Source organism: Eretmochelys imbricata, chromosome 9, assembly GCF_965152235.1.
Source record: "Eretmochelys imbricata isolate rEreImb1 chromosome 9, rEreImb1.hap1, whole genome shotgun sequence".
NCBI classification, from domain to species: domain Eukaryota; kingdom Metazoa; phylum Chordata; order Testudines; family Cheloniidae; genus Eretmochelys; species Eretmochelys imbricata.
This window is the reverse complement of record NC_135580.1, coordinates 27,767,982-27,840,070: the sequence shown is the minus strand read 5'-3', so window position 1 is coordinate 27,840,070 and position 72,089 is coordinate 27,767,982. Positions and strand designations below refer to the sequence as shown.

The following is a 72,089-nucleotide window of genomic DNA, read 5'->3' as shown; positions in this document are numbered from 1 at the left end:
CTAATTTTCTGGCCTCCTCCAGTTGGTTTGTCTATGAAAGGGGGTGATCTGGTCTACTGTTGGGAGACTTCTTTAGCGTCAGGATTACTCTAATCCAAGATCTTCTCTCTTCTTTTATTTTTAATGCTGCAGTAGCATTTTGCAGCAGCACTTGCTGTCAATTCCTGTACAGGAAAATTTTGGTGGCTGCATCTAAATCTAAAGATTTAATTTTCTACAAAATAAAAATTCACTCAGTTTCCCACTTGTAATTATTATCCCTAGTTTACTCACTTTGCTAAACTACACTGAGCTCTCCAAATGAAAAGCATAATATACTGTAAATGCTAAATATAAGGTATTATTCCAAAATCATCTGAATAACAGATTATCTGCCAATTTACCCATATGTACGAGGTCAATGAGTTCACATTCCTTCAGTTCAGAAGACAGAACGAGTGTGATGTCATCCTAATGCTAGCTTCTCCACATTACAGAGCCACTACATAATGTGGCAAAATTATTAGTCTCTTCTTAAGTGAGGACTGAATGGCAGAGTTTAGTGGACCAAATTTCAACGTTGTCTGTCTGCATGGGAACACAGGATTGCTATTATGGATCAGAACAGTAGTCCATCTAACCCATATCCTGTGGGCCAGTACTAGCTACATCAAAAGAAGGTGCAAGAAATCCTGCAGAAGGCAGTTACACAATAATCTGCAAACAAGAAATGCTTCTTCCTGACCCCTGTTAGCTTTTGTCCTGAAGCATTTGACCCCCTTCCAAAACTCTGGGTTATTTTTATAAATCCTTACTTTTGTAACTAAATGTTCTTGTTATCTATGTAAATGTCCAGTCCACATAAATATCCAACTTCTTCAAATCTTGGCCATCTATATGGATAATAAGAATACACACTATGGCTGTTTCAAATCAGTGCAATAAATTCACCAGCAACATTGAAAATAAAATAAAGATTTGAATGAAGATTATAAAGTGCAAAATCTGTCCTGGTCCAGGGAATATGTACATCAGGCACTTTACAAAATGGAATATGTCTAAGAAACTAGAACCATTCTGAAGGAACAATTACACTTTCATAAGCAAAACTAGGCAATTTTTGGAAGTGTTTATTTCTACCCAGTACACTGTAACAACTGTAAAAGAATAATCCTGGTCTGTTAAACAAATACTGTATGTATTTTAAGCTTGTGTTTACACAAAGAATAGGAATTGCTCCTAAAAAGTTGTCATGGACAAATTATATCCTGTCCTCCCAGATGCAGACCTTGTAAGGGTCATCCAGTAAGCTAGCTTGCTGCAACACACTCCACTTTGGGCTAAACATTGAGGTCCATGCAGAAACTTTGGCTAAGGCATGACCCACTTTCTGAGTGGGGGCAGACCAGTGAGAGCATACTGGGACAGAATCTGTTCCCCAACTGTAGTTCTTATGCTCCACTCTGGAAGCATATAAGGCCGTCAGTATGCTGCAGTGGGCTGGGGGAGAATTCCTTTGATGCAAACACAGTGTAGAGCCACCATAATGAACCCCATGCTTCCCTCTTCACAAGTCCCAGTGGAGGGGTTTTCTGGACAGAGGACTTGCGACAGGTAAGGGCACAGCTGTAGTACTGAGCAGTACAGAGATTTTGGGTTCATTGCAGCCCTTAGGCAGCCTAGGATAGGCTGTTCAAGTCAGAGCAGACAGGAGCTGCTCTAACTTATGCCTGGGGTAATTTTTGACTTTAGAGCAGCTGAGAATCCAAAGGGTGATGTAAAGTCACCTTTGTCCCCACCGCCTGAGCTGTGCCTTTTGTGCTTCGCTTCCCAGAGGTCGTTCACAGAACCTGACTCATTACACCTTTTGATTCATACCCTCTACTGGCTGTTTTTCCATTTTCAAGTGAAATTCAAAGCACTGGTCAATGTTTCCAAAGCTTTGAATAGCCTTGACCTCAGTTTATGTAAAAGACTGGAAATGTATATAATGTACCTCTCTCTCTCTGAGCTACTAAATCAACTGCATTATGTATAAATGATTACACTGTCCTTCCCATGGGTGACACATGTGAGAACTGGAGAAATGGATTTTTTGGGGTAGTGGGACATTGCCTCTGGAATAATTTCCCACAGAATATGCATCTAAACCAAATCAGACCACATTTAAATCATGTTCTGTGGCAAGAGATTTCTCTTTGTCTTGACTCCCACTGACTGTAAACCGGAACCCCTGTTACTAGGAATCCCAATTACTAGGTTTTTTCCATCTTCTAAAGCTTCAGAGTTGAAGTATACTTCCTATGGGCCCAGTTCCACAAACCTCACTCATATGAATAATCCTTATTCATGAACATGGTCCAACTGACTTCATGAGAGTAAGCCTTTACAAGATCATGCTCTATAGCTGTGAATAGTAATAGATACCACAGTGCAACTAGATAACACAGTGATGGGACACTACATCAATCTAAAGATTGATTGTTCTGATATATCTTACATATTTATATAACTAGAGTCAAGGTGGTGAAAAATAATAACATGATAATACTAATTAACTAATAAATTAATAGGCTAATTCCTTAAATCTTTACTCAGATATAATGCTATTCCCTTGAATTAGAGTTCTGTCTGAATAAAAATTGAGTAAGGAATCTGGGATTTGGCAAAATAAAAATAACGGTGATGATATCCTGACGATAATAACTAATTAAAAAGTTTTCCAAACACAAGGAATGGAAATGACCCCCTTTCGAGTTTGTGTGGATGTTAGATATTCCATAGACTACACTGCTTTCTTGAGTTAGCAGCTACTACAGTCTATTAGATAAGAAGAAAAGGCTGCAGAACTCTTGAAATATCAGCTTCTGCAGTACCCTGAGATTGCATGACACGTAAGCCAATAGTAGTTTATCTTGAGTGTGAATATATTACCAGTAATTTGCACTTATTTTTATTTCGCATCTACAGATCTCAACATGCATTACAAGGTTGGGTAAGCATTACCCCTATTTCACAGATGGGGTAAGTGAGTACAAAGAGGTTAAACAACTTGCCCAATATAAGACATCAAATTATTGTCAGTGCAAAGATTAGAAACTCATCTCCTGATTCCTAGCCCCATGCTTCACCCACTAGACCACTTTGCCAAAGAAATATTCTCATGAATTTTTCAGAGATCATTTGTATAATAATAAAGTTATAATGCTTCATGTTATAGTTATAATTCCACCATCACCAGAGATTCAGTGGCCATTCAGTTGCACAACTTCTGTTTAGAAAAAGTGATGTCTTATGTCTGTCTTTTATTCTGAATGTATGTGAAACAAATAATAAATAAATGAGCCTGGTACTGGCTGCTGTCAAGCTGTACCACCATTTGAACTCCAAGTGGTTGGGGGGAATTTTTTAAAGAGATCATATTTCATTGTTGTGCCCTTAGCTAGAAATGCCAATTGGGTTGTTTCTCTTTCCAAGACTCATTTTCACATTATGAGTCAGTGACTGCCAGAAAACCTCGTTGTCCGAAGAACAAGCACCAGCAGAAAATGTGCTCCAACCACATTCCCGTAAGGTCTTCAAATGTCAGGTACTTCAGACAGGTGAGTGTGTGTCACATTTATATCCTTGCTGCAACAGCTTCTGCTGCTTTATTTTAGGACTGGTCCACCCAGATTTTGCATTGATCTAACTATATCACTTTAGAAACCAATGTAGTTAAATCAGTGTACTCCCTTATTGTGTATGCAGATACACTGGAAGAACTGTGCTTATACTGGTATAGATTATTTCAATAAATTTACAGAAATAAGCTACACTGATATAAGCACCCACTTTATACTGGTATATCCACCCTAGGGGGTTGTACTACTCTGTATAACTGGGATATAGTTATACTGGTACAAAAACTGTGTGTAGACCAGTCCATAGATTTGTCTGAATAACAAATTTTCTCTTTCACTTCTTGCTAATGGTCTTTCTAAGAGTTCTAAATGCCTAGTAACTTTTCTTCTTTGTCAGGAGTCGGGTGTGAATACAGGAAATGCAATACTGGATCAGACCAACATTCCATCTAGTCCAGTATCTAGTCTCTGACATTAGTCAGCTCTGGATGTTCGTATGAAAGGCATTAGAAAACCCTTTAAGTCATCTAACTGTGTAAGAGAAATTCCTTCTGACCCCAGCTGATGATCAGTTGATGCGCGGAAGTAAGTGGATTGATGGCTTTATAATTTTATCCTTCCTGATGTAAATTCTGATGTCTTTATTCAGAGAAAATTCCCAGTGGCTTCAGTGGAAGTTTTGTCTAAGTAAGGCGTTCAGGATGTGGGCCACTGAGTTTAACCAATTTTTAATTTTTTCTAATTTTAATAATCTCAGTCTCTGCTTTGAAAGGCAATGTGGTGGAGTGGCTAATGTGCTATACTGATTAAGCATTTATTCACAAGTAGTCCCCTTGAAGTCAATGGGGATGGCATGAATGAGAACCCAGGATTGGGTACTAAATCCTCCTTATCCTTACATATCTTTTGATTGTAAGATGATGAAGTTAACATCCTGAAGAAGGGAGAATTCAGCAACTGCAGATAAATGACAATGATGTGCAGCCTCTTCTTAACATCCCAGAAAGTTGCATGGGAGTGAAACACACACCTGACAGTAGAGTCCTTAGGGACTGCAGTTCTCTGAGTATATGTAAGTATGCATTTCATTAAAGCTGTTCTTTTGTTTCCTTACAGGTGCATGCACGGTGGGAGCAAGGAGTGGCTGGGATTATTTAGCCCTTTTCCTGATTCATACCACAAGGGCACAAAAAATTAAAAACATCTGTTTGATTCCAGTGGTACAAAACATGAGTATCATCTGAGATGTACAAACAAGAAGGCTGACATCATTTTCAGCAAATAAGAGGATAATTAGAAACCTACCAATGCTACAGTCACATTTCCTGTCACATGGAGAGGATGACACACCAATAACGGATTTGGAAAAACTTTGCTGACAGTGAAAGTGGAAAGAATGTAGAATGAACCTTCCTTGATAAAAACATACTATATTCAGCAAAATGGTCCAGAACACTACTGCTTACAATAGCATTATTGCAGGTACAAATCCTGTGTCTTTTTTCAATGGAAGCTTTGCCTAAATAAGGACTGTGAGACCTGGCCTACACTCCCTTACAGTGTTTTCAGACTTTATTAAGCTTTTATTAGGGCTGTGAATTCAGATTCAGAAGCATGAATAAAGCCAAAAATAGCAGTATAGTATTTGGGTAAAGCTGAGTATCTTTGTATATGTTTTGGTTTTTGGCAGGCCTTTTAAAAAGTATCAGGCAGCCACTGATGGGGACAAAACATAAGTTTTGGTAGTGCTCATGGCATTTCCATAATATTTTCTTTGATGTTGAAAAGATCAGTGACTAGATTTTCAACTGATGTAAATCAGTATAGCTTCATTGGCTTCAATGGAGCTATGCTGATCTGCACTTGATGAGGATATGGCTTCAAATCTCATGAAATTTACTGGGATGCAGTAAAAAAGCAAGTGGAAAAATGTAAATACAAAAGAAAAACTAACAGTAGGTATGCAAATCAAATAGCCCTCATACAAACCATTGAGGATTACTAGTCATTTGTATTTCCTAAAGTCTTTTTTTGTAACATCAAATTATACTTTGTTACATGGAAGTATATCAGTATAAACTCTCTGAAGACAGTATAGCTGCTCCAGATTATGCCAGTGTAACTGAGAACAGAATTTGAACTGTATTATATTTAATGAACTTGTTACCAAACTCGTTTCTGGAAAAAACTATAGCAGGTTTTTTTTTAAAGGGCTGTACAATCTACTGGTAGTAATCATTTAAAACAAAACGGAGAACAATCACAAAGCAGATGGAGGAAAAAATATTATTTGGTTCCTTTTTTCTGGTTTAATATCAGTGAAAATTAGTATCTGAAAAACTGGGTAACCTGTCTTTAAACTCAGTGACCTCAAGGGTGTTACTGAAGCTCTTTCCCTCAAGGATAAAAGGGAGCGGGACAAAGACAAGTTCTTTCAAGATTACTCATTTGTCAGAGCTGTGATACCTGAGCTTGTAAAACAGGCTCTCTCTCACCTGTGGAAAAATGACAAAACATTTTTTCAAGCTATTATCTCTGTCCCCTCTATACCTGCCCATATGTGGAGTCAAATCCTGCTCTCCTTAATCATGGGAGTATTCCTAATGATGCTCATAGGACTAACTGCAGGAGTAAAGCAAGCACAATTTGGCCTGCAATCAGGATCCCACCATCAAATGCTTTGCCACAGAGGTTTTTTAGTTTATAAATCAATGGACTAGTGCCAGTAACTATTGCAGAATGGAACTAATCCAAACTGGGGCTACAGTCAATATTAATTATAGGCTGTGCTGGTGTGATTTTCATTTCAATATTTCCTTTAACAAAGACAAATCTGAAAGGTATTAGGTCTGACATTTTAAAGACGCAAAAACAATTATAGGGTTTTCATCTATTTGTAACTCCATGTAAGTGATGGAAGGAACTAATTCACATAGAGCTGTGCATTCTATGAGGTAAAGGATCATATATTCCTGTCCCTTTGAATTTCTCAGAAGACATTATAAGCCAAATTCCTGCAGGTTCCTATGTTGCCTAGCTAATTTTCATTGCACTCAGCTTGGCTTTGTGAATATTAGTAAAAGTAAAACCCCAGATCCAAATAATATTTTCAGTAACACCAATACAACCCCACTGACTTCTTTGGAGTTGCAGCAGTGTAAGTGAGAGCAGAGTTTGGCCCACAGTCTTTGAAGTGCTCTGCACAAGAGGCTAGAGTCCAGATCTTCAGCTGGTATAAAATGGTGTAGCTCCACTGAAGTCAATGGTGAAACACTGATCATAGGGTTGCCAACTTTCTGACTGCAGGAAACCAAACAACCTTGCCCTGCCCCCTGCCCTTCCCGAGGCCCCATCTCCCCCTCCCTCCAACCCTCCTCCCTCCATCGCTCACTCTCCCCCACCCTTGGCTCACTCACTTATTTTCACAGGGCTGGCCCAGGGGGTTGGGGTGTGGGAGGGGGTGAGGACTTCGGCTGGGGGTGCAGGCTCTAGGGTGGGGCCAGAGCTGAGAGGTTTGGGGTGCAGGAGGGGGCTCTGGGCTGGGGCCAAGGGGTTCAGAATGTGGGAGGGGGCTCTGGGCTGGGGCAGGAAGTTGTGGTGTGGGAAGGGGTGAGGGCTCTGCTGCTAGTACACACAAAGCAAAGAGCAAGCAAAGGTGAAGTGGAAAGGTATGATACAAGGAGAGGTCCAGGAGGAAATCAGAACAAGGAGTGAAGCAACTCCCTTTTCTTTGTAGGAAGTCATTACCCCTCCCCCACCTTCTGCAGTGTTCCTTCCTCTGCTGTGATCTCTCTGAGACAAACTCTCAAGAACCTTTTAGTAACTCTGTGCCAAAAGTCTCCTTTTACACATATCCTGTACAACATGGAAGTGCCTGCAAATTTTATATATGCCTTTTGACAGATGCACTAAATTTGGCCAGCATGCATTATATAACCCACACATACTGTACATGCTATATGTACTTATATAATATACATTACAAAATGCATGGTCTAGTGGTTAGAGTACCAGAATTCTGGTACTCTAATAGGGGACCAGGAATTCTGATGTTCTAACTTTGGGTATGTTTACACTTAAAACACTGCAGTGGTGTAACACTGCACTGCTGTAATGCTTCAGTGTACAGACTACCTAAGCCAAACGGAGGGGTTCTCCTGTTGGCATAGGTAATCCACCTCCCCAAGAGGTGGTAGCAAGGTTGATAGGAGAATTTTTCCATCGACCTAGCGCTAGGGTTGCCAGCTTTGGTTGGACGAATTCCTGGAGATTTCATCACATGACATAATCTTTAATTAAAGATTAATCTTTAATTCCTAGAGACTCCAAGTTGTCCTGGCAACCCTACCTAACGCTGGCCTACACCGGGGGTTAGGTGGGTATAGGTACATCTCTCAGGGGTGTGCATTTTCACACCCACGGGAGACAAAGCTATACCAAAATAAATTCCTAGTGTGGACCAGGCCTTTGTTTTAGCCAGTGATTTGCTGTGTGACTTTGAGCAAATAATTTGAAATTTGTGTCTCTGTTATCACATTTGTAAAATTTAGATATTCACTTACCAGCGTTGCAGCCCAGCAGATATTCTAGTAGGCTTCATTAAAATCCTTCAGCTAGATCCAGAGGCTAGCTATTCCACAGCTTGATGGTTCCAAATCATCTGAAAAGTTTTATTAAACAAATCAGGTATCCCGGAGTGTCACATAACTTAGTCACCACTGGCAGACTGACTTCCTGTAGATGTCACCGGAGAAACGTCTCAAATGTCATTCACATTTTCACTCATGAAGGCCCTTATGATTGTAACAACTTCCCACTTAGGACCAGATTTTGGCACTTAATTAATGTCTCATCTTAGGAACAGTGCAGAGCTGTACCAGCAGGATCTCTGAAAAGTAGGATGATTTGGTAAGGCATGACCTTGATCTATTCCTTCAGAAAAAATCAGCTTTGACCACACTTCATTCTGAATTTGTTTTGTATTGTTTTGCACCATATTGCATCCATATGTGTCTTTAGACTGTAAGGTTTGTAGGCTAGAGGATGCTATCACTTGTAGACACTTGTTGGACAAAGTCTCAAAGTTCAGAACTGGATCCAAACTTTACAAGAGTTTAATGGTGTTCAGATCTGGGGGTTTGTTCAGGCCCACATTCAGTTATTTTGTTTGATCCATTTTACAGGGCTGTACAAATTTACAATGCTGCATTAATAATGGATAACAATATCATTCAACTAATCACCTCTGCCTTTAAATTACTAGCACGATGTAATTAAGAAAAGCTTCAGCCCTGAATGAATTAGATGGCTAAACATCCTAAATAATTAAAGTGGTCAGGGCACCTTTGATCTAGACAGTGTCCGGCTCATACTCAGATGTCTGAGATCCTCATTGTCACACCAAGAGAAAAAAATCAACAGAAATTGTATTGCTTTTCTACAGTCATAATAATTCAAGTAGTAAGTTCCAATGCTCAAAGAACAGGCAGTTCAGGAAATACTTCTTTTTCTTATTTCAGCCAATCTCCTCTTAGTATGATTATGTCATCTAAAATTTATGCAAGATGACAATGTTGAAAACAAGCCAAAATTCCTGTCCCAGTGAGATCACAATGAAACTGCTTATGAGCTAAATTAGTCATAATGTACATTACAGATAAGACACTTTAACAGTGTATATTAGTGTATGAGTAACTGCCAGTGCAAATAAATACCATTGTCTGAGTAGGGAAATCCACAACACTCAGACTTTTAAATAATTAAACCCAGTCTACCCATTACCTGAATAATGTGGAAGATATGTTTTTTTCAATTTGCAAATATTATATAAAAAGTGAAAAAGAAAACAAATAAAAAAATAGAGGCTATAACTGTGCTGACCAATAATAGGTTCATACAAGGCATACATCCGCACAGAAAGTACTTTATATCCATTTTCAGGAGAATTTATTCTGAAACTTTCTTTTTCTTTACAATGTTTTAGGTTACGTGATTTTAATTTTGTTCTGAATTTTAAAAAGATGAAAAGAGGGGAGATGAAAAATGGAGGGGAATAAATACAGGTGTGAGATACAATACATCCAGAGAGAAATAATTCACATATACAGACAGCAAGTTTTCTTCATGTTTAACACTACATGTAAAGAAAGTGAAGACAGTTTTAAAGTTTTAGCTTTAAGGGTCTGATATAATTCACTTCAACTGGAATATGGACCTAATTTTTTCCTGGCATTTCCCCAACATTTAGCCCTCAATCATGTAGCAATCCACACTAGATTTTAATATGAACATTTCCTGTGCTTTTTCTAACAACAGGAAGACTATTCAAATTACAACTATTTTGAGTCCACAACCTAATTCAGTGTTCGGAATGATACTTAAACTCTGTATCATCTGCTTCCAAAAAGAAAACACAATAGGACAATGCCTTAGCATGCAGTATGCAACAAGTATCCATTGTCTTAATTGAAATCCCAACATCTGTTATTACACATTATGTTTACGTATTTTGGCAGGGGTCCAGTTTATTCTAAACAGGATTTTCATTGATGTATTTGTCTCAATTTGAAGTAAATGAAAAACTCTTAATATTTTCACAAGTTCTAATCAAGACTTGTCAGAAAATCACATTTAAATCAAATCCCGAACAGATCCTGCACTTGACCAGCATTTTAATGAAAGAAGATAATAAGAACCTATACTTTATGGACACAAGACATGGTAAAACAACTTTAGAGGAATATGAATGTATGGTGTTGAGGGATGGGGGGTTACAGGAAGGGCCAAAAACTACTTGCCAATCTCTCATTTTCAGAACAGATTTTGGGAGTTTTGCCTGAGTAAGGACTTCAGAATTGGGTCTTCTAATTGCACTGACACCTTTTAGTATCTATTTAAATTGTTCCCAACTATTCTGTACAGTTTTAGTGAGGCTAATACAGGGTTGAGGCTTAAATTTATAAGATTTTTAAGATTATTCAATATCTTTATCAACATATGTTTTTTCTGATTCCCTGACTGACCATGTAAAGATTGCACTTTCTTATTCAGCAGATATGCACTCTGTGTGTGTATTCAGAATTATACCTGCTTTTTCTGACAAAGCTGGGCTTTATTTAAAAATTGCCTTTTATGTCTTTTGTCACTGTAATTCAATACAGAACGGTTAAAGTGAGCAGGATTATTTTCTGACTCATTCATCACAAACAGAATTGTTAATAATACTGTGAGGTATAAACTTTTATTATTGGTTATTAGAGCTGCACAAACAGTAAAAAATATATTTATGAAGATTTGGTAAATTAAAAGATACATTTTGAATTGCCGTGTTCCCAACACATTTCTATGTGTTTTTTGCCAACATTCATGTAAGATATGTTCATATAAATGTTAATGGAAAATGAATTTCACACTGTACCTGAAATTAGTTCATGAGGAAACAAAACTCCTTTCAAGCAGAAGGGGAAGCAGTAAATTTGTTAGTCTCTAAGGTGCCACAAGTACTCCTTTTCTTTTTGCGAATACAGACTAACACGGCTGCTACTCTGAAACCAGTAGATTTCTTGCTTTTCCTAGACTCAATTTAGGAAGAAAGATTGATGTTTTTTTGCAATACAGTAATGTGGTCTGCCACTGCATAGGGGCAGGTTCTGCAGATGAAGCCATGCTTTGCTGATTGTACCTATGTTACGACTATTCTCATGTATAGGATCCAAATGTGTATTTTTTACAGATCGTTTCTCCCTCCACTGCTACCACTCTTGTTCAATGTGTGTGTTTGTTGATGACCACTAAAGACAGTTTAAAACTGAATACTTCTTCATAGTGAAATTGAGGGACAGACTTGCTGAAATGCTCCTCAGAGCCCTGTTGACAGAGCTTATTACAGGGATCCAATCACAGCTTTCTGAACTAGCAGTTCACAGAAATAAACTATGCCACAACCACTGTATGTAACGATCATTGTAAATGATAATGGAGGAGAGAAAGCTGGAGACCAGTAAACTAAGACAATGCCCTCAGATTATATGTGAAATATTGTGGTATGTTTCAGAGTAGCAGCTGTGTTAGTCTGTATCCGCAAAAAGAAAAGGAGTACTTGTGGCACCTTAGAGACTAACAAATTTATTTGAGCATAAGCTTTCGTGAGCTACAGCTCACTTTCACTTCATCGGATGAAGTGAGCTGTAGCTCACGAAAGCTTATGCTCAAATAAATTTGTTAGTCTCTAAGGTGCCAGAAGTACTCCTTCTCTTATTGTGGTATGTGAAATACTGCTTGACAATGCAGCACCAAAGAGACTATTGCTCCCTGCCCCGACCCATTTCTCTGATACGAAGGCTATTAAAGGACCTACCTGTGGGTTTCCCAACTAGGACTGTGCACATATGCCCACACCACAATTACCATTTTGTCTGAGACAATGACTGTAGTAAATGGTGGTAGGTAACAGAAAATTGGAGTCCAGTAAATTCAATATAAGCACTTTATATATACATTATATGAAATATTGCAGTCCAGTAAACAACAACATAGCACAATGGGGACTGGATTGTGTTCTCAAAACAATAGGCCAGAGCCCTATCACAGAGACAATTAAATAAGCCAGACAAGGGTCTAATTTCACTCCAGCCTATTATTAGAACAGTATGATTTTTCTAGCAATGATGTTTCAGACAAAGCTTGGCCTAACTGGTTCAGAAAGGAAAGGGTTTAAAAAGTCCTAAACTCCTACCTTCCTAGCATCTCCTAACTCTATAAACTGTTCCTCATTTCTCCAGGAGAGATTCAAAGGCCCAGAAACTTAAATGGACCCTTGCTTTTTTATTACTGTTGTAGCCAACTACCGTAGGGACAAAAACAATAGCATGTGGCTAAAGTTGCCAATCGCATAGCAGCAATATCAAATAATGAATAACAAATAAATGCAGAGATCATTTTGCAAGCAATGCATAGGCTGCAATTTGTTTACATGAAACATTAATCAAATAACTTTAAAGAAAGAAGAAATTGTTAAAAATCAAAGTCTATTTGCACACAATTCACACAGAAAAAGGGTGAAATTAATTAATGTGACTGAAAGACTTTGGTATGAATTAATTGGCAATGTCTGCTGTTGATGATGCACAAGTGCCCTTTTTACTTGTGAACTGATCAGCTTGGGTCTGAAATAATTGAGAAACAATAAACCTGGACCCCCACAATTCCATTCTTGATCGAAAGCCCACTGAAGTGAATAGAAAGGCTCCCCTTGACTTCAGAGGGCTTTGGATCAAAGTCGTCAAGAGTCACTTGTAATGTGCAGAACTTCACCTTGAGAATTCTGTTGTGGTATCAAAGGCATTTCTCACAAGATGAAGAGGGATAGGATCACTAGCAGTGGCACCAGCAGGGTTGGTACTACCATGAAAGAAGAGAAAGACATTTCTCCTCAAAAGTGCAAATTATCTGGCCCTATAAGTGCAAGAAGCCTTGCCCACTGGCCATAGCATCAGAACCTCAGAGTTGGCACCAGCCCAAACTTGTGCTTCTGATGCAGCTGTTGCTCTTTGCTTTCTGCTGTCTTCACTGACAGGGGGGAAGGATAGCTCAGTGGTTTGCACATTGGCCTGCTAAACCCAGGGTTGCAAGTTCAATCCTTAAGGGGGCTGTTTAGGGATCTGGGGCAAAAATTGGGGATTGTTCCTGCTTCAAGCAGGGGGTTGGACTACATGACCTCCTGAGGTCACTTCCAATCCTATGATTCCATGTCATTATGATGCCATTTGGTCCAGCTGTAGCATGGGGAGATGAGACATGCCCATCTGCCATCCTGTAACTGTGCATTGCACAGATCAGATCCAGTAATGACATTACAGTAGGATCCTCCTCCAGGACAAAACTGAGGGTCTAACCATGATGCTTTTGTATCTGCAGTTGTGTATATATTTTCACATCTAAAAACTATACCCACTTTCTCAATTCTGCTCCTGCTGGTGTTTGGTGCAAAGTGATACTGTTATTCTGTATCCTATCTGCTAGTCTGGTGCAGATTTAATCAGATTCATATCGAACACCAGGAGAGGAAGACTGAGGTACTTCTGTCTGAAATAAAATTGATATCTCTTTGTAGGAGAGGGAGTGTTATGACCTCTCTTTACAATTGTCTTCTGCCAAATGGGGCCCCACTCCTCTTCTGGATGACAGCTCTGTGTCTGTGACCTACAATTATTTTCAAAGGCTTGGGGACTGAAGAGTAATATCTTTATGCTATAAACTCACAAAATGCATGAAGCTAATACTTAACCATAAAGGACTTGTTTATAATTGAGAAAATCATTACTCACTTACACATTAAAATGTTGCTTGATATGCCATCACCTTTGTAAAGTATATGTACTGGCTTTTCAACATTATTTAAGACCTTCAAGACAATCCCATTAACTAAACACCCAGTTTCTCTGCTGAGTGTTAGAAGTTTGGAGGCCCATGGGTATGCTTGCCTTGAGATAGGTAATTGTTCTGGAAATATCAGTAATGGTCTTAAAAGTGTTGTGATATTCTTCATGTCATCCAGAACTACATTTCCAAAGGTTTCATCAGTTTGCTCTGAGAAACAAGAAAATTTCCACTGTTTATCTCTGCATTCTTACAAGTATTAAATCCCTCAAACTGCTGCACCCTAGCTTAGATAAAGGTAACCTTGACCAGACAGCCCTCTGAAATCAGGTGGTCCAGCTCACAATTTGCTTTCTGTTATTGTCTGGCACAGAAACCTGAACTATGCATCCACAGATTTATAGCTTGATTGGCTTAGAAGATATCTATATGGAAATCAGATTTTTAAATGTTTTTGTAAATCCTATCTTAATAGTGCTGGTGGTCAGAAAATCTCACCCATCCTTTGAAAAATGTCTTTAAGAAATCAAGTACCATGGAAATCATTCCACTGTTTAAAAAATGCAGAGTACCATAAAAATCTATTATGGGCCTAATTCTACCATTTCTTAGTCTTGTTTAATAGTCTCCCAATCCCACTGATGTATTTTATTTTATTGACTTCAATGGGACGACTTACACAAGTACTACAACAAGAGTAAGAGTGGAAAAATTGGGCCCTATGTGATCAGGAATCTTAGGTTTATATTTTTCCAGTTCTATCTAGTGTCTGTTAGTACAGAAACCCCAATAAGAGCAAATTCCCTCACTTCTGTAATATCTGAATGATATCTTGAGAGTTGTAGATATTAACTATGTCAAAACTCACAGGAAGGCAGGTAGTCGAAGCTTTTATATCATGTTTATAGGCATCAGATTGGAACCAAAATATACACCAAATTCTCTATCAGTTACAAAATATGTGTGTTTGCAGAAATGTAACAGATACTGCAAAATAAATATTATGCCATACATCTTCCATGAAAAAGCAAAGAGATCAATGACAGTCTGACTAACCTGTATCCTATAGGAGATAGTAGCAGTAGAATTGCCAGAAAAATATCCAGTATCTAAATATATAGCAGTTCCCACACAACTCTATTTATCTAGTTGTAAATCTTTGCTCTAAATATATGCTTATCAAGTAAAAAGGGGAAGAAAACGTATTGAGTGTGCAAGTAAAATATTACAGAAACACATACAGGCCTACCTTTGAACCTGGATGTCTAATATTTGTGACCAAGTGGATTTTCTGCAAGCCACAGTTGTACAGCAAACACATCCCCATCAAATGATTAGGTCAGTTCCTTCAGAAGGACAATTAAAGGTGATCTCTAAAGATTCTTTAAAAATTCTAATTATGCCACCACTATCCTCTCACATTTAAAGCAGACAACACTTCTCTTCCACACTGCCATCTAAACTTATTATTACGCTCCAGAAGTTATGCAAGGACTTACAATCTAGGAACTCAGTCGTGCAAACCATTGACTTCAATTAATTACTCAAGAATGTGAAGGTTTGCAAGATCAGGCCCTAGGTTATTTAAAGTACCTGACTGGTTAACAGAGAATAGTGAAAATTTTCTTTTTGCTCTGAGGACATCCTATATTAATTTAAAAACAAAACAAACAAACAAACAACTACCCTGACCATTATTTTTACTTACAAACTCTGAGGAATGAATGTAATCAAATCAACTTGTGGAAAATATGAATAATAACTGATAATTCATAGAACAGAATGAAGTTAGTACTTATGGTGCAAATAAATTAAAAGAATAATTAGCGTCAGGGAGTAACACACAGATATCAGAAATTATCCTGCAGTGAATCAGGGAGATCTTCCATCATAATACATCATCATCACCATCATCATAATCATAATCCACTGCTCCCAAACTGAGGAATTTGTAAAATCTATAAAATCTACCAGAAATAATTCATTTTCTAAACTCATCAATATTAACTTGGAATATTGACATGAGAAAATGAATATGTCGCTGATCTCTATGAAAAAATATCTGAAACTCTTCATATTGTTCTTTTAACACCAGTTAAACGAAATCTGATCTGGATTCCATTTGATCACAAGATTGAAATGCCAGATATGCTATAAACTAAGACATTTATTCATCAAAATGAAAAAACCCTTAAAATTCATGAATCTTTAGCTGTGTCCTTAAAATTTTACCGCTTTCCAATTTTTTAAACAAATATTCTGATCTTAAAAGCTGTTAGATTCTGACAAACTAACCCAACAGAAAAGACGGGTAACACTGTTTTATTTGCTGATGTTTAAATACTTTTGACTGAAACTAACTCTGTTCCATGAATAACATTCAAAATCAAATTTGAAGACTCAAGTATAAACTCCACTGTGGGCAACAGTACACATAGCAGCAGAAATGTGACATTTTGATGTAATGTGACCAAAAGACCGCATGTTGGTATAAATTAATCTGGTTAATCAGAATAAATTCCCAAATTCCAAGACAGATTATGAAATTTACAACCCCTGCACCCACACAATGCTGTGCTGGAATGGCTGTGCTATTGGGCCATTCACCCCAGGGGTGGGATACATTTAGCACTGTCCCCCTTCCCTGGAGGATCTGGTAGGGGAGCACAGTTCTATTTCATTTCCAGACTTTACATCTGTAGCAGAGGCTTCTCAGAGATGTGCTGAGACAACAAATCTCCTGGCCACCTAATATAGTATATACATGTGGCTAATTAACAAGGGATCTCATCCTGCTCCTGCTGAAGTCAACTGGAATTTTGCCACTGACCTCAATTGGAGTCAGGGTACAGTATTATGGGAATTATTAGATGATGTATTCTCAAAACGTATTGCTCCTGCAACAATGGTTCATTTTGTATTCTAAATATAGTAGCTGCCTTATAATCTCCTCCTAAGTAAAAATCTGCCCAGCATCATTAACATATTATAAAATCATATTGGACTTACTGCTCAGATTTGACTTCTCTTCTGTACTAATTTAGGTTTTTCTGCCTCTAAAATTGCATATGGTTCAAGATTAAGTGGACAACAAAACATTTATTCACATTGTCTGAATTCTGGCAGACTCTGAAGTGTACGCCCTAATGAGAGAATTATGTAAATGAGAGCCGCCAAACCAAACAGATGAAAAACAGACAGGGGCTCATGCAGCCCGAAAATGATTAAAAATGACTAGGCTATTACAAAACATACTGCTGAAACATCAGTATTTATGAAATTGGTACACATCATGCTACTATTTGTCTTAATCATTTATATAGTGCCTTAGATGCGTACAATGCTTTTCAACAGAGTGTGCTGAACAGAGAAAAAAATCCTGCCCCAGAGAGCTTACAGTCAAACAGCTGGAACAGAAGCAGCACAAAATAATATGGGATAAGCATAAAAAAAAACAAGCACAAAGAAGAGCATATTATACTAAAGACTTGTTCACTTATCTGTACAAATGTTCCATGATAGAGGTTGACATGCTTTGTTTAAGAAAAACACTGCTCCCATTGAAATTTAATGAGTTTTGCTACTGACTTCAGTTGAGTCAGAATCAGAACAGTAGAGTCTGATGAGACTTCACAACATTTATTCTTTCCCATTAGCACTTTAAGTATACGGTTCCATATGTATGAACATTTCCATCTGTTGTTTTCAGTTGTTAAACATATTCCTTTTCACATTGTTTGGGAGTTTCTTTATTTAATGCCTCTTTCTACAAAGAAAACAAGAACATCGCAAAGACAATTAGAACAATTTCGTCAGGGTCATGAAAAGGGAAAGTGTCATGCTTAAGTCACATGAGACTTTCAGCAAAGCCTAAAAATCAACACACCAGCTATTGGCTCGTTCTCTTTATATTAGTGTGGTCTTTATAAATGTAAAAATCCAAACTAATTCCATTTTTTAAAATTGCTTTGTTCTGTTTTCTGCCCTCACCTCTAAGCAATCTTTAGCCTGTAATTCATTTTCTTCTCCTACATATTCTAGTCCATTATTTTGCTGTTTAAAATTCAAGCTGACTCGTACAGTATGATATTTAGACCACCACAGCACCTCATCCTTATGTGAGCTTTTACTCAAACTCTAAATTACAGGTTCTAACAACCAAACTGCTAAAAACAACAGGTATTTGGCAAGAATTTTCACATTTCTTGCACCCTTAGTTTAATAAATTGGAACATCTATATTTGTCCATTGGAAGGAGAAACATTCTGCTATAGGTGCTTGGTTTTAATTTTCAGCTTTTTGCTTAATATCTTGATATAGAACTCATCTGCAAGAAAGGCCACCCTCAAAATATCACAGTGATATAGCTAAATTCATATACATGGAAGCTGCCTTTTAGTAACTCCCAACAGTATGCTCAAATTTAATAAAACTAAGTTGCTTATCAATTTTCTGTTTTGCCCAACTGAAATTGAGGGTCCATTGTTCTAGCCTGTTCAAACAAGTAGTAAAAGATAGTCCCTGCCCTGAAGAGTTACTGTCTGAAGAGACCAGACAAATGGTGGGAAGAGTAATAGAGACATATAGGGGGAAGTGATTTGTCCAAGGTCACACTACCAATTAATAGCAGAGCTGGGCCTAGAAACCAGAGGTGAAATCCTACTCCCACTGACTCTCAGTCCAGTAGCATACAGACCATGCTGCCTTCCCACACTATTGATCTTCCTCAGTTATCATCCTAAAGCCACAAAAATGAACCCTGCAGTACTATGTATCAGTTCATTGCATTTCGGGGGAAAAATGTGACAGCCTGATTCCCTTTGATATGTTGTAAAACACTGTCTTGAAAACCACTAGCTAGTCATAAATGTTATTATTAGGCATCTTAATATATCTATTACTTATGCAAATATTTTACATTTTATTGTAATTATCTGCAAGAACTTTTTTTAAAAATACCCAGCTGCATATTGCAATCTGGATGAAGTAAAGATTTCAAATACCGACCAATAGAAGTCCCTGCTTTTGACCATACTAGTAAACAAACAATACTTTAGCACTGTATTAATTAACTGAAACAACTTTTACTAGTCCTCAACAGAGGGAAGTAGGCTGTCTTTATGGTATATTACAGATGAATTGCTTCACCATAGTCTTGCTACACTGATGGTGGCACTTTTGCTGTCTCCGCCTCCTCAGTTGTTAGATATATTTGTCTGCATGAGAGCTATGAATGAGTTCTTCATACGTTAAAATATGGAAAACTACTTTCAGTACTCAAGAGGAAGAAGCACTGGCGCAGAAAGTCACTAATAATTCACTGATACTGAAGCCTTGCAGAGGGATTCACAAAAATATACTAGGACATATGCAGCATAGGCAGAGGGTTCTGTTACTACATCTCTATGCTGGGTACACATAAGAACTCAAACATGAGTTATGTGGGGTGTTCTTTTCACTGGCCCTGGTAAATATTTTTGTTCAAAACAAAAAAGGAATACATATTTGCTTGACATTGAATAAAAGTGCCAGTATGCTTGTGCCCAATATACTAGAACATTGTTCAGTAATAGTTCAACCTTGCAAAAATATTATCCCTGTAACACTGCCAAGGCCATTGTATGGGTTATTTGTGTATGTTTCAGCCAACCTACCCTGGGGCTGAAGCAACTTTTATACTTGACTTTTTAGAAACCTTTCTGTTTTGTTAATGAATCAGTGTGTCTTGTTCATTCTGGTTCCTCATCCTTTCCCTATTTTTCCATCCCTTATCAAGTTCCCCTTCCCCTCCCCCTCCCATGGGCCACACAAAATTTCAGTCAAATAACCCAGGCTGATGAACACTTATTAACTATAGCTTGCTTGAAAGTGGCTCATTACATGGTCGTTTCAAGTTACATCAAAATCCCTGTGTAAACACTGTTCATGAATGGAGTGGTTAGTGATTAACTCTTTCAATCCAGGATTTGGGATTGCCTAACACTAAATGCCAATATATTTTATGGAGTGCCAGTGAGAAATGAATTGGATGTTCTGGCGTGGAAATATTATTGGATACAAAGGCAGGAATACAGTACATCTTTGATACTTTAAATTTCAAGCCTATATAAACCAAAAGCCAGCTCCACTCTGCAAACAAGTACTCACATATGTTAAACTATGCATTATACCAGTGTTATAATAATGACATCAAAATTACAAGAAAGAATGAATTTTCTATTCTGAAATAATGTGTTGGGGGAAAAAAAAATCTGTTCTCACAAGCTGGAAGCCTACTGTGCAATAGTTAATGTTGAACCTTGCTATCCCATAGGGTAACAGTGAACTCCAACTAACTTTTAAATTTATGGATTCCTCTTCTCCTTCCAATCATTTCTAAGAGCCTGCCTATTCCATTAGACTCATCAGCAATAACTTCCACACCACACTTTGCTAGCTATAACTGTATCCGTTTGTGCCTTTAGATTGTCAGCTTTTGGGGGCAGGGACTTTGGTTTTTTGTATAGCACGTTATTATCTGTGAAGTAACAGGTACAAATACCATATTATGTAAATAATGATAATAATGAACAAATGTAGTTAACTGAGAAATTTTATACTGTTTTAGAAAAGAGACAACTTCAAATATACCAATTTTTGATAGATTCAGATAACTTATTTAAAGCCAGATTATGCCATCCTGACCCATGATGAATACAGAACCTTACTCTGCAAGCGAGTGGCATGGATCAGCATTCACTTTGCACTCCTCATCAGTACCAGCCCAAGCCGGGGAAACTAATGATCCAACCAGCAGACCAAATTTGGTGATGAATCCTGGTCACATGCCACCTGAGGTACATTACCCATATGCAAGCAGTCTCACTGATTTCAGAGCATTTGTTATATTGTCTCATTCTTGTCTTCTGGTATCCATTTGTAAATGTAATATTTATCTGTCTTGCGGATGAGGACGTAGTTCTTATGAGCACTATTACCCCATAAGATTTATTGTTAATCAGAAGCGTTTTACCATAACTGGCCAGGGTTATATGTGAGAAAAATGCTCAAATGCCTGCAATCTGAATATTGTTTTAAATGTGCCACAGTGTACCAAAGTGATTTCAGATCTGTACAACTTCCTATCCTTGATCACTGACATACTGGCCACTACATGCCCCCACCTGAATCTTCCTTCAAAGGTCACCATCATTCATAGATGTCCTGTGCCAGATAAAGTACCGGGATAGGAAAACAGACCAGTTGGCACAAGCCACACTCAAAGTCCAACTAACAGTGACATAAGAAGCTCTGTGAGCCTATTTCACTTCTACGACTAAAAGGCTTTTACTCTGCCTTACGATCTGCTAAATCAAGATGTGAAGAACTATTCCAAACTGTAAACTATTCCAAACATCTAATTACCCTGACTGTCTATAAACAACCTCAAAGCCTAACACCGTTCACTGAGGAGAGCTCTCAAGCTAACCTGAAAAAAATCAACAGAATTCCTACTGACCTCCCTGGTATTCATGTTATAAACTGCAGAGGCATACGATAAATAATGTTATCAAACACATTTAGCCACTTGACTTTCCCTCTGCTTTCTAATCCACCACTGTTGTGACTACGTCTAATACTCAAAACATCCAAATAGTTTCAAATAGCTGCCATTAAAAAAACAAAACAAAAAAACCCTAACTTGTCAAATAAACGTTCCCTTCTTCACCCATTCCCCATCAAATAAGGAATTTCATCCTCCTCCCCAAAACAACACCCAGCCGACTTGCAGGACAAGCAGTAATTAGTCCTGGACCAGTGACAGCTTCAAAGTCCAGTGTCTCATGACCCACCAGGGCTTGAAGTGGGTACTTCATATCATTAGAAAGTCAAGAATCCATTTTGGCAGTGGTATAACGCTTATGTTTCTATACCTCTTAGAACATGAAATATCAGGCTTTAATACTGCAAATGATGTCTCAAGAGGATGATACTGGTTATTTTAGAAGATTCTGAATGAAATACATTAAACATAATTTATTCTCTTCCTGAGATTTTTACATTTGGACCCACGATCACCTGGCTTTACAGGCAAAGCAATATGGAAAAGCAGCATCAATTAATTTTTTAACACACAAATATTTTTATGCATAATATTTGGCATATACAAAATCCATGATGGAGTGCTACAGTATACAGGGTATTTTTAGAATTTATGCAACCTAATTTACTCATCGCTTTGCTACTTCTAAAGCCAACTTCAAACATATGCCAATAAAACCTTGTAGCACACTACCATGTATTCCATCTATGTAAATTTACCTCACTGCCATGAAAAGCAGTACATCCCATTCCTACAGCTTTTCTACTCCTGGAGATATTCAGGAATAGTTATTCTTTTTTAAATTCACACCCTTCCCTACCAGAATAACATTCATATGTAATCAGCCCGAGTATTTAGGTTGCAAAGTTTTGAGTAAGTAAGGACTTGTCTACACTGCCACCTTACAGCGCTGCAACTTTCTCGCTCAGGGGTGTGAAAAAACACCTCATGCAGGTGGTTTTTTTACAGTGCTGGGAGACCTCTCTCCCAGCGCTGGTGCCGCAACTACACAGCTACTTCCATCGCCCCAGTACCACCGTGGCATGGAAGAGCACTTTTGGCAGCATCTCACTCCTGATTCTACAAATGTAATGAAAACACTGGGGGTCAGCCACTGGACTAGGCCAGCCGCTGTGAGCTGGAATTCTGTCCCAAGCAGTGGCCCTCTGAAGCAATGCCATGCCTACAGAAGGAGGAATGCCCTGGCTGTGTCCAATAGTGGAGCATTTCAGTAAGTTATGCAGACCAATATTAAGCCAATTTGAGAGTGACAGACATCAGTTCAGATAACATAAGTGACTACTTAAGCAGGGTGGATAAAAATCCATGCTTTTTAGATTAAAATAATCAGATTTTAATTAAATATTCAATTAAATAATACAGTAATAATTTAATTTAAATCAATTTGTACATTAAATTAATTAAATGTATTTTTTAAAAATAAACCTACTTAAAACCTACTTAAAACTGACACTCTATGTTAAGGCCTAAACTTATTATACTCTATTAAATCTTTTAAATTAAATACAACAAAAACTAATTGTGACAGGTTCGGTCACAGAGACCCCCTTGGGACTGTCACCTGATGTGCTGAGACTACCTCTGAGCCCATTTTCTTTGCCAGTTTGGGCCTTCAGAACCCTGCCTTTTTGAGCCAGAGACGCCAGTCTGCTCCAACACAGGCTCAGGGTCTGAACCATGCCCTCAAAGCTGCAAACTTAACTGAAAACAGCTTAAGAAGTGCTCCTGTCTCCAGCACCCAGATACCCAGCTCCCAATGGGATCCAAACCCCAAATAAATCTGTTTTACTCTGTATAAAGCTTATACAGGGTAAACTCATAAATTGTCCGCCCTCTATAACACTGATAGAGAGATATGCACAGCTGTTTGCTGCCCCAAGTATTAATTACTTACTCTGGGTTAATTAATAAACAAAGTGATTTTATTGAGTACAACAAGTAGGATTTAAGTGGTTTCAATTAATAACAGACAGAACAAAGTAAATTACCAAGCAAAATAAAACAAAACACGCAAGGCTAACTTAATACACTAAGGATCTAGTTACAAATACTAACTTCTCACCCCAGATGTTATCTCAGGTACAATCCTTTTCAGACCAATGTTGTCGTTTATGGTCTGGGTCCAGCAATCACTCACACACCCTTTGTTCCAGTTTCTTTCAGGCATCTCTTTGGGGTGGAGAGGCCATCTCTTAAGCCAGCTAAAGACCAAATGGAGAGGCTTGCAGACCCTTTATAGTCTCTCATTTGTGGGCAGAAACCCCATTGCTCTTCCGCAAAATCACAGCAATAAGATGGAGTTTGTAGCCTCCTGGGCAAGTCACATGTCCATGTATGATTCATCTTTTTGCAGGCCAACACCACTGTTTACATGTTAGTTTGAACAGATGTGAACTTGTGTCTCCCAAAGTCCTCTGTAGTTAAATACTCCCAATTACTTGAATAGACCTTTCACAATGTTGGCCAAACCTCCCTTATGTGTTTCCTACAGCAAACACTTCAAATACAAGCACAGAGCCAACGCTCATAACTTTAGATATAAAAATGATACATGCATACAAATAGGATGAATATATTCAGTAGACCATATGTCACATGGCATATCTAGCATAAAGCATATTCCAGTTATGTTATATTTACACTCATAAGCATATTTCCATAAACATATAAAGTACAACATCACACTAATATTAAAGAAGTTCATGTTTGCTACCAAGTTTTAAAGAAAGGCAAACAAAAGAACTGGTAGAAATGACTGGCTAATTGCCTAGAAACAGAGTTTTGGGTAAGTGCTAACCACTTTTGATGGCAGTAACCTCTCTTCTGCAGGTTCAGAGAGAATATTCTCTTCATTTCATCTTATTCCACTAGTTTAATTCAATGACTAGTTCATTCAAAGCTAAGAAACCAATTGTAAGTTGAAAAAACAGGAGAGCTTGTTTTCCTCTTCCAATCTATAAATAAAAATTAGACATCAGAGGATGAAATCTATTAGTTCTAAAATCTTGAAGGATATGGTGAACAGAAAGAATCAATTCATTAACTACAGATACTAATTCCTTTAATAAATCAGTTAACTTTAAATGAAAAACATGTTCTGAGAAACTTCTTGATAAACTTTTTTTATTTATCCAGCACTTTTAAACTAGTTTTATTTAATAAAAAAGCATGCTTTTTTGTACATTTTGCACTGAATTTGAATTATATCAAAATAGTTTGACACAAATCACAAGTTAAAAAAATATTCATCATCTAGAAATACGTTATTCATCATTTTCTAACATAATAAAAAATGTAAAAATGTAAGAATTAAGAATCGTAACTTACGCTACAGTAGAACCTCAGAGTTACTAACACCAGAGTTATGAACTGACCCATGAACCACACACCTCATCTGGAACTGGAAGTACTCAATCAGGCAGCAGCAGAGCCCAAAAAAAGAAAAAGAAAAAAGCAAATACACTACAGTACTGTGTTAAACGTAAACTACTAAAAAAATAAAGGGAAAGCAGCACATTTCTTCTGCATAGTAAAGTTTCAAAGCTACATTAAGTCTATGTTCAGTTGTCCACTTTTGAAAGAACAACCATAATGTTTTGTTCAGAGTTATGAACATTTCAGAGTTACGAACAACCTCCATTCCCAAGATATTCGTAACTCTGAGGTTCTACTGTACATAATTGCTCTAATAACTGCGTATAGATATACTGTATCCTCCTGGTTATCAAAAAGAAGTACCAGACAGTGCAGAATTGCAAATCCAGCTATTTTAATTATTACCAAATAATGAGAATCAAACTGTCTTTAGAAAAATAACTAAAAAGTCCAAATGCAAAACATGATTCAAATTGATTATTTAAATCAAGGTTTCCTGCTTGCTTTTTTATATCATGATTAAAATCGATGATGTAAATCACTTTGATTTAAATCCGTCTACCCTATACTTAAACCTTTGTAAAAAATTCAAACTGAACTTTTAACATTTTCATAAAAGTTCAGCTAAATATTTTGTTTTCTGTGGTTTCCTTTGTACTTCTTGATTTAATCTGGAAGCAAGAGTACTGAAATAGCACAAATGTGACTGGACTTTGGTATCGAGGAACATAGTCCATGATATTCAAGGAGCTGACAAAATTTAACAGTCTGAATTAAAGAGATTTTATAATATTACGAATAGGCCAGAAATGTCTCACTGAAATATTATCATCAGAGGAAGATTACACTTTTAAAACTTCCTTAATGAAAAATGAGGGTACATCACTCCAAATGAGCAACACTTTGGAAGAGTGCTCCAAATGTTCAAATCTGGGTCCCTGAAGTTAGGCTCCTAAATCCATAATTAGGAACATAAATACAAGTAGTTTGATTTTCAGAAATGGTGAGCATCCACAAATCCTACCGAAGTCAATAATCAAAATCAGCTTTAAAAATCAGCCCAAATAAGATAGGCTGAACTGGCACCCATCTTATTTTTAACATAGAAGTATGGCCTTATATAGGTGCTCTCATCTTTAACACAAAGGTGCCACCCAACAAGATGACAGACAACATAAAATGCTCTCTCTCAGGCCTTGTTTACACTGGCAAATTTCTGCGCAGTAAAGCAGCATGCTGCGTTGTAACTCCCGAGGTGTACACACTGCCAAGCCACTTAGCACGCAGAAACTGCGCAGTTGTAGCGCTGTAAAAATCCCACCCCGACGAGAGGTGTACAGCTTTCTGCACTGGGGCTACAGTGCTGCAGTGCCAGAATAGACACTGTGGTCGATTACAGCGCTGCGACTGGCCTCCGGGAGGTCTCACCATGCCTGTTCTCACCTCTCTGGTCATTGGTTTGAACTCTACTGCCCTGCCCTCAGGTGACCAACTGTCAGCCCCACCCCATAAATTTCTTTGAAATTTTGAAAGTCCCCCTTCCTGTTTGCTCGATGATGCGTACAGTGGTCTCAGTGCATCTTTCCAGGTGGCCATGCCTGCTCCATGCACCAGGTGATCCCCTGTTTGGAGCAATGCCGAGCAGCTGGACCTCATCAGCATTTGGGGAGAGGAGGCTGTCCAGTCCGAGCTGCACTCCAGCCGTAGGAATTATGACACCTACAGACAGATTTCATGATGCATGACAGAAAAGGGCCATGACTGGGACACACTGCAGTTCAGGGTCAAAGTGAAGCAGCTGCAGAATGCCAACCAGAAGGTGCGGGAGGCAAACCGCTGCTCCGGCGCTGCGCCTACGAGCTGCTGGTTCTACAAAGAGCTGGACGCGATACTCGGTGGCAACCCCACCTCCACTGCGAAGACCACTGTGGATACTTCGGTGGCTTGCGTGCCAGTCAAAACTGGACTGAGCCAGGAGGAGGAAATCTTGGATGAGGATGTGGAGGGGGACCCAGAGGCAGAGGCTGACTCGGAGGTCAGAAATGCATGCAGCCAGGAGTTCTTTTCTACCCCAGACGAGGCTAGCCAGTCACAGCAGTCGGATCTTGACGAAGCATAAACAGGAGAGGAGGCCCCTGGTAAGTGGATCTGATTTGGGGAATTGCTGAAGTGAATTGTTGGGGGCAGAAGGGTTGCAGAAAGCAGGCTCGTCTCCCACCATTTGCCTAATCTGAGCGGCGGAACAAGCTGTTGATTGACTCCCTCACTTCACGGTAATCTCTCTCAGAGATCTCCAGGAAACTCTCTGGGCAATCCGCTGCTGCACGTTCTTCAGCAGAGCTGCTTTGTTTCTTGCCCCATTAATGGTAACTTTCCCGCACCACTGTGCCGTCACAGGGGAGATGACCATTGCTGCACACAGGTGAGCTGCATAGGGGCCAGCGCTGAAGCCGCAAGCTTGGAGAACACCCTCCCTTGATTCCCTGCTCACCCTCAGCAGCGAGATATCTTCCATAATTATCACCTCCTGTGGAAAGTGTGGGGACAAGAATGATCATCAGACCGCCCCTACAGTCCTGGCTTTCTCCAAGAACTATGTGCCCAGTGTACAGCAGGGTCCGGAAAGAGGGATTTACCCTGCCCCTGTGGCTACTCACCATTTTGGGGGTCTTGTGGCTCATGTGTGCTTGCCTGGGGCCAGCCAGTTAGTGACAGGTGTGTGAGCACTGGCTGTGTTTTAAAACACTGAATCAGTGTTGTGTCGCAAACAATACTGCTTCTGTAAAATGTTGCATTTAAACTGCACACAGATGACCTTGGGAGCCCAGCCTCCCTCATTGTTCTCGGTGGCTGAATGGCTGCGCAGAATTAGACAGCGGCCAAGAAGAACTAAGGAGGACTTTCTGCGTGATGTTATGATGCGCTCCGCCGCCGAGAAACAGGAAATGAAGGAGTGGCAGGACAGCGAGAAGAGGGACCGAAAGGAGAACGTGGCACATCAGAATGAAGCCACAGAGCAGATCTTCAAGCTTATGGAGCGCCAAGGAGACAAGCTCCAGGCAATACTAGCTCTTCAAACCGAGCAGCTCGGCACCCGCCCTCCCGTGCAGCCGCTGTCGTAAAACTCTTTCCCATGCGCCCCCCAGACAGTGCCAACACACTCTTATCAACCTCCTGGCTCCAGTGTATACCCATGGCATTCCACTCCTCCCCCATCACAGTCCAGCACTGCAGACTCCCACTAGCCACTGGACGCAACACCCATCCCTCTGCAGTTTGGCACTGCTGAAGTACAGTACCCACTGCATTGTACTCCAAAGGAGAAGGTTGGGATATGATCCCTGGACATACACAAATCTTTAGCCGTCCTGGGACCCCTACTTCTCCTGGGACCTTCCCTTCCCCTATCCCCCTCACTGCTGATGGGTTTTTTTGTTTGACTCTTTCCTCTGGTTGTTGTCTTTTAATAAAAGAATTGTGTTGGTTTGAAAGCAATCTTTATTCTATTAATTGAAAGCAAAAAGAGGACTGCAAAGCAACATACAATTACGTTAAACCCACATATTGGATCTTCTGCACCAATCACCTCCTAGCATTACAAGCACTGCATTCCCGAGCATATCAACAAATATTAGTGGCTTTCAGCTTTAAATTGCTGCCTCAAGGCATCCCTGATCCTTATGGCCCCACGCTGTGCCCCTCTAATAGCCCTGCTCTCTGGCTGTTCAAACTCAGCCTCCAGGTGCTGAGCCTCTGCAATCCAGCCCTAAGTAAAGCTTTCACCCTTCCCTTCACAAATATTATGGACCGTACAGCATGCCGCTATAAGCATAGGAATATTGTCATCGGCCATGTCCAGCTTCCCATAGAGGCAGGGCCAGCAAAATTTTAAATGGCCAAAAACACACTCAACAGTCATTCTGCACTTGATCAGCCTGTTGTTGAACTGCTCCTTGCTGCTGTCAAGTTGCCCCGTGTATGGTTTCATAAGCCACAGCATTAAGGGTAGGCGGGGTCTCCCAGGATCACAATGGGCATTTCAGTTTCCCCTACGGTGATCTTCTGGTCTGGGAAGAAAGTCCCTGCTTGCAGCTTCCTGAACAGGCCAGTGTTCCAAAAGATGCGTGCATCATGAACCTTTCCGGACCAGCCTGCATTAATGTCCGTGAAATGCCCACGGTGATCCACAAGCGCCCGGAGAACAACTGAGAAATATCCCTTGTGATTAATGTATTCGGTGGCTAGGTGGTCTGGTGCCAAAATTGGAATATGTGTGCCATCTATTTCCCCTCCGCAGTTAGGGAAACCATTTGTGCAAAACCATCTATAATGTCATGCACGTTGCCCCTTCACGGTCTTTCGGAGCAGGATGTGATTAATGGCCCTGCACACTTCCATCAACATGAATCTAGCTGTAGACTTTCCCACTCTGAACGGATTATTGACCGATTGGTAGCAGTCTGGAGTAGCCAGCTTCCACAGTGAACACAGAACATAAGAATGGCCATACTGGGTCAGACCAAAGGTCCATCCAGCCCAGTACCCTGTCTACTGACAGTGGCCAAATGCCAGGTGCTCCAGAGGGAGTGAACCTAACAGGTAATGATCAAGTGATCTCTCTCCTGCCATCCATCTCCACCCTCTGACAAACAGAGGCTAAGGACACCATTCCTTACCCCTCCTGGCTCATAGCCATTAATGGACTTAACCTCCATGAATTTATCCAGTTCTCTTTTAAACCCTGTTATAGTCCTAGCCTTCACAACCTCCTCAGGCAAGGAGTTCCACAGGCTGACTGTGCGCTGAGTGAAGAAGAACTTCCTTTTATTTGTTTTAAACCTGCTGCCCATTAATTGTATTTGGTGGCCCCTAGTTCTTATATTATGGGAACAAGTAAATAACTTTTCCTTATTCACTTTCTCCACACCACTCATGATTTTATATACCTCTATCATATCCCCCCTTATTTTCCTCTTTTCCAAGCTGAAAAGTCCTAGCCTCTTTAATTTCTCCTCATATGAGACCTGTTCCAAACCCCTAATCATTTTAGTTGTCCTTTTCTGAACATTTTCTAATGCCAGTCTATCTTTTTTTGAGATGAGGGGACCACATCTGTACGCAGTATTCAAGATGTGGGCATACCATGGATTTATATAAGGGCAATAAGACATTCTCCATCTTATCCTCTATCCCTTTTTAAATGATTCCTAACATCCCGTTTGCTTTTTCGACTGCCGCTGCACACTGCGTGGACGTCTTCAGAGAACTATCCAGGATGACTCCAAGATCTTTCTCCTGATTAGATGTAGCTAAATTAGCCCCCATCATATTGTATGTATAGTTGGGGTTATTTTTTCCAATGTGCATTACTTTACATTTATCCACATTAAATTTCATTTGCCCATTTTGTTATCCAATCACTTAGTTTTGTGAGATCTTTTTGAAGTTCTTCACAGTCTGCTTTGGTCTTAACTATCTTGAGCAGTTTAGTATCATCTGCAAACTTTGCGACCGCACTGTTTATGCCACGTGCTTCTCCAGTAACAGGGCAGCTCTCATTCTCGTGTCCTTGCACCACAGAGCAGGGACGAGCTCATCACAGAGTCCCATGAATGAGGCTTTCCTCATCCGAAAGTTCTGCAGCCACTGCTTGTCATCCCAGACGTGCATCACAATGTGATCCCACCACTCCGTGCTTGTTTCCCGAGCCCACAAGCAGTGTTCCACTGCAGTCAGCACCTCCATGAATGCCACATGCAATCTCGGGTTGTAGCTACTATGCATGGCGAGATCAATGTCAGACTCCTCTTGCCTTTGTAGTTTAAGGAATAATTCCACTGCCAATCGTGATGTGTTGGTCAGAGTGAGCAGCATACTGGTCAGCAGTTCGGGATCCATTCCTGCAGCCCAAAGAGGCATGGCGGGCAGTACAAAAACTGTTGAAAGATGGTGCCAAATGCGGACGGAAGCACAGGGATTTCTGTGATGCGAAGCGATGCATCATGGGTCATTGGGAAAGGATCCAGGATGCCCTGCGACCCCCTCCACCTTCCCACAAGTCTTAGCGGCAGAAGAGAAAGGTGCTCTGTGGGATAGCTTCCCAGAGTGCACCGCTCCGAATACTGCTGCAAGTGCCGCAAGTATGAACACACTATTGCACAGGCAGCTGATAGTGTGAACACACAACTGCAGTTTCCCTTCAGTGCTCTCTGAGTGGCGCTGTAACTCTGCCAGTGTAGACATGCCCTCATTCTGAACACCACTTTAGCGTCTCAGAAAAACTGCAGGTTTCTAGCATTCAACTGCAGCCAAGCTTCTTGAGTCAGTATGAAGCATTGAATGCTGTGACTTGTAGTTTCTGCATGCTGCATTTCTGTATTAAGGATCCAGCCCCCTTAAATTTACTTAATTCATTAATTTCATGAAAGACCCACCAACTGTCAAAACTTATACACAATTTTAAAACCATAAAAACGGAGTTCAGAGCTCTAATATAAGTGCCTGAGGCTCAACCCTTACGTCCATATTTAGGCACCCAAACATAAGTGCCTGATTTTTAAAGGTGCTGAGAACATGCAGCTCCCATGGACTGTTACAGAATTTGTGGGTACTCTAAACTCAGCACTTCAGAAAATAATTCTGCTTATCTTCAGGTGCCTAAATATGATCCCTTTGAAGGGGGGCATATCCCTCTATTGATCGTGAAGGAGTAGATGGGGGGGCACATCTGCTTATTGAACTGGGGGTTGCTGTGGGGGCAAAGGGTGTATCCCCATACTGAACAGGGGGTCTATAGTGTGGAAGGAGCACGTATCGCAATATTCAACCCAAGGACCTGCGAGGAGTAGTGGACGTCTCCCTAGATTGTACACAGGGCCCTGGCCGAGGCAGACCATATCCCCAACTTTACATAGAGTAATGCGGGGGACACAGTCCCACACTGAACAAGAGGCCTTGCAGGAAAATGGGGGTATCCCCGTACTGAACAAGGGGCCCTGTGGGGGAAGGGAGTGTACCTCCAAATTAAAGACGAGGTCCTAGACCCATAGTGAAACGGGGGCCCTGTGGGCAGGAGGGGAGGGGGCGTCTCCCCGTGGTGGGAAGTGGCTACGTCCCTACTCAACACGGCGCCGCGTGTGGGGAGGGGGCGCACCCCAGTACCGCTCCACAGGCCCCCGGGAAAGCGAGAAAAGGGGGCGTGCCGCCGTACTGCCGCCGGGGCCTCGTGGGGGAAGGGGGCGTATGCCCGGCACTTGTCCCCAGGCGGGGGAGGGGGAGGGGGAGTATCCGCCGAGCCGCTCCCGAGGCCCGTGCGTGCGGGGAAGGGGCGTATCTCCCTACTGAACACTGGGCCCCGTGGGGGGGAGGGGGCGTAGCGCCGTACTGAATGCGTGGCCCGTGGGGGGCGGAGGGAGCAAATCCCCCATACTGAACCCGGGGCCCCGTTTGGGGACGGGGAAGGGACATATCCCCCCGTGAACACACAACCCTAAACATGCAGGCGGGCGCTCACCCCTTTCACCTCAGGGCGGTACCACACCCGTGCGGGCGGGGGACGCCAGGCGATGGAACATTCCAAACGGTTAATACGACGCTCTGAGGAGGAGTTTTCACCCCTACGTGGTAGCCCGGCCCAGCTCAGCCCTAGGTCCACCCCGCGCTCTGCCTGGGAACGAATGTCCGTCAGTGCGTGGGCAGGGGGCGGGTCTAAGGGGTCGATGTCAGCACGGTGCTGGATTGGGAGAGGGGCGTGAGTGTCATCGCTCTTCCCACAATGCATTGCGTACAATTTGAGCCCCATCTTGAGAGAGGGGAGTGAGCAGTTTGAATTTGAGCTCCCTCGGTGCCTGAGTGCGGAGCGCACCGAGCGGGGGCTGGGCCCAACGCTGCTCCATACCCCGCCCCGCCTGCGGGCCGGGGGTTGCTCCCGTCGCTTCGCGGAGCCTCGGGGACGGTGTCTCGGCTGTCGCCTCTGGGACTGTCTGGGGTCGCTGCGCGCGGGCTCGTTCCTTCCAAGATGCGCCTGGTGCTGATCTCCAGGTAGAGACTACAAGAGACGGGGCGGGCGGGGGAGCCAGGGGGCCTGGCCTCACCCGGCCGCCACTGCTGTGGTTCCTCTTCGCTCAGGGACTGACTGGCTCTCACACGAGCGGCCTGCTCGCCCGCCCAGGAGCCCCGCGGCTGCCGGACGCCGCCACCCCGACGCGCTGCGAGGAGCAGGAAGCCTGCTGGAGAGCTTCGCCTGGTACTGCCGCTGCGGCCGCACTGCGAGGCCGAGGAGGCCGCTTGGCTTCAAGAGGGGAAAGCGGAGGCCTGGAGCCCGGTCACCACAGCCCTCTGTCCGGCGAGAGGGAGGAGGCTTGCTGAGGGGCCCGCAGCTCTGCGGAAGGGGGAGGAAGAGGAGGAGCCCAGCCGACCACCAGCCCGGTGTGGTGCCCGGTGAGCTTGGGGCTCTGTGGCTGATCCGGACGCTTGAGGAGGGAGCCAGAGGATGTATAATAGCGTTTGGGTCTCGGCCAATTGATCGTGACAACCTTCGCCTCTCCCTCGGACGGGCTCGGACTCTGCCTTCTCCCCGGGGTGCAGACAGCTTCACCCGCGCTGGCAGAACTCCCTCCCCAAGGAGGCACCATGTCCAAGATGCCGGCCAAGAAGAAGAGCTGCTTTCAGATCACAAGCGTGACCACGGCCCAGGTGGCCAGCAGCATCACTGAGGACACTGAGAGCCTGGACGACCCAGACGAGTCCCGCACCGAGGATGTCTCCTCCGAGATCTTCGATGTGTCACGGGCCACGGACTACGGCCCGGAGGATGTCTGCGAAAGGAGCTCCTCCGAGGAGACCCTTAACAACGTGGGTGACGCCGAAACTCCCGGTGCTGTCTCCCCTAACCTTCTCCTGGATGGGCAGCTGGCGGCGGCGGCTGCTGCTGCGCCTCCGCCGACTGCTGCTAACGGGGGGGCCATGCCCAAAAGCACCGCGGTGCCCCAAGTGGCTGCTGTCCAAGTCCCCTCCGCGGCGGCAGGAGGCAGCAGTGCTCAGATTTCCGCTCCCGGGACCATGCCTCAGACGACTGCGGCCGCATGCAGTTCGCGCTTCAGGGTGATCAAGCTGGATCACGGTACAGGGGAGCCCTATAGGCGGGGACGATGGACGTGTATGGAATATTACGACCGGGACTCGGACAGTAGTGGCGTCCTGGCCAGGACTGGGGATTGCATTAGACATAGCAGCACCTTTGAGCAGGCTGCTCAGGAAAGAGACAGTGGCTTGGGTGCCACGGGGGGCTCCATGGTAATGTCAGCGGTGCCAGCATCGGCACAGGGCCCAGAGTCCCTAGCTGACAGCTCCCTTACTGCTGTGTCACAGCTGCTCCAGGCGGAGAAAATGAACCAGCCCTCTTTACAGCAACCTAATTTTGTCATTGGGCAGCAACAGCAGCTGCAGCAGCCCATAGGCGGGGCCATTCCTCAAAGTACTGCTCAGCCAATGTATTCTGGAGCTACAGTAACAAGTCAGCAGACTGTGGTGCTGCCGCAGCAAACCCAGTCACAGGTAAATGCACAAAGTGTTGTACAGGGGGGACCTAACGGGAAGGGTATGCCACCTCCGAATGTAACAGTAGCCCAACAGACCATGCCCATGTCACAGCAGCAGGTACAGCAAGCAAATGTACCAGTGACTCAACCTCAGCAATTTGCTTATCCTCAGCCCCAAATTCCACCAGTGCATCTACTGCCAACACAAGCTTCTGGCCAGACAGAATACATGCAACACATGACAGTTATGCAGAGTCAAGGAACTATTCAACAAGCTACTACAAGCTCTGTTCCAAGTACTGGGGCTTCCAGCCTTCCTGTGGGCCAGGTGGCTGGCCAGAATCCTTCACCTGTTGGAGCACCGATGATGGGAGTTTCACCACAGCCTAGTGAAGCAGTGGGACAGGGATCAGGATTGATGCAGAGTGGCCAGACCCCACCTAGTCAGACTGTCATACCGCAACCAGGAGGTGTGGTGCAGCAAAGCATTGGACATACAGGGGTTGTGCAACAGAAATCCATGACTCCGCATCAAATGGGTGGAAGTAGTCAAGTGTCTGGAATGCCTAGTGCTCCTCATGCTATAGTGTCTGGAGTTCAGAATGTGCCTGCAGTTGTGCCCGGTACAAGTGTGCCTAGTGTGTCTACCACTTCTGTTACTATGCCAAATGTCCCTGTTAGTTTAGTTCAGTCACAGCTGACCAGCCATACATCTGTCAGTAGGAGTACCAGTGTGGTTCAACAACATGTTGGACTTTCACTAATGCAAGGCACAACTAATGTACTTACAAATCTGCCACAATCCAACCTTGGACAGTTTCAGAGTCAGACTCAACCTTTAGTAGGCCAGATTGATGATACTAGAAGAAAATCAGAACCCCTACCTCAGCCACCACTTTCTCTCATTGCTGAAAGTAAGCCTCTTGTGAAGCCTCCCATTCCAGACACTCTAACGAATCCTCTTCACTTACCTGCAACTACTCCTATGAACAGTCTTGCAAGCTCTGTATTTGGCATATCTATTCCTGTTGATGGTGATGAGGACAGGTATGAACTATTTTATTATGTAACTACTTGTTCTCCTACATGTAGTTGGCAGGTAACAAGTAAGTGTGTGTGTGTGTAAAATATATATATATAGAGAGAGAGGAAGTAGTTCTTAGCCCATCTCTTTGAATGAATTTCAAAGCTGTCAACTGCTAATAGGTGGGAGAAAATGGCTTAATTGCTATATTGTAGTAGTTTAAAAAAAACAACAACAAAACCACTGTACTCCAGAGACCACCCAATGTGTGGTGTGTTTTGGTTAATTTGAAGAGAACTAGCATTAACCATCTTCCCTGATTGCAAAGATCATACAAATCAAGTTCAATAGCAGTATAAATTAGGAAAATACTTGTATACATTAGCATAATTTAAGCTTTTTTGGATTTATTTTATATAGTGGTCCAGTGACTTGAACAAAAGTGACCCTCTCTCTACTTTTAGAATAACCATTCTTAGGGAATCTCTTATCCCCTTGTAGACGTTAACTTAATCAATAATGGAGAATCATTTTGTTAAGCAATATCGACTGGAACAGTCAGATTTTATCAACTTTAGTAAAGGGTACAGTGAGAGCATTATATCAATTGATTTGTGTGAGTTGCAAAGTGTTGGGTTTTTTTCTTTATTTTTCCTCTGATGTAGATAGACTTAAGATTCCTTAAAGTATACGTATTTAAAAAAACAAACTAAAAACCTATGCTGTAGGTTTTGCTGGATGGGTAAAGTTCTGTGACCTAAACTAATCTAATATGCCTGAATTTGAAGGAGGCTTTCAGGGAAAGGAGTGTGTTAAGGGTTGAAAATGATCTTGGTGGGGCAACCTTGTGATGTAAAGGGAGCTAAATATATTGTTACAGTTCAGATTATTATGAACAAGAAGACAGAAATGTGTATAATATGCCTATCGTTCTTTAGGGAACCAGAATAACCATTTCAAAATGAAAAATATTCTCATTCAAAGACATGTCATGCAACAGTTCACACATCTAGAAAAAAGTACCAAGCTTTGACATGTAAAAATCTGGCTTGTGCAGAGTAGTACTAGTAAAAACTTGCTCTCATGTGGGGGAAGGTAGAGCATAATTTCAGCAGCAATCTTATAAGGTATAGTTTTAAAATCCATAAGAGCTTAATCCAAAACACTGATTTCCAGTTTTTTTTTAAAGGGGAGGGGTTTCAGCATCAGGTTATTAACTGTGAAATATGTTGGTACAAAATCTGAAGACTCCTCCAGGCACAATCTGATATACTGTGTAATCACAGTATAATGGGCTTGGGGGTTTGATGACAAGTAGAACAAAATCTTATAGTCATTATCAAAACTATGAACTGCTGACTGTTTGTTTGTTGATAAACACTAAGTTATCAGATCTTTGGAAGTCTGTTACCTTAAAAGATTAACTTTATTATAAGTCACTGTAGTGACTACCATAAAGCTCAAAATAGCTTCCACACTTCCAAAAGACGTCACATTTGTTGTGGATATTCCCTTAGCACTTTTGCTACAGTAAAATCTTACAGGATGCCTTCTCTGCGTCTTCAACTTCCTTGCCTCATGTCATAACTTCTTTGGGAATCTCTGTAGGAGTGCTTAACAAGAGAGTACTAATGCAATGAAGACCGTTATCTGTACCTTTTTTCAAAAGATTTTGTTTTTAAGGGAGAAATACTTTGTTCAGAAACTTTTAGTTATTCCTATCTAAAAGTAAATCTGCAAATAAGAACTAGGAACTGACAGTTATATTCTAAACATCCTCTTTTCCTGTGTTAGTTTCTATGCTGAGTACCCCAATTTCTGTGCTTCTCTTAAGGAGCCTATATTTCTCAATCTTTTATTTCTGCATGGTGTGACATGAAAGTATATTCAGCGTCCATGACGTTGCACTAACCAAGGTAACCTATGAAATTTGAGGCTAGCTTTTAGTGAGGGTAAAGTACTGGATGTACTTCATTGCGTGGGTGTTTAAAGCCTTTTTGAACCCTATAAACAAAGACCCCATTCCTTCAAGCTGTTATGCACAGGTAGAGATTTCAGTGGGGCTCTGTGTAGGAGTCAGTCCATATGGGACAGTTGGCATGCTTGAGGCCTAAGAAATTAAATAACTTGCAAAATCTTATACAGTTCGCATAAGAAAGCACAAGATAGACTGTCAACTTAAATCACATGTGTCTTTGTGTACAAATGCCATAACTGAACAGGACTTGTTTACTTTGTTTCACAGCACTCTTTGTACAGATAATGTTGCTGTTTCTCCTGTGCAGATGCTTTCCCTGTTTGTGTGTGTCTTTCATGCAGCAACACAGAAGAGAAACTTTTTTTTTCCAAAAAAAAACCTAGGAAAATATTAATGGGAGGAGGGAAGGAAGAAGTTGCTGGGGAAGTGTGTGTGTGGGGGGGGAAGTTTCATATAATACAAAAATGGAAGTAATTCCAGGTAATTGATAAGATATGAAGTTGACAGGGTGCCTTTAACTGAATACAGTTCACTCTTGTCCCAAGTAGGCCAGTTCTGTGCTTCAGTGGGCTTCCATGAATGTACATTCACAAGCATTTTGTATGTTGGGGCAATATTAACAGGAGAAGACTGAATTCAGGGGACCTAAAAGAGGTAAACTTTATGTTGAATGCCTTTATCCTTGCCAGTGGAGCATTTCTTGTGAATCTTAACCCTATTTACAGGTCGCCTAGAACAGTCAGCAAGCTAGACGCAGATGGACCCCTTTTTTTCCGAGCAGTCTTTTTGTAACAACTCAGATTTTTTTAAATGTAAAGTTTAAATTTTCGAGGGTCAAAATCTGCCTTCAGTTAACACAGTATAGTACAGTGGAGACTGCATAGCGGAGAGAATTAGGCTTGGAGTGTTATATAGTCTAACGCTGGTGTCAGTCATTCAGTGGAGGGGGCCAAATTTCCATTTAAATCATGGTACATGGGCTAGAGTATAAATTTAGGACAGCCTGCTTCCCTCAAACTACAGAAAAAGTCCAGGGGAAAATATGAATGGCCTTTGTGTAGTAAACCAGTGCTTAGCTATTTGTTCAGTACCTTCTTATTGCATTCGTTATCACTTGGTAGGAAAACCATGTTCGCTTTCAGGACCACTGCTATTTTTCTTCTTCCTTTCTTTCTTTCCGTTTTGAATGTTTTCCTCTGTTTTCTTGGTTCAGTTTTTCCTTCTCAGGAACTTAAATTCCAACCTACTATGGGCTTCACTTGCACCCATTTTACTGCTAAAATGATCAGCAATGAAATAGTTTGACCTTGAAATGTCATAATTGGGCTTAGAGTTGACAGTGTGATTGAAATTAATAAGAGTTTTTAGCGTTTACACTTTGAATCATTGTTTCAGGCTGCCTGCAGACTCGGGAAGCTAACACTATTAGTTTACACTTGGCACAGTGCAGGATTTGAAGGACTTTTTTTTGCAACCATAAGGGCTAGAAACTTCTAAAAATGAACATTTAATTTTCGTATCATTTGATCATTATGGTTCATGTAAATACATCAAATGGTTGGATGTTTGATACCTCTGATTAAATTACAGCACTTGTAGTTTGACAAAAGAATAAAGTCATTATATAGGTAACTTTTTAAAAGAATCTCAAATGTTGGTCTTTCAATGGTTCATACGTAGCCCTGCATATACAGGGTTTCTATTTATTTTGTAAGCTGTTACATATTTAAATGTGAGTAACTGTTTTTAAAGTTAAAATGGGATGGATAGGATTCATACAAACTTTAATTTGTATGCAGAGTGACGTAGCATCTGTGCAGACAGTATGAAACTGTGTCTTAAGGTGTATTGTTACTGATGGACTATATACACCAGATCTAAAATGTTTCTTGTAAGGTGACAAGCAGCCTGTAGTTTGGATCTGTTTTTTGGTAACCCTTACTTAATATTTTTTCTTTTACAAGATTTTGAAAAAATCAATTGTAGCTAGTCCTACTGTTGACCCAGTGAATAATGAGGAAATGATTAGTCAGTGAAGCTCAAATGTCAGGAGCGAGGGATAGAGAAATGTTGGTATGCAACAAAGATTTAAAAAACAAAAAACCTTACTGATTTTAGCTGATGCTTTTACAAAGAGAGGGGAAAATGCTTTAGACTGCAGATACGTCTCATAACTTGCATAACAAACAGTTTTGGTTCCCTTCTCCAAATTAAGTCAGTGGACTGAATAAAATGCAACGATATTTGAGGATGGAGGAAATAGTACATTTAGTCAGTATGCTAGATCTAAGTGTTGAAATCCCCATATATGTTGGGGAAATGAAGAAAATGTCAAAATTTAAAAAGAAAATTCCAGCTGGTCTTTCATGTTTAATTTTTAAAAATAGTACAAATTAAAGTTCTTGGTGAAATGAAGTTGCAGATCTTAATAATCTAGTGAAATAGTCCAATTAGATTGGACTTCTGAAATATAATGTCTCGTTTTGGTAGAGGTGCGGAAAGGTGGATACTCAGATCGTGAAGCTGTCTGTTGGGTCCAAATTTACATGCTAGCTTAGGACTGTGTTTTGGCACTTGAAAAAATATGTTGCCACTCTTAAAAGAATACATTATTGAGAGAGCTTGTTCAAACCTCCTACATGTTTGGCAGACTTCTGGAGCAAAATATTACCAGGCATGTTGGAAAAGGAGCAGAGTACAGATCATTTTCCAGAGATAGCTGACCAATGTGAACGGCACAGGCTATATTCCAGGAACTCTAATGAATGGCTGCAATTGTGAACTGTCAGCTACAGCAGCTAGACTGTTGAAAACCTGATTGTAAGGACTCTTCATGGAGTATATCTCTCTATTTAGTTAAATGGCTTATTTGTATAGCGTGCTAATTGTTGCTAATAAAGTATTATAATTAGTAAAACTGAGCTCTTGAGGCCTCATTCATAGTATAAGAACAAAATCTTGCATTGGCATTAACATAACTTTGATAAGGGTCTCTTTATTTTTCTTTTGGAATAGAGCATATAATATGCACCCTGAGTAATGCATAAAGGATTATGCAAATAGATACCAATAGACAGTGCTTGAATTGTACTGTTGTTGAATACTGTCCCTCTTTTCTCTTTGTTCTTAAGTCTACTAGGACTTCTCTAACTCCACCACAGCTGCAGAGCTTAATGTTTTCAGTCTCTCAAATCAGAGGATCTCACCTAAGTAGAGCTGAAGGAATATCTATAGGTGTATGCAAAAACCAAATATGGGCAAGTCCTGTTTCAAGCGATGAGTGTCTTCGAGTAGATCAGTGTTCCTCCTCCTGTCTCCATGATGAAAATAGATTTCGAAAAGCACGGTTAAAATAGAACTAAACTTCAGTGAACAAAAATCAGCCATACCAAATGGCATAGAGATGCTAACACATCTTTATTTCAAATTGTATGAGGTCAGCACCAATGAATACATGAATTTTTTTTTAGATAAAATAAGATTATACAACCAATTTAAAAGTAACTTTCAATAACATTTCCTTCAAAAATGAGATGCAGTCATGATTTACAAATCTTTTTAAAAGGAAATTGTGGACCTGAATACTTTTTAAAATTAGCTAACTTTAAGTCTCAGTTTTCCACGGCATAGTGTTTGTAAGTGTCCTGAGAACTCTTTAAAATTCATATATACTTTGTAAGGGTCTTTGCTCCCTTGTTTTATGAGGGTCTCTTGAGCAGTGGGAAAAGTGGACAAAGGTGCTGTCAAATGAAGAAAGTAAACAATTAAATCCTATTTTAGACTTTTCACTGAAGTCTTTAGCTGTAACAGACAGAAAAATAAAAAATTGTTATTGATGGTGTCCCTAAGGGATGCGCGTGCTTTTTTTTTTCCCCCTGGCTTTCCCTTCTAGATTCTTCTGATCAAATACTGTAGGTTTATCAAGCTTCTTTCATCCCAATAAGTTCTACAGTACTCCATAGATAGCTACTTTAGCTATTTCTTTCCTTATTCTCTCTAATAATCTGTTTGCAGAAGTAATGCTTAAGTGTTTTTAGGAGAGGAAGTGAAGATCTATAATTAAAAAAATGACTGCCTGCCTACATTCTCCAGTCAGAATCCAACTACCAGAATTGGAATTTAGCCCAGACGCTGAGTTTCATTTTTATGAGAAGTACTGCAGAATCTCTTGTGACCACAGGTGCCATTGTAGTGAAGAGAAACAATTTGATGTTCCCTACTAAATGTGTTGGTGTGTAGGGTTTTTCTGTTTTTGTCTTTTTTTTTTAAAATCTTTCATTTATGATATGAATACTGTGTGTTTCAACTTTCAGTTGGTGCTTCAGATAGCAATTTCCAAATCTTGGCATTCATGGAACTGAATAACGAGTTTTTGCTATTTGTCAGCATATCAGAGTTGTCTGTGCTTATTGTATATGTCAGCAAGCGTTAGCTATAAGAAATTTTAGGGATCTCTTCCAAATAAATAGAAAACAGTTCTTTAAAAATGTGCGCGCGCACAGAAATTGCAGCAGGCATCATGCAAACACTATGAAGTGTGACCATTTTGTAGTTGTGTTGCATAAATCTTGATGACAAACTACTGCAGTTGGCACCCTAGCTGACAGTTATGAGTAGAGGTAAATGCTTTCAGTTATTAAGAGTGAACTGTTATCTCCCAGAGATGGCTCTCCTAAATTTAGAGTGATAACTGTCGAGGTGCAGTGTAAGGCTGTATTTTCACTCCCTGTTCTATAAAAGTTCTTTGGCATAACGAGAACTTCCACTTCCATCAAATCTGTATTCCTCATGAGCTCAGAAATATGATAACTTATTGAAGGAATGGTACGCTTTGCTATATATATCAACTATGCCAACCTAACAGTAGGCCAGTAAGTCTGGCTGTTTGCTCATCGTTCTATCACTGTATGAAAGACCAACCGCCAACAGTCTAATTGTTGTTTGTCAAAAGAATTCCATATTTTCCCTTAGTAGAGGTTGGGAAGGAATTCACCACCACTCAAGTCTCTGAAGTTACTTTAAACTAATTGCATCCATTCTGTCCTTACTCCTTGATTTGAGAACATTTTCATATTGCAAGTGTAACTGAGGAGGAGATATGAGAAATGTTAAACTGATCAATGATAGAGGATTGTACTTCTCTTACTGTATGTGGTAGCAGCTAACTATCAGAGAGAGTCTCACATGCTTCGCAGTAATGGTTGTGAATTTAAGCACAGATAGAGTCCAGCAGAAACACACAAGTCCTGTCTCCCCAGCCTCAGGAAGAAGTGACGGGGGAGAGGGGTGGAATGGAAAAACGGTAGTCCACAATCTGATCTTTATCTGCATAAGGTGCTGTGTTTTAAGCTCTGGTTGCCTCTTAAGAGATGTGGACAACTGACAGTAGGTGGAGCACAGTACTGCTCTTGTTACACTAGCTATGCTAATATAAGTTGAAATTTGATTTTCTCCAAATAGTCTCTGATGTTAACCCTGTGAACACCTCTGCAGGTAAATTCATTTGCTATAACTCTGGCAAAAAAAAAATGCAAAGCTTACATTTTTATTTGAATAAATACTCATAAATTGTTTTCACATAGTTTTATACAAAAGCAGTTTATACAGCATTTATCAGCTACTGTATGAGTTGTTGCATACTTCTGCACAAGCAAGATAGTAAACAAAATGGAAGCTCCAGCAGTCCTGATTTTCTTGTTGTTCTTCTCACTTCTGATGTTAACTGAGGACTAAATTAGTAGAGCAAAAAAGAGGAATAACAAATCCTAAGAGTATTTTCCTGTTGCCTTAATATGAGCTTCAGCAGAAAACTTTAACAGTTCAATTTCTTTCACTGAGAATTAAAAAGAATAAGACCACATCTGGATTTATTGACTATTTAGATTGTCCAGTAAATTTCCCTCACGCCTGTAATTGAAAAATGATTCCCTTTCAGTAGACTAGCTATTTAAATTGCTTTGTACAATGCACTCATAAATACCTATAATGCCAGCTCTTCATACCTTGTGTTGATATGAGGTTTTGACTGCAGCAGACATAATGGCAGAGGATCCTTTAAGTATAGGTCAGTGGGTTTGAAGTCCTAAATCCCATATTACTGAAACACAAATAAAATATTCTAAGAATTATAGTAATCAATTTTCAAGTTACATATTTATTTTTCTTGTACCTCATGTTACTGATATACCCTTGGACTATACTTACTACCCTGTCTACAAATGAGTGCTTTTTTTTTTTTGTATATTGACATGAGAAGACATTGAACCACCAGATGTAGAAATTTACAGCAAAATGATGTTTAAACTCTTACTCTTTCAAATTGGCAAACTGAGGTAGCTAGCCAACTGTTGGCTTAAGTAAACCATTTCAAAATGCCTGTCCCTTGTGTTTTTAGTTTTTGTTTTGTTCTTTTTTCCTTCAGATATAAAAGCAAGTGCTTTGCACTACTTACTATCTGCAGTATGTTTGACAGGATTCTAAGAGGCAGAAGTGAGAACTACAGTTAAGGATTGTTACAAATGGCAGTTGACTGAAATTCCCTCACTTTGTGAAGTGACAAGACTTCTTAATGGAATTCAACTAACAACAGATTTTCCCAGTTCTTAAAAAATGGACTTTCTACAGCCAGTTGATAGTCTGAGGCCTACATCTATACATTGTAGCCATAGGAATAAACAGCAATGAATTTTAACTTTGCTCTTAGTTGATACTATTTCAATCCAGCTCTGTCAATCTAGTGATGGTAGTAATTAGCAGAGCTATGTACTGGGACAGTTTATCTGGTCTTGTTGACTTCCTGCATCCATTTGGTAACCAAAACAAAGCTTCAGGCTTCGATACAATTAAAGCTCACGTGCAAGCCAGAATATTTGTTCTATTTATCAATATTGTGTGCAGAATTTTTTAGGGGGTGGAGGTGGAAGCAGAAGGGATAGTTGTCTCCTTGTGCATGTAATGCACATAAGCAGGATCATTTCCCCTCCTGAAGGAGATCTTCTTAGATTCTGGTAAACACAGTTCTGTTGCAGTACTTGCCACAAGTGATTTTTAACTTAATGTGAGACAGATGGTTTTTCACAGCTTATTCTTCTGTAATTATATCCTTGGATGTCCTCCTCCATCTGGAAAAGTGAGTATCCATGGAATAATAGACAAAGACTGACATGATGATTTACCCTGTCTTGGTCTCAAAGGGTTCCTTCCCAATTTAAAGAAGAGTCTCTTCTTCTTTACCCCCTTCCCCTACTGGAAGTTGATAAATGTTGGAAGTTGAAATAAGTGACTCAACTCCAAAATAGATAAAGGAAATGGAAGAGCTGATGCCAGCATCTCAAGGGGCCAAACTGGAAGGCCAGTGAAGCTGGCTTTCACTGAACTTCCTCGTGCTGCACACATGAGCCAGACTGTTTGTTTGATTTTAATCCCTGCTTAGTGGTTGTGATCCCTTCTCAGGATGGAAACTTGTTTCTTCTCCAGCACCTTTCTTTGAGATCCAGGAGAAAGGTACAGGCTGCTGGTAGGGCTGGACAATTTCCATCAAAAACAGAATTAAATGCTACTACGAGGTGATTAGAATTGTATAGGGTAGCTCAATTCTGATTGTGGGGTGCGATGGGAAGCAATGGGGCCCTTGGGGAACCGAGCCAGCTTCCTACTATAGTAAGCGCCCAGAGCTCCTAGCATCAGAGTTCATCCTGCCCTTTGCTTATTTCTTTCTCCAGTTCTCTGAATGAAGCCCCTTTTATCCAGTCAAAGTACTTCCTTCTCTGCTTTCTGAGGCAGCCACTACTGCCCCAGGTACTAGTGCTGCTGGCACTCCCCTGCTAATTGGGGAGACACTTTGTCCCTAGAAAAATTGGAGGGGTCCTAGGAGGGGTAAGTCAGTCTCTTTAAATATCAAGCTTTATTGAATTATTTGGGGGGCTTTTTTTATGGTTTGATCTGTATCAGAACTATCTGAGATTTTGTCACTAAATAAGACTTACGAAGCAATATAATAATTTTTCCAGTTGAAACTTCTACAAAAACAGTACGATCCTCTTGTATGGATAACTTTAAGGGCTCTGTTCTGCTCCCAATAAACTCAGTTGCAAAACTCCTGCTCATCATGGCCTAGTTTGACCAATGGTCATACTAAACCAGAACACTGCTATAAGAATACGAAGTTTGCAAGACTCTGAACTCCTGTTGGGTGTTCCAAGGCAAGTACTCTGAGCAGGATGGGTTTAAGGTCCTGGCTTAATAGGATATGTAACTGATTTCTCCTAATGAAAAGTGGAAATACCTGCATTTTGTGTTTTGGAACTTTATTAAATCTTCATTTGCTCATTCAGTTCTGTTCAGCTTTCTCCTCTAGCCCATCCCATTTACCCTCTTTGCAGTCTGTTTTACTGTTTTGATAAGTTTGGAACTTTGTAAAAAGAAAGTAGGTTTCACATTGCAGTCCGTGAATCAAATAGATAAAGAATGAAATATTGACTTGAAAAAGAGGAATGGAGAAAGAGCTCAGATATTAGGCTAGTAAACATACTTCTGTCATCCCAGATTTCATTGTAATCTTAGCTGACCCATGACCAAGTACTTGTATAATGTAGTTGGTGTAGGAGCTGATCCAGGGAGGCCCAGTGTGCCACCTGAAGGCCTTATGTAACAGGGGTGGTTTTCTCAGCCCACGGCTACTCACCTGAATAATTGCAAGCTATTCTTGCTGGTGAATTCAGCTTATTGTTTAAATAATTCTCATTCTCTTTAAGAAGAGAGATAAGTTGGATGGTTCAGTATCTTTTATTGAACCATCTGCTGCTGCTGAGACATGGTTTTGAGCTACGTAGAGCTCTTCAGCTGACCAGGCTCTGAGACTCGGTGTTGCAGTTTTTAATGCAGATGTAGATGTACCCTAAAACTCTCATCTTGTAACTTCCTCTACTTCAGTCTTCCAAACTTATTTCCTCCCTCATTCAGCCTCAACAAGTCCCTCCTCAATCAGCTGCAGTTTTTTTAAAATAAAATCAGGATGCATACCTACCAGAGTAATGTGATCTGGGGGCTCAGTATTTCTGTTTGCAGTACATCAGGACCAAAAACCTCTGGGACTTTATATTTGCTCAGTTTTTTATGTTGGGCTGTGGTCTCTGGGATATACCTCACACTGGACACCATCCCAGTATTGTATCTGATCTCTAATAGGGGAAAGGTGTATTTTTAAAAGGGATATTCCCCAAGTCAAATGGCTTCCTCTTTTCCACTGCTGCACCCCCTTAACCTCTCCTCTTCTCCCCCCCCCTTCTTTTTTATATTACATGGCTCAACAGTCTAATACACTTGCACATTGATAGTAGTTCAGACCCGTTCATTAGGCACACATTTTGTTATGTCAGTTTGTGGGTTAGTTTTTCCTGTGGGGTAGCTCTTCCTGTCAAGTTAGTTCTTTTCTCTTGAACAGACCAAAACTAACCTACCTTGAATATAGCAGAAGAAGACTGGAAAGTGCTTTTCAGTATATTTGCAATTTGTGTAAAATGCCCTTAAAAAGCCCTGTTCTTTTATAGGTTATCAATTTAAAAATAGATGAAGCTTGTGAAATACACATGTTGTGGTTATAAACCATAAGTTTCATATTTAATAATAGCAGGTTTTGATATCTGCAAATATATGCATTCAGGATTGTAAGTAGGTGACTCTGTTTAAAATCACTTCCTGAGGAAGAGGGTTTTTAGCACTTTTTTTTTTTAATGCACTTGTATAGGGGAGACAGAAAAGAGCTTTAAGACTTTCTCAAAACTTACCATTTGTACAGCATGAGCTGTCATAGCTTATCTAAAATGGAGAATTTAAAAATGGCATTGTTTGTATCTTTGAAGCATCTATTTAAAAATGGCATATAGTAGCTTAATGTATCTGTCTTCCCAGTTTAGGGGTTTTTTTGTCATAACACTTTGTGCTAAACTTTTTAGGTTGCATATGTTCGAATATGAGAACACAATACTTTGTTGGATGAACAATTTCTGATATAGCATCTTTCAGGCCAAATTCAAAACTCCTAGGGGCAATAAATGACACATGCTGGCCAATAATGACCAGGAACTGTAGTATGTATGGGGCTTTTTTTAAAAAAAGTAAATACACCAAGTAAATCCTCTAGGTTGCTGTAGGAATCAAATGACAGTTTTACCTTGTGTGCACAAAAGTTGATTTATTTTGCATACAATTGTGATTTGATATCTTTCCTGATCGTTAAGTATTTATTCAACACCTTTCTTCAATCTGTTCTCATGTGGAATCCTGTAGAGACTTTTTTAATATGGTAGGTTCAGAAGGGAAAGGCTATATACCAGGGTAAGTAGGGTTTTTTTTGTTTTTGTTAAACAATGTCCTCTGAATTACTTTAGAAGAGCCTTTGTGCCATGTGCATTTAGGGAAAGGTTAAGTAAAATTCCCCATCTCCATGGCTGGCGGATTGTAGTATCCGTAGAACATGTTTTCAATGCAGTTGCCTGTAACAACTGATTTACGAAAGGGGTTTCAGTGCTGTTCTGCAGCCTAATATTGACTTCTTATTGGTAAACCAGTTTGTATAGGTTCCTGGTACCTAAAGACTTTAGACAAACAGATATAATTAAATCAGTGAATTCCTTATGGAGGTTGTAGTTGAAGCACTCCCTGATTGTGGTACTACTGAATAGCTTATTTCAAGAAATCCATGGAAATTAGCTATACCAACACACCCTCCTTTCATGCTGGTATCCCAAACTAGGGATTAATGTCTGTGTAAATAAAAAACCCCACAGAAACAAACTTGATAATTAAAAGGGTAGACAAGTCCTTGGATAGCACCCTTGAAGGGAACCTACACTGATGATCCACCAACCCCAGCTCCCATCAGGAAGATTGTTAGGGTATGTCTACACTACGAAATTAGGTCGAATTTATAGAAGTCGTTTTTTAGAAATCGGTTTTATATATTCGAGTGTGTGTGTCCCCACAGAAAATGCTCTAAGTGCATTAATTGCATTAACTCGGCAGAGTGCTTCCACAGTACCGAGGCTAGAGTCAACTTCTGGAGTGTTGCACTCTGGGTAGCTATCTCACAGTTCCCGCAGTCTCCGCTGCCCATTGGAATTCTAGGTTGACATCCCAATGCCTGATGGGGCTAAAACATTGTCGCGGGTGGTTCTGGGTACATATCATCAGGCCCCCCCTTCCCTACCTCCCTCCCTCCATGAAAGCAAGGGCAGACAATAGTTTCACGCCTTTTTTCCTGAGTTACCTGTGCAGACGCCATACCATGGCAAGCATGGAGCCCACTCAGCTCACTGTCACCATATGTCTCCTGGGCGCTAGCAGACGCAGTACTGCATTGCTACACAGCAGCAGCAACCCATTGCCTTGTGGCAGCAGACAGTGCAATAGGACTGGTAGCCGTCACCGTCCTGTCCGAGGTGCTCCTGGTCGCCTGTGTGAGGTCAATCAGGAACGCCTGGGCAGACATGGGCGCAGGGACTAAATTTGGAGTGACTTGTTCAAGTCATTCTCTTTAGTCCTGCAGTCAGTCCTATTGAACCATCTTATGGTGAGCAGGCAGGTGATACAGATTGCTAGCAGTCCTATTGCATCATCTTCTGCCGAGCAGCCATGAGATGTGGATGGCGTGCAGTCCTTCTGCACCGTCTGCTGCCATCCAGAGATGTAAAAGATAGATGGAGTGTATCAAAACAAGAAATAGACCAGATTTGTTTTGTACTCATTTGCAAAACCCCCCGCCACCCCCCATCTAGGGGACTCGTTCCTCTAGGTCACACTGCAGTCACTCACAGAGAAGGTGCAGCAAGGTGAATCTAGCCATGTATCAATCAGAGGCCAGACTAACCTGCTTGTTCCAATAAGAACAGTAACTTAGGTGCACCATTTCTTATTGGAACCTTCCGTGAAGTCCTGCCTGAAATACTCCTTGATGTAAAGCCACCCCCTTTGTTGATTTTAGCTCCCTGAAGCCAACCCTGTAAGCCGTGTCGTCAGTTGCCCCTCCCTGCATCAGAGCAACGGCAAACAATCGTGCATCTGAGTTGAGAGTGCTGTCCAGAGCAGTCACAATGGAGCACTCTGGGATAGCTCCCGGAGGCCAATACCGTCGAATTGTGTCCACAGTACCCCAAATTCAACCCGGCAAGGCCGATTTAAGCGCTAATCCACTTGTCAGGGGTGGAGTAAGGAAATCGATTTTAAGAGCCCTTTAAGTCGAAATAAAGGGCTTCATCGTGTGGACAGGTGCAGGTTTACATCGATTTAACGCTGCTAAATTCGACCTAAAGTCCTAGTGTAGACCAGGGCTTAGAGTACTGTTCCAAGGAATTCTAAACCTGTAGTACAAGTTTCTATTCTATGAAGTGATACCTCTCAATACTTTACACCTGCAAATTTGATCAGCTGGCCTGTCTCCTCCATTGACAAGCCCATTCAGTGATCACCATTCATTCTGTGCACCAAGTCAGGAGTCTTGTGAGGGGAAGGGAGAATATATGTTGTTTTAAAGACTGTGTTGTACATATTCACAAGAGGGCTAAATTAAGGTTGCACAGACAACCTGAATTTTTGAGTGCTTGTTATGTGCCTTTAAAATTCTTAACATAGTTCTTTGGTATCTGATACTAATGTTAGGGTTATTTACTGATACACCGCTTGCTAACTGAGGCAATTTTCCCTTTCTGACTGTTAGACTTGGAATCTAATTCCTTCTGTCACCCTGAAGTCTGGAATTAGAATGGCGTGGCATGCAAAGATGTGGAGATACTGTGGTTTTTTGTTTGGTTTTTTTTTTTAATAAAGACTGAATTTGAGAGTTTGTTGTATTTGCTGATCATAAAATTTAGGGAACCAGATTTAGAGACTAAAGGCTTTACCTTACCCTTTTCCGCCTATATATTGCAGCACACTTTAGCCTATAGTTCAGAGGTCCACGTAAAATCCTTGAGTTTAAGGTGAAGTAGCACTTCTATGGAGCGGGGTGGGAAGTAGGGATTTTGAATGCTGTTTTAGTGTACTTTAGCTTTTGTAAATATGCATATCTTTGGATATAGGGATTCAAAATTGTACATAGCACACCAATATGATGGTTTTGTATATTATCACCATAACATGGGACCTATTTCATTAATGGATTTTTGTTGTACCATATATGCTCTGGCAGCAGCAACTCGGAATAGTCTCAATTATATATTGAGAAATACAGATTCAGAACTAATCTTCATCTCCTTCATGGAGGTAATTGCACTTGACCACTGGGACGAGATAATGTTTCTCAGCTATTGAACCATAATAGTGAAGTTTAGCAAATGCAACTCAAAATTCACACCTTGGACACTTAATAAGCTATGCGCAGAGGGATGTATTTTAAACTTATGCTCTGTTTAGCATCCAGAACAAGAAAATAAGAAGCAAGAGTATGAAAAGCTAAAAATTCTTCATATTTGTCTGAGTTGCTATGTGTCCATTCTCTGTCCTTTCCATTTGATTCATGAGTATCATAGGAATCCTTCAACTGCTTTCTACCAAGCATTCCTTTGAACAAGTTATGTGAATTGAACTTAAGTATTGAATGTATACATGCATGAACAGCTTTGCACCATGCAGTGTCTCATCATTTACATAATGTGCTCATTTTCTTCATTTAGTACCTCTGAAATCAAGATACTTACTGGATAGACTAGTACATCATAGAAATCCAAAGGCAGTTCAGTCGCTCAGATGTTAATCTTCTTAGACTTTACAGAATTGAAAACATCGTACAAGGTTTTTTCCTCTTCCTTCTCCTGTGCATATCTGAAATAAACTACCTAAATTGAAAGGATTTAAATGCAGAGCAATTGCTAGTAGCTCATCTTTATTAAAAGAACAATATGGATGTCTAAATCTAGTGCAAATACCCACAATTCCTTTTTGTTTTTTAAAGGATGAAATTTTGGCAATGACCTTTTTTGGCCATAATTTTTTGGTATGTTTTTTTATAAAAATGTCCTGTTTAAACATATGCATTTACACTTTCCCTCAGTGTAAGGATTTTATTTGTGGGCAGTTAAAAACAAATGAATGAAGTTACTCCTTTTCTTTTTGCGAATACAGTCTAACACGGCTGCTACTCTGAAACGAATCATGTCAAGTAACTGTTTCGCTTGTTCAATTCAAGTTAAGGCACCCTGATGAGGAAACAAACTTCATCCCTATAAATGAAGAGAGATGTTGTACTTGGTCCTCTTTTGTATCCAGTCACAGTTGAACCCATGGTGAGAAACTGCAGTAAACTCAAATTTGTTTTATGGATATGGCTTGTCAAAGATGTATTATTACCTGTTCATTAACAGTGGCAAATAGATTTGCTTTCTCACATTATTAATTGACTTTAAGGTTTTGTAGACATTAGATTGAAGTCCTGGTAAGATATATAATATCTATTAATCTATAATTTAAGGCTTGTGGTGCATTGGCCTGTTCCAGGATCTCTGCTTCACAAGGTCTCTAGAGTATAAATTGTGTTCACTTGTTGAATGTTGATGAGCAGTTCATCATTTTGTCTTGTTTGCACTTGACTTATTGAAACAATCTCTTCAAAACTTGCACAAAGCTTCATTGGATTCTTTAAAGTTTGCTTGGCAACACATTTGTACACTACAGAACATAGCACTGAATAACACCAGTGCACTCATTGCTCTATTTCTCTGTGTGAAAACAGTGAAGATACTACTGTGTGGTTTAAAAAGAAAACTGAAAACATACTACTGTGATATCACCTAGTAAATATGAAGTGGCACTTAACTCATGTACTATTGATGCGGGACTTTGAAGTCAAGACTGCAGTCTGGCCACACTAAGAGTGTGTGGTTTCGGGGGCTAAAATCACCTTGACCAAAATGCCTGTTAATAAAATTGTGTAATGAAATGATAGTAACATTAATCATCTTATTTCAAACTTCGGTACTTCTACTGTAACTTTGTATTTTTATTTGATGTGACACTTTCCTCACAAATGCAAAAAAGGGATTTGTACCTAAAGTGGCAATGTTCAGGTCCAAAATACTTCCTTTATTTAAACATATCAAAAAAAGGTTTTGGGGCCTGAAAAGGTTATCCTTACATACATATTGTGTGCAGAGCACTCGTCCAGTTAAAATATTTTTTCTAGCTTTCAGTTACTTTATTATTTGTGACAGATTTCAGAGTGGTAGCAGGGTTAGTCTGTATCAGCAAAAAGAACGAGGATAGCACCTTAGAGACTAACAAATTTATTTGAGCATAAGCTTTTGTGGGCTAAAGTCCACTTCATCAGATGCATGGAGTGGAAAATACAGTAGGAAGATACATAGATATACTTATGTGTGTGTGCGCGCGCACACACACACACACCATGAAAAAATGGGGGTTGCCATACCAACTCTAATGAGACCAATTGATTAAGGTGGGCTATTATCAGCAGGAGGGGAAAAAGAACTTTTGTAGTGATAATCAGTATGGCCCATTTCCAACAGTTGACAAGAAGGTGTGAGTAACAGTAGGGGGGGGAAATTAGCAGGGGGAAATAGTTTTTAGTTTGTGTAATGACTCAGCCACTCCCAATCTTTATTCAAGCCTAATTTAATGATGTCCAGTTTGCAAATTAATTCCGGTTCTGCAGTTTCTCGTTGGAGTCTATTTGAAGTTTTTTGTTGTTGAATAATTGCAACTTTTAGGTCTGTAATTAGTGTCCAGGGATGTTGAAGTGTTCTCCAACTGGTTTTTGAATGTTATAATTCTTGACATCTGACTTGTGTCCATTTATTCTTTTGCTTAGAGACTGTCCGGTTTGGCCAATGTACATGGCAGAGGGGCATTGCTGGCACATGACATATCACATAGGTAGATGTGCAGGTGAACAAGTCTCTGATAGTGTGGCTGATGTGATTAGGTCCTATGATGGTGTCCCTCGAATAGATATGTGGACAGAGTTGGCAACGGGCTTTGTTGTAAGGATAGGTTTCTGGGTTAGCGTTTTTGTTGTGTGGTGTGTGGTTGCTGGTGAGTATTTGCTTCAGGTTGGGGGGCTGTCTGTAAGCAAGGACTGGCCTGTCTCCAAGATCTGTGAGAGTGAGGGATTGTCCTTGATGATGCGCTGGAGAGGTTTTAGTTGGGGGCTGAAGGTCACAGCTAGTGGAGTTCTGTTTTCTTTGTTGGGCCTGTCCTGTAGTAGGTGACTTCTGGGAACTCTTCTGACTCTGTCAATCTGTTTCTTCACTCCAGCAGGTGGGTATTGTAGTTGTAAGAACACTTGATAGAGATCGTGTAGGTGTTTCTCTGTCTGAGGGGTTGGAGCAAATGCGGTTGTATCAGGGAACTTGGCTGTAGACAATGGATTGTGTGGTGTGGTCTGGATGAAAACTGGAGGCATGTAGGTAAGTATAGCGGTCAGTAGGTTTCCGGTATAGGGTGGTGGTGATGTGACCATCGCTTATTAGCACTGTAGTGTCCAGGAAGCGGGTCTCTTGTGTGGACTGTCCAGGCTGAGGTTGATGGTGGGATTTCTCAAGGGCTTCTTTTCCATGGGTCCATATGATGAAGATGTCATCAATGTAGCGCAAGTGGAATAGGGGCATTAGGGAATGAGAGCTGAGGAAGCATTGTTCTAAGTCAGCCAGCATTACTTCTGTTTAACGTGCAGAGTGGTTGGATTCTGACCTTAGGTGGGCAACAAAGAATTCCCTTAGTGGACGGAGAACTTAGCGCTTGTGTGAAGCCAGTGGAGACAACTGTCGTGACCAATTCTGACTGGTGTAATGTCCCTTAAGCATGTTGTGTTGTAGACTTAAGTTATTACTCCTGGGGGAATTCTGTGCACAAGCAGAATTCATTTCTGGTGCAGAATCATCTCTCTTCTCCCCCCTCGCCACAGAAAATACTTTCTGCCCAAGAAGTGCTGCAGTTCCACCTTTTGCCCACCAGAGGCTACTGTGGCACCAGAACAGCCAGCTGACAGGCAGTAACAGCTAGCAAGCAGCTTGGTGTGTTCAACACAGCAGCCGGCCTGTGGAGCCAGGTTAGGCGGCAGAGTGGGGCACATGGGGGCTGCTGGAGGGAGGCTCCAGGGGCAGATGTGCCTGATTGAATGGGAGAGGCTTGGGGTCAGCCAGAGTCTGCATGGGGGAGGCTCACTAACTCCCTAACAGTCCCGTCCCCCCTCCAAAACCCCCAAAGAAACTGTTCCATACTTCTCCCACTCACACCCAACAAAAGCCAGCTTCACTCTAGGCTCCTTCCTATTCCCCCAGCTCTTCTGTTATCCCTTAATTTCCCCAAGCCTTTGCACTGCTTCTTTGGAGTGCCAGAAATACATTTCTATATTGTAGTTAGTTTTAAATGAATTATTCCAAAGTTCTGTATTAGTATGCCTAGTAAGGAATCTGTTGTCCCAAAAAAAAAAAAAATCCTGATTTTTTTTTTTTTTTTTTTTTTTTTGCAGGGGGGTTGGAGGGCTGTATTTTTATAGACATACTTGCTAGCACTGGCAGGTATTTTGAAATTACCAAAATGAAACTGATGTTATAGTGTATTTTGAAAATATGTAGAATTTTGCAGAATTTTAAAATATTATTCACAGAATTTTTAATTTTGTATTGCAGAATTCTCCCAGGAGTAAATTTATGCTGGGGTTAGCAAGCACAGAATCAGGGAGCTATAATTAGCTCCCTGATGGCCCAGCTCCCTTATAAAGTGGGAGCTCTGATGAGGGGGAAATTCAAGCCCTAAATATCTAACTTTATCAGCTTTCAATGGATCTGATCACTGTATAAAAAAATTTAATGTTTCTTGTCCTTTTAAGAAACTTACTTTGTGGAAGAAATCAATTTTGCAACCTTTGTCTAGTCATGATAGGGAGCCACCTATGGCTTTCTTAACTCTCTCTTTTAGTGTGAGAATTTCTTCAGTGCAGTCAGAACATTAAGTTTAATCTTGTCTTTCAGCTGCCTCCCCCCTCTGAAATTAATAGGATTTATATTCTCCTGTGGCTAACCATCTTTTGGGAATATCTTGGGTCAATAAAAGCTGAACATTGCTGCAAAAGCTAACAAAATCTAGTGAGGTGATATTCAAGTGCAAAGAGACTTAAAATAAAAGATTAGAAGAATCCTAGACTTCTATCACAACCTAACCTTGCATGGCAGGAGGCTATCAGTGACTTTTTTTGTACTTGGTTGCTTCAAAGAGATGAGTCATTATTGAGGCTTCCCTGGGGAAGTCTGTAAATGTTGTTTTTCCTGCTTACCATTCAAACAGGTGTTGCTAGGTGCACTACTAGCCCCATAAGTTTTTCCTCTTTAACACAAGATTCTTTAAAAGAGATGTAGAGAAGGGGAACAAATGCCTCTGACTTGGATGGTGGCTTTTCTTTAAGTATTAATGGTGATAGAGTCATAAGATCCTAGCTGGACTTATTGCTCTAAAACAGTTATTGTTTATGTTGTTGCTACCCTGGCTGAAAACTAGCCAGGTTCCCATGTGCATCCTCACCTGCCCTTTGAGGGCATCTTTACCTTCCTTTGTGCTGTCAAAGCAGGACAAAGGAGACTTGGAATGGGCCAGGAACAGGTCCTAAAATCCTAGAGGGAGGAGAGCAGGGATAGTGCCAAAACCGTCTGTGTCCTGAGCTTTGCTGGACTGTAGATGGAAGAAAGGCATTGGAGAGAGAGAGACTGGCAGTGTTTCCATTATGAATTTCTGTCAATTTTTCACATGTCAAAGCATCACAGTACAAATAAAACAATTTCAGGTTAGGATTTGTTTATACCAACAAATAGCTCCCAAACTTCATCTCATGTGACACCTGTGAACGTCTCTTCACCCCCTTCTCTGTAAATCTAGTGGACTGATACATGCCTCTTGTGTGGGATTAATCTGAACAAACTATGTATCCCACCCAGGGACTTTTGACTACCAGATGACAGCTAGGAAAAGGGACAAACTTCCCTGATGGAACTGGGAGAATAAGACACGTTTTGTAGGGGGGAGGACCAGAAAATAGTATATCCCCTTCTCCGCATCTCTCTTGTCATTATCAATAACTGGGGGATTCTTTTCAAATTCGGTTTAATTGTCTTGGAATTGAAGTTACGTGAGGATTCTGTAGCAATTCCAAAAAAATCTACCCAGGATTAGCTTGTTCTTGCAACAAAGCAGCCTGGTGACTGAGAGTTAAACAAACTACTGCCAGAGATGTGGTTTCTTCTCTCACGTAAAGTACACACAAATGACATTCTTGCCCTACATATATAGTGCACAGTAAGGGGATATGATGTGACTTCTTCAAATTAAATGCTTCACTAAAACTGAGAGAACGTTGTGTGTATGTCCAAAGAGCCCTGTTCGCTCCTAGAGAGTGAAAAAAATAAAAACTCAGTAAGCCTTAAAATAGACTGTAGGCCACAAATAACCCACAGTTTTCTGTTTGCATACAGCCTTAGCGCAACATAAAACCACATTTTGGAGGTCCTTCTAAAGTAGTTTATAAGCCTTTAAAGAATGTGTAGACTATTACTTTTGTGGCTGAATATCTCGTTCTCCTTCAGGTCCGTCCTTAAATTCTCTCTTGCCATGATATCTATTTAAAAAACAAACTTGGCAACTGGTAGGCAGCTGGTGTGCTGAAACCACTGTGTCTCATGCTGATCATATCATGTCACTTTTATCACGTGCTCTCCGTCTCTGTTGTCCTGTCTTATACTTTGAATGTAAGCTCTTTGTGGGAGGGACAATCAGCATTTTCAAAGTGCTTTATGTGAACTAGCTATGACAATGTGAAAGAGGTAGGGAAATTGAAGAAAAAACTCCTGTATCCTCCTGTTGAGCAGGTTGCCCCCACTTTGTCACAAAGGCAGCTCCTCTGGTGTAATAAAAAGGAGAGCATCTGCATCCTAAATAGCAGTTGCCTATTGGGGAAAGTGAGCCTAACATATTGTAAATTATTTTAGAACAAATCTGGGGATTTTTGGGGGGGGAGGGGGTTTACGCTGTCTCAGGTACTTATATGGTTTCTTCTATTTGCACACCCCCAAAGCTTTAAAGAATTTATCCTAACTACTCCTCTGAGATGAAGTACTGTTGTCCCCATTTCACAGATGGGAAACTGAGGCACAAAGGGCTAGATTCACAAAATGTCTTAGGCCCCCTGACTGACACTTTAGGAGCCTAAATCCCAGAATCACTCTATTTAGTCATAAAGCCGCTGCTCACCTCCCACCAGCTTCTTGCTAAAACAGCTTAAGTGCCCATGCCAGAAGAGGTTTGCAGCCGAGAATCCCAAACACAGAGGTGCCTCCCTGAAGCCCAGACTTAAGCACCTACAACAGAACCTCAGAGTTACAAACACCAGAGTTACAGATTGACCAGTCAACCACACACCTCACCAGAAGTACGCAATCAGGCAGCAGAAGAGCCTGGGGGAGGGAAGGAGGGGAAGCAAATACAGTACAGTACTGTGTTAAATATAAACTACTAAAAAAATAAAGGGAAAGCAGCATTTTTCTTCTGCATGGTAAAGTTTCAAAGTTGTATTAAGTCAATGTTCAGTTGTAAACATTTTTTGGGAAAAGAAGTTTTGTTCAGAGGTACAAACAACCTCCATTCCCAAGGTGTTCATAACTCCGAGGTTCTACTGTAGCTCTGAGAGCAGGCTTAGTGCGCACACCTCAGTTTAGTACCTTCCATTGGCTAGCTTAGGCAAGGACTGGCCATGTGTGTTGGCTTTTGTGAAACCCATTCTGACGTGCCACTCTCTCCCCATTTATAGGGAGCTTAGGTACCTAATTCTGGCTTTGTGAAGCCCACTAATTTTCTAGGCACCTAAAAGTTCAGCATGGTGATGCTCAACATTACATGTCAGTTTCTTTGTGTATCTAAGAACTTAACGGCCATACTAGGTCAGACCAAAGGTCCATCTAGCCCACAATCCTGTCTTCCAACAATGGCCAATGCCAGGTGCCCCAGAGGGAATGAATAGAACAAGTGATCCATACCCTGTCACTCATTCACAGCCTCTGGCAAACAGAGGTTAGGAACACCATCCCTGCCCATCCTGGCTAATAGCCATTGATGGACCTATACTCCATGCATTTATCTAGTTCTTTTTTGAACTCTGGTATAGTCTTGGCCTTCACAACATCCTCTGGCAAGGAGTTCCACAGGTTGACTGTGCGTCATGTGAAGAAAACTCCCTTTTGTTTGTTTTTAAACCTGTTGCCTATTAATTTCATTTGGTGACCCCTAGTTGTGTTTTGAGAGAGTAAATAACGCTTCCGTATTTACTTTTTCCATACCAATAATGATTTTATAGACCTCAATCATATCCACCCTTAGTCGTCTCTTTTCCAAGCTGAAAAGCCCCAGTCTTATTAATCTCTCCTCATACCAAAGCCATTCCATACCCTTAGTCATTTTTGTCCTTTTTCTGAATCTTTTCCAATTCCAAATTTTTTTTTTTTTTTTGAGATGGGGCAACGACATCTACATGCAGTATTCAAGATGTGGGCATACTGTGGATTTATATAGAAGCGATATGATCTTTTCTGTCTTATCTATCCCTTTCTTAATGATTCCCAACATTCTGTTCACTTCTTTGACTGCCGGTGCACATGGAGTGGATGTTTTCAGAGAACTATCCACAATGACTCCAAGATCTTTCTTGAGTGATAACAGCTAATTTAGACCCCCTCATTTTATATGTAGGATTGGAATTATGTTTTCCAATGTGCATTACTTTGCATTTATCAACATTTAATTTCATCTGCCATTTTGTTGCCCAAAGAGACTAATGGACAGATTTGCAGTCACTTATTCTCAGTGGACTTACTGGGTACTAAGTTCTTCTCAAAATCTTCCCCTAAGTGACTTGCCCCAGGTTGCACTGGAAGTCTGTTGCAGAACAGAGAATTGAACCTGTCTCTCGAGTCCCAGGCTAACACCCTATCCACTGGATCATCCTTCCTCTTATGTTTACCAGAAGGTTCCCACAGCATTAACGTAGTTGATTGTCAATAGCTCTCACTAAAACTTTCTATTTCCTAGTGAGCTATCAGTACATCTTGTTAGTTTAGCTATTAAGATCATTTAAGTATGCTACTCCTCCAAAACTATAACTTTTAGTATTAGGTCTACTGTTGTTGTGAAGTGTGTTACCCCAAAATAAACTTATCTTGATTTCTATCATTAAATGGCACCACAGAAGCGTTCTTAGTGACTAAAGACTTGTCTTCATGGGAAAACTGATCGCCATAGCTATAGTGGAATAATTATTCCACTGTGGCTATGCCGGTCAATTTTCCTGTGTATACAAGCCCTTAAATTCAGGATCGGATCTAGAATCGATTGTGGATCCCAAAGGAAAGTGGTAACTTTACAGCAGTAGTAAGTAAAATGCTAGACCTATCTGTGTGAACTGTAATCCAAACAGTGATTTGACTTCAGAATGTCTGAATAACTAACAAAATGGTTAGGATGCCTCCACGTCACCCAACGTTGCACAGTAAATGCACTGCGTCTTTGGATGAGGTCAGAGAGTTGTTTATCTACATTGTTTTGATGACAGGTCTTCATCTTCCTCTGGAGAGATGCTGGCAGCTTGACACTGGTTCTAAAGGAACCATCCATTTTAGTAAATCCAACAATATTCCCTGCTACCCTCAGAGCAGCTTTTCTGATCTCCTCTTCCCCAAGGAAATCTTGCTCTATCTTCTGGGGACAGGAAAAGCTGCAGTAGTGGTGGGAGAGTTAACAAGCCCAAAGACTTGTGAATGTTGTTCTTGCTTTCACAGATGCTGTTTCACAAGAAATACCAAGAAAATACTTAAATCCGTGTGGTGGGGTTTTTTTCCCCTTGGCCTCTGATTTGCAGTTGTCATGCATTTCCTGAGGAAATGGACCTTACAGCTAATCAATACCCCTTATGTAGGGCATGTCTTCTGTAACTTTTAAAAAGTGAAGCCTGAAGTTGGTTTACTTCATCAGATCACTGAGATTTGCAACCTTATTTAAATGTGAAAGAAAATTGATACATAGCAATATGGCTGAGATTTAAATTAATGGAAGTGAAGCAATTCATAACTTTCAAACTTGGCATAGTATGTGTACTTCATTGAGCACTATGTAACCTTTTAAAACTAAACACTACTTTATGAACATAAAACTGAATTTCTTAAACCATGAACCATTTTTATGTCCAAACTTCAAAATACTGATTGCCAACAAACTTTCCCCGAGTATCACTTTTTACTGAGAACAATCATAAAAAAAATTCAATCCCAAGGGTAACAAGTTTGATATTTTTAGAAACATTCCAAACAGTTCATAATGAAAGTACCTATTAATTATAAATGGTGGTGATTTAATCCACTTTGACAAGGTTAAATTTAAATAAGCAGGAACTCTCTGAGATTATAATGGATATCTAAACATCTTTCAGGATGCTGCTGAAGGTAGAATGCCTTTAACCATCCAAAAAGTTTCAATATAATATATTTTAATTTTATAATGCCAATTTCATTTAACTTGTAACACTTTTCTCCTCCCACTCTCTTCAATTCCATTCTCTCAGCGCCTGCCTTTTTTGGACACTTACATACTTATTATGTTTTTCTTCAACTTCTTATTCTTTTAAACAATATCTTTTAACTATTTGTGTAATCTCTAGTAAGATATACTATTTCATTAACTGTGAACATGCACTTAAAGAACTCTACTACAGATAACACTTGCTGGTCTTCGTTATGCTCTCAAAGATGCTAGTTCTGTGACTTTCCAAATAAAAGCCTAGCATGCATTGGGTATAGTATTACTTTGTCCACCAGAGGGTACCTTTTGACAATATTGTAGAAGCTTGTTGATATTTTATGTTGTATGTTAATTTACCTGTGTCAGACTTCCATCTAACCCCATTCTTTTTAAAACTAGGATTTTTCTAAACATATCAATGATGCATTGTAATGTGGATGGGGTTACCAAGGCATTTAAATATGAACTCACGGGGGAAAAAATTCTAAATAGTATTTAGATTGGGCAGAGGTACAACTACAGCTTGTGCAGTGTTTTGCGCACGCACATACAATCTTGTGTCTACTTAAGAGCTTGGAAACTTCATTTCTGTACATCTTCCAGTCCCCAGGAAAAATAAATATATATAAAAATAAAATATTTACTCTTTGCTATTTTATTTAGCAAAACACTGTAGTTGTTGAAACCCTACAATGGAATTCAGATAGGGAAGACACATCTCAAAGAACTCTGTTATGGAAGGTAGGTGGCCTTTCTTTTTACCAAATCTTTAGCTCACACAGTGAAACACAAGCACATAGCTACTATATAGCTGATACATGAACTAACATAACTCACTCTTTGGTCTTGAGAGAACATTTATATTTCCTAGTACTATCTACTTGCGTTTTGAAGCTAATTTTGAAGTACAAGATTACTTACTGGACTTCAGTATGAAATGAGTCTTGCTAATGTTATGGTTGGTAGTTAAACACTAAAACCAACTTTTGACTCCTGTGTTCAGCATAAAACTGACTTTTCTAGCTATACACAGGTTATGCCAGTATGATAGCTGTAGCTTTATATTTTCTTAGATACATAAACTTCAAAACAGTATATAAATTATTCAGATGACAGTGGTTGTAGGTACAAGCAGGGCTTGAAAATTTTGACACCTGCAATCCAGAGAACTAATCCTGCTAGCCCAGATGTTAATTTAAAAAAAAATAATAAAAATTGGGGGGTGATGGGGGAACCTCCACCAGCCAAATCCTTATTTGGTAGGGAATGCCCTGATAAAAGAAGCCCAGCTCCTCTGCACTAACTGCTGGAAGGTAGAAAGATACTGAAGTTGCTATAGGATGCTGTCTGTTGATCTGCTTTGGGTGCTCCTTTGTATCTACCTTCTGTTAGTAAGTGCCTTGAGATTACAGACAACTGTCTCTTCTCTATCTATTCAGAGCCTCCTGGATGCTACAAAAGCGGTCAGAGAAATGGCCTTTGTTACTTTCTCTCAGCTTCCTGCTTGTTACTAATGCTTATCTTTTTGTATGCTGTTCTAGGAGATGCCATGCACACTTGAGAGAAAATAGAGGATGAGGCTTTAATAGAAGCTTTGGCAGTTGGCTTTTCCCTTTCCATGAGTGTGAAAGCAAGGCTGCTGAGAGGATCCTGATGAGGAACAGGGTTCTTGTGCGTGTTTATGTGGAGTAGTTTCAGGTCTAGAAGCTGAGATGGAACTTTGTATAGTGAGGTGGCGCTTCTCACTATCTTTGAGTCTTTGGTATTTGGTATCTATCTTGATACCAACAGTTAGGAGATTGCATGAGAACCTCAGCTTTAATTTTTCACCAGTGTAAATTTCTAGCATTTATGACTGCAGACAATCTTGACTATGTGAAGAAAGTTCACCATACAGTCTCAAAACAGAAGGCTTATGAACAGAACCCCAGATGTATTTATTTTTTAAACTTTTTTTAAGTTAGTCTCACTGTATTTGTGTGGTGGGAGGTGGATGACTCATGACTTGAGTTTTTTGGAGTTGACAACATTGTAAAACTGCCAAGAAAACCTATTTCTTAGAGCGTACGTTCCCTAAGGCTTTGTCTACATGGGACTTTTGTTGTAAAACTTTTTTTTTTTAGGTGTTTACTCTCTACTTCTACCTTCCTTCCCTCCATACCCAAAACACCCACCTTTTAAAATAAGTTTATTGGTTATGGTTTCCTCTCCTTAAGAAGTTGAGCTTTGGATGTGTACTGTTTGATTATTTGAGATGAAAGATGACACATTAAGGGCCGTCATTTATTTTTAATTGATTTTTGTGGAAGGCTAACATGTTAAATTATCTTAGCTAGTTACAGAAAAGGGATATATCTGAATCGTAATGCTAGAAGAAAAAGGAAGCTAGCTTTGGTAACCATTTTGATTTTTGAGGAGGGACATCTACAGTACCCTTGTAACACGGGGAAGCTTGAAAGTTAGCAAGACACTAAAACAGTTTTGTTGTAAAATTTGTATTATAATAGATTTTTTTTAATTAGACTGTCTGAAAGCATAAATATTGTCATCTTAAGTCTCCAAAACTGTTCCTAAAATACGTTGGGGCATTTTGCCATCTTGTGCTGATAGTCTGAAACCTGCTTTGTTAAAACACTTTTTGCATTAGCACTTGGCATTGGAGAAACATATCCCATACCAGTAAGAACCTAAATGGGACTTAATTTACTGACCTACGATAGGATTCTAGTTACCTTATTGGGTGGGGCATCCAGAGTTTCCTGGGAGCAAATGAAGACACTTGTGGGATTCCAGAATTTTGAGTATACCCTTTTTTTACATGCTCATTGACTACTGGCACATTACTGCAAAGCCATAAAAACACTCCTCTACTGTCAGCTAATTGAGGACAAATACTACAGGAGGGGTTTTTTGTGTGTCAAAACATTGCGTATTAGTGTGTGATGTAGCAAGTTTGCATATTTGTTAATCTATTATATAACCTTTTGTTTCTCTAAGTGAGAGTGTGTGGATAATGAGAGAGGGAAATTAAACAGTAACTGAACTAGATTAAGGTATATAATGGCTGGTAATTTTAGGTGTCCATAGGCATGGATTAAGGGACTTACGTTTTATACAATAAAAAGCTTTATCTGGTATATGGGGAGAATGGGGGTGCTGGTAAATGAAAAATTCCCGTTAACTAAGAGCGGGGGAGTTTGGGCATGGGAGGGTATGCGGGACATGGGCTCGGGAAAGGAGTTTGGGTGTGGGAGGGGTTTTGAGGTGTCTGATCCAGGGGACGCTTACCTCAGGCGGCTTCCTGCAAGCAGGAACCTGTCCCCGCTGTTCCTAGGTGGAGGTGCGGCGAGGCAGCACTGCCCCCGCAGCTCCCATTGGCTGGGAACCGTGGCCAATAGGAGCCACAGGGGCAGCACTTGCGGGTGGAGGTAGCATGCAGAGCTGTCTGGCCACGCCTCCACCTAGGAACAGCAGGGGCAGGTTGCTGCTTGCAAGAAGCTGCCGAAAGTGAGCACTGCCTGGATCCGGCACTCAAAAGCCCCTCCTGAGCCTGAGCCTGAGCCCCAGCCCCACGCTGCGTCCCACACTCCAAACCCCTCATGGCCATTCCTCTGCCTAGGAGCAGCAGGGACGTGTCTCCACTTCCAGGGAGCCACGCGGAGCCAGGTAGAGAGCCTGCCAGCCCCATGCCAATCGAACTATAAACTGGACTTTCTATGAAGATTAGAAATGCAAATTTATAGAGCTTTCCGGTTGGTACAGGGCCGGATAACATAGCCATTACTGTAGTTGGTAAACTGAAGAAGCCTGAATGGGGAGTGGCAGTATAATTTTCAGAGCTCTAATTGTCCCAGACAGTTAAGGAGAACTTCCACAGAGGATGTAATGTGTTATGGAATTCTTAAAGCCTCCTAAGATTTAAAGTCTCTCAGCAAAGGCACATATGTCATAAGACAGACCTTTAACAATCTATTACTTGCAAGATTTGTATGTACAAATGGGTTCAATGTTTAGTCAAGTAAGAGTAATCTAATATCCACTGAATTTTTTTTTACAGTGCATCTGGTGCAAGTGTTGTAGCCATTGACAACAAAATAGAACAGGCAATGGTAAGTAGAAAACAGATTATTATTTCTAATAGGACAAGCAGTTAATCAATGAGATGAAATCTTTCAAGCTATGTTCATTTTTATTCAAACATGCTATCTTTGGGATAATGCAGATTCCTAGAATAAAATTGAGTATCATTAGCCAGAATTTCATTGTAGTGTAATGTCTGTTCCCCTCCCCTCTATTAGTTCTGATTCTTCCATTCCATCATATGAAGACTGGATTTACCCAGATTATGGAATGGCAACAGATCAGGATTAGTTTTACATTAGATCCAAAGAGCTTCCTACCCATGGAGTTGGTACACAGAAGAGTTTTTAAACATTTTGAAATGGTTTAACATAAAAACTTGAACTAAATGTAGAGACGCTGAAGATATAGCACACTTAAAATTTTCCTTGGGTTACTTAATATTTAATGAAATAAAATTAAAATCCAACTCTGCCATGTATCCTATGCAGGTTTGTGTGTGTTCCCCCTCCCCCTCCCCCTCCGTCTGAGTTTCTTTCTGGTTCTTGTATGCTACACTGCAGGATCCCATCATCAGCTCCCAGGACACCATTTTTCAGTTGTCTTCTAATCACATTGTCCCCCTTGTACATATTTCTAGAAATAGGGTCAGTTGTCTCATCAGTGGACTGCTTGGCTCCCCAGTACGTGCCGTCCTGCAATACTAAATGCATGTGTATTTATATATTCATGTTCAGACTTTCAAGTTTGAAAACAATCTACAAGATGCTAGTTGCAAAAACATATATTCTGTGCAGTTAATGTATGCCTCTCATGAGGCCAAAATGTAGGACACAGCCTGCTGTCTGGTTTTTATTATAAAGTGTTTTTTGGGCATTAAAATACATATGATGTAACTAGAAGGCCATTCAAAAGCTCCATTTCTTTTCAGCTTTCTGTAGAACTTTTGTAATTCCTGTGGAGTAGAAAAGACCTTACCGTTTTAATGCAAATGGAAGTGCCTGTGCCTACTCTGCTGTGTAGTAGAACCCATTTAGCATGCCGTGTTTTGTGGCCTTTCAGATTGGAGACATTTTGCAGCCACTTTCTCAGGTGCTAGATTATTTGCTCTAAAATGATAAATATTTTCTAGTGTTACTAGGAACCAGATGTACTTCAATGGAATAAGTGAAATCATACTAACATTTTAAGACCGAGCAGGACGGAGTTGTATTGTAAACTCTGCTGTTTCAGTTTGTGTAACTACTGACTTACTGTTCACAGGATCTGGTGAAAAGCCATTTGATGTATGCAGTCAGAGAAGAAGTGGAAGTCCTGAAGGAACAAATAAAAGAATTAATCGAAAGAAACTCTTTACTTGAACGAGAAAATGCACTGTTAAAATCTCTTTCAAACAATGATCAGTTATCCCAACTCTCAACTCAACAGGCCAATCCTAGTAGCACTTCACAACTGCAAACAGCGACAGCACAGCCTCCTCAGCCAACGCAACCTCCACAGCAGCCGAATGTTTCCTCAGCGTAAAGCTTTTCTTTTCTCATTAAGAAAAAACTGAAAGCAATCTGTCCTTGTGTGCCACTGGTGTTCTTTCCACTTTATATGAAAGCAAGTAGCCATGCTTCAGTTGTGTGTTTTGGCCTTTTCAGTATTAGACAATCATTCTACAAGAGCTTTCCCTCACTTTGAGATGTCATACAGCGCAGTTGGTGTCCAGTTATGTCATCAGTGCACAAGGGAAATGGTAGAAGGAGTTAATGCAAAGCATATGCATTTATTTGGTGCGCATGAGTGGGGTCTTTAAGAGCTTTGAGGGCTCTCCAAGGTTTCCATTACCCATGGATTACTTTGAGCCTTGCTATCTCATGTAAGAAGTAACAATTCATCTTAAGAGCCACTGTTCTTTCAGTATAAGTAACATTTGCCTATATTAGTTTCATTTATTTGTTTTATTTATTACAGGGCTGCTATTTTCATAATGTACATGAACAATGTCACAGAACTTTTTTTAATTTTTTTTTTTAATAAATGTAAGTATCAGTAAAAATTGATAGACGGGATTGCGTTTAATAGATAAAATGTTTAGGCAATAATTGAACAAAAGAATCCTGGCATATTTCTAACACTAATGGCAATTTACCTTTGGTATTTATTGACGGTAGTCAAGACCCAGCTTGAATGTACATTTTGTATAGAGTGTAAGTATGAAGACCATAGTGCATCTGTACAGGTAGTCACCAGTTATTGTGATATAATAAATAATTGATGGGCTATTTTGATGAAGAAAACTTTGCTCATTTCTGTTTCTACTTTCTAATAGAGAGAAATTGCCATGGTTCCTCTGCTTTTTGACATTTCGTATGATTTTTTTTGGGGGGGGGGAATAAAAAAGCTGTGAAATTGTTCAACCTACTTTGTAACCAAAGAAGCAAAGCTGTGTAATTGAGTTTTTTTATTTTATAATGCACATTCTTTATGTATTTTTATTTAGTGTTTTTCTCATTCACAATTTTCTTTGCTGTCTAGCATGATCTGCATGACCTATAATCTTTGAACCACTTTCGTACCTCATGTTTTTATCCAGCACTCTTATTGTAATATGTAATAGTCTGTGAACAATGTCAAATAAAAAAAGAACGAACAGCTGGTGTTGGTGGAGCTGCGCTAGTGTACTATGCACTAGTTTAAAAAAATGAAGTGAGCCATCTTTTGTTCATTTAAAATGGTGTTTTGAATTTCGTATGAGAAAACGTTTTGTTACATTGCAGATTTTAATGTATTTAATAAATGCAACATGCAGATTAAGTGCAGTGTATATTGAGTATTTAAATTAAAAAATGTACATTTCATAAATAGTTTCAAGAGAGACCATCATTTGTGTATACTAACACATAGAGTCAGAAATTGATGTATAAATATATATATTTTAACACATTTTCTGAAATTAAACTGCAGTTTTGTTGAACTATTTGACTCTAGATGTGTTCAAAATGTAATCTTAGATTGGATAACCGTTTTTCTTAACATAATTGAAGTTATACCTTGTTTTTAGTGAGCAATAACTACTAATAGGCTTAGATGCTATTCTTAAAATAGGAACTTCCTATTTGCCCTAAAATGTGATTAGCAGAGTTACAGTTTACAGTGTCTTGTATCCTTCCAGAAGGTTGAGTGCCCCTATACTTAAATCTTGGTAAATAAGGAAATAGTTGTGGTACACGCCAGACCTGCCTCACAATCTTAATTCTGCCCTCTTTGAGTGATGACCCCCATCTGACATCCTAGCACTCTATCCTTTCGGATGATACGGAATATTTGTTTTTGTTTTGTTTTGGGGTTTTTTTGAGAGAGGCAAGGCGTGGCTCTATCTGAAGAACACCTTGACCAAAATGACCCAACTTGTATCATTAACTCTACCCCAGCTCATATGTGGCACAGCAATATTACAATGAGGTAGTAGTTACACCAGGATTTCCATTTTAACAGGGATGAGAGCATTCTTAATTATGTTTTCACTGCTTGATTCTCTTCTGTAGCAGTTTGGGGGAGGAATATCATTGAAGTTTGCAACTTTTAAAAGGACCACCTGACTAATTTTCTTTTGTGTGACACTTCATTTGGACTCCTTTTTCACAGAAGCTATAGCACTCTGAAAGATGAAACTGATAAGTGTTGACTGGATGAACTGTAGAAAGTTTTTTGTTTTTCATTATGAACAAGTTACTATATGCTGGCACAATATTTAGTCAATGTGGGGCGTAAGCCAGTCCTTACACTCATTACAGAGAGCCCTATTATATTGATGCTCAGCAACTCTTTTTGATCATGCTGATGGCGAGAGTTGCAGCAGTTGGCCTGCTTTTTATTGTGCTCGTTGTTAAGGAAAAGAGTGAGGAGTATGCCATGTGATTAAAACTAAACACGTTGCATGCTGCTTACTTGGAGTCTTTCATATTCCCTCTATTTCAGTGGTTCTCAGGCTTTTGTACTGGTGACCCCTTTCACATAGCAAGCCTCTGAGTGCGACACACACACACCCTCCAACCCCCAATAAAGTAAAAACAGTTCTTTAATTTATATATAATATATTTATAAAATGCTGGAGGCAAAGCAGGGTTTGGGGTGGAGGCTGACAGCTCGTGACCCCCCCAGGTAATAACCTCATGACCCCCTGAGGGGTCCCGACCCCCAGTTTGAGAACCCCTGCTCTATTCAATGCACTTTCCTTGACAGTACTTCATTAAAGTAAAATCTGAGTATGCACATGAATTTTAGAACACTTTGAAATGTCAACTCTTAAACCAGAAGCTTCTCTGAGGACACAACCTTCAGGAGCACCTGAGAATGCCAGCAAAGAGCAACTAATGCTCACAACATACATTTCTTCAGTTGCCAAGTGCAGGGGCAGGGACTCCTAATTCACAGTATTTAGGTGCAATTCAGATTCAATAAACCACTTGTTGTTTTAAGCCATCCACTTGGGCTGCCTGAAAATGTTCTGGCTAGAAAGAGACCCAGTTCTGCTGCGCATGTGCAAATGACTTTCTCTTTGGCTTAACAAGGTGGGTGAGGTAATATATATATATATATATATATATATATATATATATATATATATTTTTTTTTATTGAACCAACTTCTGTGGGTGAGAGAGAGAGAGGGTTTTGAGCCACCCAGAACTGGCTTTGTGCTATATTGTAGATCCACCTCAAATAACATTTTTAATGGTTCCCCAAATTGCAGTGGGTGCCAGACATTGGCTAAGACCAATCCCAAGTGGGAGATATCAATTTGACTTGGCTCCTCATAGTCTGAGTCCCAAGTGTGTGCATAAAATAGCCATAAAATGTTTTGAAACTTTTTTGTTGTTTGAATATGGGAATCCCCTCAAGTGACCTTACATTTTGAGCACTAACCCCACCTTGATCCCTTTGAGATGCAGCAATTTTCAACACAAAATAAACTCATGGATTTTAGGACACTTAAATTCATGTGTGAAAGAGTATACTAGTCTCAATTGTAAATATATGTTGGTGTTACTGTAATGCTGAAGATTCCGGTCATCGTTGGCCTGGATCAAACCTCAGACTTCTGGAGCTTAATGCACAAGCTGCTACTGCATGAGCTAAAAGACACATCTGTCTTAACCAAAGCTGTAGCAGGCTCATCAATCTTTTTGCTGGTCTAGTCATGTGGGGGACAAAGTGCCACACCAAACAGGCCTGGGTTACACTACCACCATACACAAAACATTGATTTTTTTTTTAATTACTTTTACCCAGAGTAACAACTTTGTTCATTTTCTAATCCAAACTATAATGTGACAACAATCTTCTCTACAAAGTGTAATTATATTCTGACAGGTTGAGGGGACGTTTCCTGTCCATCTATTCAGCCTTTCCATTTCCATTCAGTGACTGGATTGAGCTTTTTAAAATGTATTTAATGGATGTCCTTACTTTTTCTACACATTGATTTGTATAGGAAAGCAATTATGAGAAGGAAGAATAAGTCAGGTCCTACAGCATTCAGGGGATGCTTTTTTTTCTCAACCTCTGGATTCTTTTTTTTTTTTTAAAATGTTCCTAATATTGAGTTCTACCTCTTCACCAACATCAGCACTTTCTTGAGCTGGCAGGAGTCCAAGAAGTTAGTGAAACAGGAAGACCAAGTAGTCATAATTTTTCAAATTTCTGTTGCCTCTTTGAGGAGGCACTACACTATGTGGTCACAAACATAGTCCTCTGCTGGTGCTGAAGCCAGTCATGTGGGATAGGAGACAGACAATGAGAGAGAGAATAAGCATGAAACTCTCCCAAAGATGATACCTCAACCTGAAAAATCCACAAACAATTTTTAAAGAAGATTTGATGGGGGGGCCTTTTTAAAATAAATCAAGCACTACTGGTTGATTAACTGATCTTGTCACTGTAAGGTTGTATCTGGGGCTGTTATTCTTTATGTATTCACTGTCAGCCAGTTCCCCACTGTTCTAAAGACTCTTCTTTGTTGTTTTATACGCGAAAGCACCAGTTAAGTCAGTCAACTACTGCAGACTATTTGTATCACATTATAGTGTATAACAAAGAAAACAAAATCCTAGAACATCAGGGGTCTGGCTGGCACTGTAAATACACACAGGACAGCAATGCCAGCTGCTAGTGGCTAGGTCAGCCAATTGGTTTTTGACACTTTTTTTTTTTTAAAAAAAAAGACATGTGTGTTTGTTCAAGAAAAGGGGCAACTCATGGCAAAAAGCACCAGGCTGACCTTTGAGATTAGACTAGGAAAACATGGGCATTGTAAATGGGCCATTTCTGTTCCAGTCATTCCTTTCTCTGTCAACTGAAGTCTTCCAATGATTCTTTTATCCAAATAAAATTCTTCCATACCAGCATTTTTTCCCCAAGGAAAAAAACCTGCTTATAATAAGAGAAAGATCTTGGCTATACAGATGTGTATATGCTTTGGGGTTGGATTTAAATTATGTGAGAAAATAAATAGCAAAATATACTGATGGTGAGTATTGAATCTCAGTGCTATACAAAATGTTTAGACATGGGTGAATAAGGAAAAGAAGATCCTTAAGTAGCTTTCCTTGTCTTTTGTTCTGGTCAGTGTGCTGAAGAACACTTTTGGTACAACTAAAAATTTTCAAAACCTTCCATGGTCTGAAGTTGTGCTAATCCTTGAGACTAGCAAAAAACAACCGTACGGTTCTTTGAGTTTTATTTTGAGCAGGTTTCATTTGCATGTGTCAAATATTTCATCTAAATAGTAAGACATCTGGATCACCAAGTAGGTACAAGCCATGGAGATTGTAAATCCCAGTGTGCATTGCTCCAACTTGGTCCAAGCAAAGCTACCTAGACCAAAATGAAATATTGTGTTGTGGGGAGTAGTCTTCATGGGGTCAGATTGTGAAACTCCAGTCTGCCTCTGAGCTGCACTCAAT

At 40.3% G+C, this 72,089-nt stretch overlaps 1 protein-coding gene and 1 long non-coding RNA gene across 2 annotated transcripts; one reads left to right on the top strand and one right to left on the bottom strand.

Moving 5' to 3' along the window:
• Positions 1–23,501: 23,501 nt before the first annotated feature.
• On the bottom strand, positions 23,502–32,607 carry LOC144270108 (uncharacterized). The gene is made up of 3 exons (XR_013347107.1): positions 32,471–32,607; positions 24,910–24,982; positions 23,502–24,536 (listed from the first exon to the last, which is right to left on the bottom strand). It is a non-coding gene; the product is annotated as an uncharacterized LOC144270108 (long non-coding RNA).
• Positions 32,608–32,751: 144 nt separating this feature from the next.
• TSC22D2 (TSC22 domain family member 2) lies at positions 32,752–68,099 on the top strand. The gene is made up of 3 exons (XM_077826471.1): positions 32,752–35,543; positions 65,115–65,166; positions 66,401–68,099. The coding sequence occupies exons 1-3, from the start codon at positions 33,589–33,591 to the stop codon at positions 66,659–66,661; spliced, it is 2,268 nt and encodes a 755-aa protein (XP_077682597.1). The 5' UTR covers positions 32,752–33,588; the 3' UTR covers positions 66,662–68,099.
• Positions 68,100–72,089: the final 3,990 nt, after the last annotated feature.

What these genes read in the sequence shown, in the direction of transcription:
- TSC22D2 (XM_077826471.1), top strand. Translation starts at nt 33,589, where the DNA reads ATGTCCAAGATGCCGGCCAAGAAGAAGAGCTGCTTTCAGATCACAAGC. An exon ending in GTTGATGGTGATGAGGACAG is followed by an intron (nt 35,544 to 65,114) that starts GTATGAACTATT and finishes TTTTTTTTACAG; the next exon opens with TGCATCTGGTGCAAGTGTTG. An exon ending in ACAAAATAGAACAGGCAATG is followed by an intron (nt 65,167 to 66,400) that starts GTAAGTAGAAAA and finishes TACTGTTCACAG; the next exon opens with GATCTGGTGAAAAGCCATTT.